Source organism: Ursus americanus, chromosome 2 (assembly GCF_024610735.1).
Source record: "Ursus americanus isolate L20-20 chromosome 2, mUrsAme1.1.p, whole genome shotgun sequence".
Classification (NCBI taxonomy): Eukaryota; Metazoa; Chordata; class Mammalia; order Carnivora; family Ursidae; genus Ursus; species Ursus americanus.
In genome coordinates, this window is record NC_142128.1 from 65,592,203 (window position 1) to 65,661,689 (window position 69,487).

Genomic DNA, 69,487 nt, shown 5'->3' on the forward strand with positions numbered 1-69,487 from the left:
GGGACCAGTCTGTGACCAGTTCTTGGCGCTGACGATTTGCTCTGGAGACCGAAGTGCTGGTGGAATGCTGTGGAGCGAGATCAGAAGGCAGGGGCCGAGCACAGGGAGGTGGAAAGACGGGCTGCAAGGGCTGAGCTGCTTCAAGGAAGAAAACGGGGAGGTCTGGCCACTGTGTCTACCGCTCAGCTGGCCCAGGCGGCCCGGCAGGGTGAAGGCGGTGGTGGTCTGTGGGACGTCAGCCCCGACCGCTGGACCATACTGTAGGGGCAGGGTGACAGGGAGCCCACAGGAAGGGAAGGGTGGGGCAGGGGAGAGCCAGCCCTAGGTTCCTCCCCCACCCCTGCAGCCACCATCGATTAGGACCTTTTGTCAGCAGCTGCAGAGCTTTTCCAAACCACAAATGCCCAGGCCAAGCCCAACAGGGCGTGGGGAAGGGAAAGGCGAGTCAGCCGCGGGCATCCCTGACGATGGCGCGGGGCCCGGCGAGGGGTAGGACTCGCTAAGGCGCGCTTCTGCCCAGGGCTCCAGCGAACCGGGCAGGCTCCTGTGTGTGAGAGCCGGAGGCGTAAGGACATGATGGTTGGGGTGCCCAGGAAACAGGGGCTCCAGGACGCAGTCCGGTCACTAGAAAGCCTGGGGACGGCCCCTGAAGCCTATCTGCCCCTAGAGCTCATTACCAGGGTCACCGGGCCCTCCAGCCTCCTTCTCCTGAACTACCACTTCTCAGCTGAAAGGTTTTGAGCACTAACTATATACAAAGCCTGGTTCGAGCCCATCAGGCCAGTGCCCCAGGCTTTCTAGGGCAGCTCTGAGTGCCTTGCTGCCTCACAAAGACTCCAAACATCCCCCAACCCAGGGGAGCCTCCATACCTGTTCTTAAAGGGGCAGGCACCTTGGTGAACTGGCGGCTGCCACTGCCCGTGACACAGTGGGGACACAGTGGTGATGTCTCATGGTGCTCCAGCAAAGCAGCCTCTGCCCCCAGCTCCTTCCTCGTGTGGTTTCCCTGGTTCTTAGGGCCCGGCCCTGCACCCCTCTTGTCCACTCCTTCCCCTCCTGGAAGGCCAGTAGCCGCCATGGCAGACAGACTCGAGATTCTTATTTGCTCCAGGGCTCTGGGGAAGGCATTCACCCTCACTGGCCTCACCTGCAAAGTGGGGAGAGCCGTGGGCTGGTGCTAGGGGTCAGTGAGACGCTCCCGCACAACGCTGGGCCCACAGCAGGGAGCCTCGCAAACAGCAGGTCTGTCCTGTCTCCTTCCAAACTGCTTAAAAGGCCTGACTCCAATTCCCACCACTGCGTTTCCCAATGAGCACTAAGTGTCCTACCGTTTGGGGACCAGCTGCCTAGGACAGGTGAGGAGGCTTGGGCCGGCCGTGGTGGTGCAGGGCCGAGAACCAAGCCCTGGTCTGGCCCTTACTTTCGTGACCTTGGAAGACATCACCCAGCCTCCACACTAACTTCCTTCTCTGCAAGCAGCCAACCCACTGGATCTCCTCAAATTGGAAAGTCCTGATGGCCAGCCAGGAAGCTGCTGGACGGGGAGCGGCAGGAGGTCTCGTTCGGGGCCTGGCATTCTCACAGTGCCCTTGGGAAAACAAACCTGGACACCGAATTGGAAAGCAGAGTAGGATGTGGAGAACTTTGGGAGAGAGAAAGGAGGCTGTGTGCCCCCAAGGGAGGAGGCAGGCTGGGCAACAGAAGGAGGATTCAAAGTGTGTAGAAATTGCTGGTGGATTGGATTAGTGACCTGTGCGCCCTGGTTCTGTGCCCTGGCCTTGGCCATCCCCCATGTCAACCCTCTCTTAAACCTCCCCTCCTTCCCTCCCAAGAAGTCAGGGAGCCATTGGGTTGGGGGAGCCAGAGGGGCGGCTGCAGCAGCTGGCACCCCAGACCCCTCCCTGGGACCCTCTCTTTGCTCTCCTGGCTGGCCCCACCCCTCAGGCCCCAGGAGAGGCCTCCTCCACTCCTGCCCACAACACCCAGAGTTGTCTTCCGGCTCTGGAGGCAGCAGCATCCGGAATGCAGCAGGAAGGGTGCAGGACACGCCTCCCATGCCCAGGGTGGGTTCAGAGATACACACAAACCGAACTCTCTGTCCGCTTTATATATATACATATCCGAGCAAGCCCCACCCACCCTCGTGAGGCCTGGAGAAGGGCCTTCCGTCCTCCATCTTTGGCATCAATCTGTCCAAATCAGCTTTTCTGTACAACATGAATTAAATATATTATCTGTCTTTGTGCTGAGTCACGGGACATTCACAGTACAGTGGGGGAGGAGGGGAGGGACTTGTGGGGAGGCCAAGACCCTCCAGGGCTGCTCCTCAGGCCTAGGGGTTGGGCTGGGTAGGGGGCTTGCGTAGAAAAGCCAGGCCTGGCCTCCCCTTGGCCTTGCCATTCGAGATTCAGCCAAGTGTTGAGGAGACCTTGGTAACACAACAGGCGTGCTCGGAAGGGGTGGTGTGGGGGGCCTTCTTTGGGGCTGCAGCCCCCTCCTACTCCCAGCCCCCTGGGGTGGGGCTCTCGGGATCAAAGCCTGTGCATCCTATCCCACCTTCCTCCACCTCAGACTGCTGGCATGGGCACCCTGCCCTCTGGGGGAGCCGGGGGCACACGGAGGCTGGTGCCAGGATGGGGTGGAGCATGGGCAGTAGGGGCCGGGGAGGAGGGCACGGGGGAGGCTGTGCGAGCCCCAAGGAGCTGAGGCTGGCCTGGCACCAGGATCAGGGTGACCCTGCCTTACCTGGGTGTTGTCCCCAGGACCCTGGCCCAGGGCTGGCTTATCAGGGCTCAGGCCAGATAAGCAGGGGCCAGTCTCGGGAAAGGGTGGACAGGGAGGAGCTCGGGCCGGAGCTCCAGGGGCAGTGAGCGCTCCAGCACCTGCCAGTAAGGCAACGCCGTTCAGACTGGGGAGACGGGCAGGAGCCGGCTGAGGCGGCAGGAGTGCAGCTGGTGGTACCAGGCCACCTCTGGACTCAGCTGGGCATCCAGCAGCATAGGGGGCCTCTGGCCAGGAGAGGGGAATGGGGACAGGGTGAGGAGGTGGACAAGGGCTGGGCTACTATTCTCTGCTGCTCTGGGGACACCCTCCCTTCAGGTGGGGGGTGGGCTTTGGCACGCACACCGGCACCCAGGATTCCAGGGTCCTAGACGAGGTGCCATGGCACTTCCTGCTCTCAGAGGGGAAGAAAGTGAGTGACGTGGGGCAGGTAGCCCCCGGTGGGGGGGTATGGCGGTGCCCACGTTCAGGGCACAGTGCTCAGCCTGGCGCCTGGATCTCCCGTCTGTGTGGGTCCCACGCTGGTGCCCAAGCACCTCAGGGTGGGGAAGGGTCTGAGGGCCCTCCCTGCCCCCTCATCTCCTCCCAGGAAAGCGCTCAGGCCCAGGTCCAGGGCTGGCGACAGAGGGGTTGGGGTCTAGGTGAAGGCCACGGGGGAGGCATGTGGAAAGCAGGAAGAGGAAACAGCCGTGGCCAGCAGGGCTGCCAAGAGGTCCTCTGGGCCAGCCATTAGCCCTTGTTCCTCAGTCCTCCCAGGGCCACGCAGGCCCCGTCCCGCCCGCCGTTGTGCTCGCGGTGACCTCTCATCCCGGGGGCTGCAGCCGGGTGGGCGGGCGCAGCTCAGAAGATGCTCTGTCGCCGGCTCTTCCCTCGGCCTGGAGAACAGAGGGGAAGAGGTGGGGCTGCAGAGAGGAGGCTGGACAGAAGGGGGCCCCGGGGGCCAGAAGGGAAGGGCGTCCTCCAGGGCTACTCTGACAGAGCCAGCAAAAGTATGCTCTCAGAAGCCAGTCGGTCCGGGGTTCAAATCCCCTCTCTGTTATTTACTAGCTGTGTGACATTGTGACCTAACCTCCCCTGCGACTCAGATTCATTGATTATGAAACGGGAGCATTCAAAGTACCTATTTCAGGGCGCCTGGCTGGCTCCGACGGTAGAGCCTGTGATGCTTGATCTTGGGTTCGTGAGTTTGAGCCCCACACTGGGTGTAGAGATTACTTAAAATATATGTACACACACACACACACACACACACACACACACACACAGTACCAACTTCAAGGGGTGTTTTAGGGTTGTGTGAAACAATGCACTCGTCACATCTGAGGCCATCAGCTGTTCTAGAGACAAGGTATGGTTCCCCCAGAGTGGAGGTGAGAGAATTCAGTTTGCAGACAGAATGTAGGCGAGAGAGCGTGCACCTTCATCAGGGCTCTGTCCCATGCAGTGTTGTGTCTGCAGTGGGGGCTGACAAGGGACGCACTGGGGGAGGAAGCCTGGGCAGGAGATAGGGAAACCAGCCCCTTCCCTGCTCCCCATGGGCCCCCCGAAGGGAGGCCAATGGCGGGAGGCCATGCTGATTCCCCACTCTGTTCTTCAAGAGGGAGGAGCAGCCTACCCCGGTCTCCCCTAATAAGGGGTGGGGGAGGCACGAGCCCCTACCTGGCTGCTGGAAGGCCAGGCCCCGGTAACCTGGGTCCTTCTGGAGCTGGATCTCCTTCAGGGAGAAGATGGATGCCGCTGTGGTGAGAGAGGAGAAAGGTAGGGAGAGAGCCGGGTGGGGGCCCCCACACCCACAGAGCGCACCCTGGCTGGGGAACCCCTTCATTCAGGACTGCCCCAGGAGCCCCTAACTGGGCCTTTCAGGCTTCTTAGATCCCACAGTATTGCTCCTTAGTTACATATGGGAACCCAAGGAGGGGAAGTCCTGCACCCAAGGCTGCTTGGCGGGACTGGGGGCCCCTGGCCTCTTTATTCCAGCTCTTCCACTCACACACTTGCTGCCCCCTTTCTTTGGTTCTGGGGTGACCCTGGCCCCTCCCCCAACCTCCCCCAGACACTCACTGTCTTCAAGCTGGTGCACGCGCTCTCCCAGAGACCGGAAGTAGGGGTGGCTCAGGGCTGCCTCTGCTGCCATGCGACTCTTGGATTCGTACTGAAAGGCATAGGGTGGGCTATGGGGCCCTGGCTGGGGGACTCTGGGGACCCCTCTGCACAGTGCAATTCCTACACAGAGTTAGATGGCCAGAATGAGCGGGGCCTGAGTCTAACCCAGGGGCCCCCAGGGTCCGCTGCCAGCTTCCACCTCCAAGCCAGCCCAAGGCAGTCTCCAGGCTCGGCTCCCAGGTCTCCAGCCACCAAAACAAAACCAAAAATGGGACTTCCAGAGAGTGACCTTCTCTTGGGATGGAGATACAGAGGCTGAAGCCACCACGATCATAACATTAATAATAGCAATATTAACACATAATACCAACAACACTCCTTTACTGTGTGCTTCCTTCAAGACAGGTACCATACTAAGTGTGTTGCATAATCTCAATGTATCCTCATGGCCAGCTTATAAAATATGAATATTAATTCCTCTTTGCAATGGAGGAAACAGAAGCCCAGGAAAATTCTATAACTTGCCCAAGGCTACACAGCTAGTAAATGGGTTTGAGCTGGGGTTTGAGTTCAGAATGAGCCCACTCCCATGACTGTGTGGAAACCAGCGCCCCTCCTGCGCCTGGAGGTGGGGCAAGGGGGTGGAATATGGGGGGGAGCGTGAGCTGTGAGCACAGAGGTGGGGTACTGGGGCTTCCGTGCTATTTGCCATTGGGCTGCCTGTCCCTGGGCTGGGTCGGGGGCACACTCACCAGGAGGAGGCTGGTCAGGAGGTGGATGCCATCAGTGTCCAACCTGCAGGAGGAAGGAGCTGGCACAGGCCTGGCCTGGATGGGGGGTGGGGGGTGGGGGTGTGCGTGGCCACCTCCTCAGGAGGGACAGTCGGACCGTGAGCAGGAGAGGAGGTGTGGGGCGGCAGGGCTACCTGGGAGCGTGGCTGATGAGCGGCTGGGGGAGGTACCGGGGGAAATTGTAGGCTCTGAACTCCGACAGGGCCATCACACCGGGCCATGTCTCTTCCGTAGGGGTCCCTGGGGAGATGAGAGGGCGTGGGAAGGGCATAATGAGGGGCTAGGGCCACGGGCGCCTGGGAAGGGTGCAATGAAGGAGGTGGAGGCAGAGAATGGCAGAGGCCACAGGGGTCGCCGCCCCGTTGAGAGCAAGTGGGAGCCCCTCTCCCCAGTCCCTTTATGCGCCTGGGCTGGACAGAGTTCTGGCGCCCCCTGGTGGCGAGAGGGAGGGAGCGGCCGGAGACTGACCGAGGAGTCGGAAGATGAGGTGCAGCTCCTCCTTGACCGTGGAGCCGGGGAAGAGGGGCCTCCCCGTGGCCATCTCGTAGTGGATGCAGCCCACGCCCCTGCGGGGAGCAATGGGCAGGATCGGCGTCAGGCTGGGCCTCCCCGCACCCGCCTTTCCTAGGGCTGTTCCATCAGGGCACCAAGGGTGCCCTGCCTTGGCTCCAAGGGTCCTGGCTCTGGGGTGGGGAGCCCAGGACAGTGGAAGCTAGCACAGCCCAACCCGCCACAGGGGCCTCTCTCGGGCTCCTCGGGGCTCCAGGGCACTTTAGCCTTTCCCCTCACTCCATGGAGTTTGGGTCTGCACCCATGTGGCAGTTCCCCAAACAGCGCTGTCTCAAACTCTGTCCCCACCGGAAGAGGGAGTTCCATAATCCATTCTGTTGGGGACCCCCCCCCTGCCCCAGCACAGAACACAGTGGCCATTCATCAGAAACCTGGGTTTCAGCTTTAAAGTGGGGCTGATTTCTTTCATTCTACACCAAATCATATGCACTTAATTTTAACACAAACATAATAGATCCTTTCCAAAATTTTCAGCCGAACTGATGCTTGGGGAAGACTCGTCCTATTTACTGTGGCAGCCCTCCTGTGCCCTCTGGCAACCGCCTAGGGGATCCCTGGGGGGAATATTTCAGCAGCAGAGCCTTGGAGGGTCTCTTTAGAGCCAGAGGAGCCCTAATGTCGTCCAGACTAATTCTTTCCCAGCCGGTTACTTCAGGAGGCCGTCACACGGCCTCTAGTCCAAGGAGGCCAGGCAGTTCTCTGCAGACGGCCTTGATGCAGCAAAGGGAACAAGGAGGCGTGCCCCCTCCCCCCGGGTCCCACGGCGCTCACTCACCACATGTCGATGGGGGTGGAGTACTCCGTGGACCCCAGCAGCACATCAGGGGGCCTGTACCACAGGGTCACCACCTCGTTGGAGTACGTCTTCGTGGGCACCGACTTGGCCCGGGCCAGGCCTGCGGACAGACACGGCGCTGAACCTCCCAGCTCCCTCTCCCGCAGCGCCCCCTCCTGGGGAGACTGCGCCAGAGCCGCCCGGGCCCCGCGGGCTCCGGTCCTCACCGAAGTCAGCCAGCTTCAGTTCCCCTCTCTCGCTGATAAGCAGGTTCTGCGGCTTCAGGTCCCGGTGCAGGATCTTGCGGCGGTGGCAGTAGGCAAGGCCCCGGAGCAGCTGGAACATGAAAATCTGAGGGAGGAGGGGGCGAGAACAGTGAGCAGGGGAAGGCGAGAGTGTGTCCCACCTGGGAGACCCTGTGTTTCTGCCCCATGGCTGGGAGGGGCAGTGAGGTCCCTGAGAGCCACCCCTGGTTCCCCACCCATGCTGAGCCCCACCCTGGGCTCCATCCATCCAGGGAATCCCATCCACAGGGGAGGGCACGAGATGTGTGGAAGAGGCAGCAGGGTGCTGGAGGCCAGAGCGTTCTCTGGCCCCGGGGGGGGGGGGGTGAGGGGGGCCACGCAGGGCCAGGAAGCCCACCTGGGTGGGGAGCTATGCCCTTGGTTCTCTCACAATGACCAGAAGGGGTCTCTTATCCCTTCAGACTTCTCCAGAAGCCTCGTTTCATCCATGGACCCATTTGACAGATGGGAAAACTGACGCTCAGAGTTGGAGAGGGGATTTTATATCAACAGCTAGATGGTGGCAGAGGGTGTGTGTCTGCACGGTGGGGTAGGGCGCTTAGCACCGTTCCCAGTATTCCCTGAATGGCAGTGACCTTGCACGCCCTCATACCTTGGAAGGTCTGAGCAACTCCAGCAGCTGGGCCCCCGGTGGTGAGAGCGGGTTCCCATGCTGGGCTTGAGAACAGGTGGGGACCGAGAGGGGCGCCTGCGGGCGGGCGAGCCTGCCGGAGGCCCTCACCTTGACGTTGTGCATGCTCATGAGGCTGCCACACTGGTCCAGATACTGCTTCAGGTCGCTGTCCTGGAACACGGCGCCGGCTCAGCCCTGACCTGCCTCCACCCCTGGCCGGAAGCCCCTCCCCGGGCAGGGCCCAAGCTCTGAGCCGCCCTTAGACCCCCCGGGCCCACTCTTGCGTGGGAGCATCTGAGCACCTGACTCTAGCACAAGGCCTGGCCTGTCCCCCCGTTGTCCCACCCCCACCCCGGAGGGGAGAAGCTGCTGGCCCCAGCCCAACTCACCAGGTATTCAAACACCAGGGTGAGAGACCGCTCCGTATGGATGAGGTCATGCAGGGTCACAATATTGGCGTGCTTTAGATTCTTCAGGAGAGACACTGTGGGGTGACAAGCCCACCTGGGTCCCTGGGGCCCCCCACACCCCTCACACCCTCTCTTCCTGGGATCAGCCCTAGGAGCCCCCACTCCAGCAATGACTCTCTGCCCCTAGGCTCCCACTGGGGCTCAGGCCAATGAAGCCCTCCTCCCGGGAGCGCCCAGGAGCACAGGACCCTAGGGTGCTGTACCCTCTCGGATGGCAGTGCAGGGCGCCCCCTCCTCATGCTCCAGCCGGATCTCCTTCAGGGCCACGAGGTTCTCCGTCAGCTTGCTGCGCCCTTTGAAGACTGTGGCATAGGTACCCTGGGGACAAGAACCCCGGCAGCACCAGCCACACTCAGGCCCCACGTGCCTCTCTCCAGTGCCCTCCTCCTTCTGCGTCTGCGTGGGCTGTGCCCTTCCCCCTTCTCCTCCTGTCACTGAAATTCTGTGTTTGCTCCAAGGCCCATCTCTCTCTGACTCTGCCCCTCGGCCCTCCCTGTTCAGAATGAACTGTCCTTCCCCTGAGCCCCCAGCAGGGGAGGGCCCTTCTACTAGAACACTAGTTTCGTTCTTCCTTATGTTGATGTTTACAGGGAGGTCTCCTCTTCGGTTCCTGGAGGGAGAGGGCCGTGTCTTCTTGTCTGTAGACCCCTGGCCTCCCCAAAGCCCTGACACACCGCGTGGCTCAGTGGTAACAGAAATAGCTAATGGCCCACAGTGCGCACTCTAAGCGCGTGTGCAAGCTTATTATAGGAACCTCGTCCATCCCCACGACAGCCCTGGAGGCAAAGCGATTACATCTCCATTTGACAGAGGAAGAAACTAAGGCACAAGAGGTCGCATCACTTGCCCAAGGCCAAGGCCACAGAGCTAGTAAATGGTCGAGATGGGATTTGAATCCAGAGAAATACTTGCAGGAAAAGCAAACAAACTGGTTTATGCCCAGAGCCCATGGGCCCCACTCCATCCTCAGACCCTCCTCCAGGACCTGGCCCCCCACCCCAACACCTGCAAAAGGCTGGGTCAGATTGGATGGCCAAGATGGTGTGCCTCTGCGGGGCAGGGGCAACGAGAAGGCAGGACAGGGTGGGCAGGGGAAGGCCCTGTCCCCATTCCTCACTGTCCTGCCCAGCCTCTTACCTCCCCCAGTTTGTCCAGTTTCACGTATGTTTCCAGTTTCCCAAAGCCGATATCTGACTGAGAGGGAGACACATAGGGTCCTGTGAGCTTGAAGGCCCCACAGCACCACATACATGACACCCCCGAGCCAGCCTCCAGGAGGGAAGGGAATGAGACCCCCATTGGGGAGAGGGAAAAACAGAGGCTAGCAGGGATGAGGGAAGCCACAAGTTCTGCCTCTTGGTCTCTCCTCTCTATCCCCATGATAAAGAACGGAACCCTTGGAAGTATGAGTTTCTTCCCTCCGCCCCCCTCCCCCCAGTGGAGGGGGCGGAGCCAGGGCCGGGGCACCTGGGATGGCCACACACCTTCAACGCCTGTCTCTGCCTTGCTCAGACCATGTCTTGTTCTCCACTGTACCTCAAGCGTCCAGTTCAGAACCTGCCTCCCCGGCAGTGTCTCTCATCACCATACTTTCTCTAGCTCAGTAGTACCTGACCCTTAACAATATAGATTCCTGGGCCCCACCACCCGGAGTCTGATTCTGTAGGTATCTGGAGTGGGGGCCAGAGTCCACGTTTTGCAAAATGCTCCCAAGGAAATATGATAAACAGCCATGACTGGAAAGCACATGCCAGCTGGTCTACGGGTCTCACCGCAGTGGAAACCGTGGGGGCCCAGGGAAGGCTTGGGGCTCAGCTCCAGCCTTGGTGGGACTCACCCAGGGAACGGACATTGACCAAGGACTACAAGCCTCGTGAATCCGCTGAGGCCAGCAGGTGGCGCCAGAGGCCCACAAACTACGGCAGGCCTCCGCTGGGTCAGGCAAAACTCAAACCCATCCGTCCAGGCTGAGGGGGGGGCGTCTACCCCGGTGACCCCTGACCCTTTTGGGACTCACCAGGGATGCTCGGCGGGACATGCGGCTGAGCGGTTTGGGCAGGTCTGGACTCTCCAGCTGTAGCTTCTGCAGGAATTCCTGGGGCAGGCGGATGTCCATGGGCAGAGACAGCCTCTTGCTGGTGTCCTGCAGTGTCCGGGATGAGACAGGGACACCCGTGTTTGCTCCGGGTTACCTCGTGCTGTGGGACCCTCACTTTTCACCCAGGGCCTGGCTCCCCCTGTGGAGCAACCCCAGTGGGGCCAAACCACCGGCTGTGACCCCAGGCTCACAGCTGCTTCAAAGGTGTGCTCAGAGAAATGTGAACACACAGGGGTTGCTTTGTGACCTCAGGAGGTCCAGTCCCCTTTCTGGGCTGCAGCATAACCATCTATAGAATGAGATTCCAACGGATGGAAGCCTATTTTTCTTATGCATGGGCCCACACATACGGGTCCTAAGAACAGTAGTCGACTGTCTAGCCCTTGCTGTGTACCAGGACTGTTCTATGTATTCGGTATATATTAACTTGTTTAATCTTCACGATGATCATTTTAACACAAGGAGACTGGTGTACAGAGGCTGAGACACTTGCTCAAGGTCACAGAGCTGGTCGACAGCAGAGCTGGGATTGGAACCCATGAAGTCTGGCTCCCAGGCAGCCACCCTCCTCGGGCACACACCCTCGGTGAGTCCTGCCGCGCCCCCCAGGGAGAGCCCAGAGTCCCTCACCTCCATGGAGAAGCGGCGCTGGCTCTGCCGCCGGTACTGCAGGCCGGGGGACAGCTGCCCTGGGTCCTCCCCACTGTCTGCCGGGGAGAAGGTGCTGGACTCTGGCTGGGGGTCTCTGCCTAGAGGCCCGAGCTGCAGGTCTGAGAGGGAGAGGCGTCAGCTGCCTGCCCCCGCCACTTCTGTCCACCCCCGGCAAGGGCGGGGCGGGGGCGGCCGGACCCCTCACCCTCCGAGCGCCGGTTGTGCAGCTGGTTGAACTGCTCTGTGAACTCGGCCAAGGACTCCTCGATGGTCTCGGTGCGTGGCACTGACAGCGAGAGGCGGCGCTTAAAGTTCTTCATCTTGTTCATGGTCAGTGGGGAGGTGGTGGGGAGGCGGCGGGGCCTGAGGCGGGAAAGGGGAGCGGAGCAGGTGAGAACAAGGCACCAGGCCGGGCGACAGCAGATGCGAGTTCTGGGTCTTGGTCTCCGTCAGCCCATCGAGGTCTGGGCCTGGCATTCGGGAGCTGGGGTCGCCTCTTCGTCACCAAGGTTCCAGGACCGAGCCCTCTCCCTCCCTGTGACTCTCGTCCCCCGGCCCCCCCACCCCGGCCCTGGGGAGGTAGTCACACTATGCATTCATCAGTATAGCCACGTGCGGTAGGGTGGGCCAGCAGGATCCTGGGGGCCTCACCAGGGCCAGATGGTAAACTTTGAGCTGCTGGAAGTCTAGAAAATTCTCAAAAGAGGCCTGGAGTGGCAGGGAGGGGACCAGAACTGGAGCCAATAGCTCTTTACCAACTTGTGTTTTGGCTTGAGTATGTCAACACCCCGTCAGGAAGCCTGACTGACTGACGCCCAGAACATCAGCTTGGCCTGCAGCCTGGTGACAGAGTCTGGTCCAAACCCCACTTCACCCTGATACTCACACCTGGAGGTCCCTCTCTGGCTTGTCTTAGGTCCCTGGGAGACTGGAAAGGAGAAGGGACAAAGGAGGGGACGTGTGCCTCTGAGCTGGCCCAGCCCCATCTCTCCGGCTGAAATGTGGGAGGTCAGGAGCCGCTGAAGGTCTCAGGGGAAACACAGAAGCTTGCCGGAAAAAAAGGGCCCCAGGGACAGGAGGCTGAGCCCCTCTCCTGCCAGAGCCCTGAGGGGGAGGGTGTCCATGCCACGGAGAACACAGTGGGGGAGAAGGGTGGGCTGCTCTGTCCACCTCAAGGCCCCTTCCTGAGCCAGAAAGGGTTCCCTCCCTGGGGCTCCCCAGCCCTCATGCCCTCTGAGGGGATACCCTGCTGGCCACGCAGTTAGACTGCTTCTTCCTGCAGACCCGTCCTTCTGTATCTTGCCCTGATCGGTGCCCCCTGCTTCCCCAGTCCCCGCCCCCACCCCACCGCTCCCCTCCATGGTTTCATAAGTTCTGGTGTGTCTGCCCCCATCCTGCTCATCCCAAACCCCCTGGTGGAGCAGGGACCAAATGCCTCACAAGCGCGCCACCGACACCTGCCAAGAAGGCATCTAGGGCCAGTCCTGTGATGGGAGGGGGCCAGCCTGCACCCTCTCCCAGCTTTTACCTGAGCCCCCGGCACAGCCTGTTCCCAATCACTATCCGGTACCCCGTTGCCAAAGACCCCTCTCGAATCCTCCTGGTTTAAGGGATTCTGGGTCATAACATGTTTGCTTCGTGACCATCTTTCTGCCCTCAGCCAGCCCGGAGAGGGTCCCCTCCTGGGGCCGGCGGGCTCCTGGCTGCCCCAAATGCAGCTGCGTTGTGGCACTGCTGCAGCCCTGAGTCCAGAGACCTGGCAGCCCCCCTCCCTCAGGCTGGCGCCGGCGGAGCCCACCTCTGTCCGGGGGCCCGGAGTCTCACTTGGTTCCTCTCGACAAGTGAGGACTGAAGAGCCACTACGTGCAAGCACTGGGGTTGCAGGGGGGAGTGAAGCGTGGGCCCTATTCTCCAGGAACTCGGGGGAACTCCGGTCCCTAAGCTCACTCCTGCCCCCCAGCCTCAGCCGCTCTTCCCGGGCCCTGTGCGCTCTCGGGGCTGCTGTCTGTAGGACGCACGGCCGTGAAGCTCACAGAGGGCACTCACCCCGCCTCACCCACCAGGGGCCAGAGGGTGTCCCATAATGGGAGCTTCGAGACAGCGGCAGCATACGGGTGCCAGGGACAGGAGGACCTAGATGTGTCCTACCTGTTGCCTCACATTTCCCAGCAGGACAGGCGAGGGAGCTGTCCCCCTTGGACAGGTCACTTGTTTACAAAGTTGGCCGAACACCAGTAGCACCAGGGAGTATTTTTAAAAATTCAGATTCCTGGGTCTCACTCTCGGAGTCTGGAACTGAGGATGGTGACTGGGAACATGAATTTTTTTAAAAAAGCAGCCCCAGGGATGCCTGCGTGGCTCAGTCAGTTAAGCATCTGCCTTCGGCTCAAGTCATGATCCTGGAGTCCTGGGATCGAGTCCCGCGTCAGGCTTCCCACTAAGCAAGGAGCCTGCTTCTGTCTCTGGCTGCTGTTCCCCCCGCTTGTGCCCCCTACCCTCTCTCACAAATAAATAAAATCTTAAAAAAAAAAAAAAAAGCATCCCCAGTGATGTGGAAATGGAGCCATGGTGAGAAGTATCTGAGGTCTAGATAAGGGACGGTAATCCATCCAGGATCCCAGATTGCCCTCCTGTGCTGAGACAGGGAATCCTCTGGGCTGGAGACGTGCAGGAGGGCAGAAGGCAGGCTGAGTGGAGCAGCAGAGCCCCCCCCTCCCCGGATTCCCCCCACCACCACACAGTAGGGAAGAAATGTCTGCCGGGCAGACTGATGCCCCAGGCTCGGGTCATGGTTAGCCTAGGGCTGTGGCGGGGGGGGGGGGGGAGCCAGGCACTTGGTTCCTTCGGATCTGAGCTCTGCCAAGAGGGACTAGTCACGCCCCCTTCTAAAAACAGGGCTCCCCCATAAAGCCGTCCTGCAGTCTGGGATTTATGGGATGGCATGTTGGGTTCATGCTCAGGAATCCACCAGTAGCTGCCATAAATCTTATGCCCATGCTCCTGCCTGTGGGGGAGGGGGGCTCATTAGAAGCCTTCTGGGAGGAAGGCCCCCAATTTCTGCAAAACAGAAGAGATCCAGCCTGAGTAGCACCTGCCCCTGCTGTCCCCTCAGTTCAGTGAGCAGCAAGGAGCCTCCAGCTTGGGCAGAGGTGGGATGGAGGGTGGGCTGGGGAGCTAGAAGGAGGGTGAAGCTGAGGCCGGCTTCTCAAGCAGGAACGCAAGGCCAGGCGATGCAGACGGATGGGGACCGGCTGTCCTCCAGCCGCTCCAGAGACCCAGAGGAAGTGGCTGTCACTGGAGCAGGAGGGATGGAGGTCAGATATAAGGATGGACTTACTGATGGCAGCAGCAAGGCAGGCGGCAGGGGTGGTGACCACAGCAGAAAGTGGACGCCTCTCTCTGCGGGGGACAATCGGGGCATTGAACCCGGCAGGGTCTTGGGTGTGACAGGGCAGACTGAGTAGTGAATGCTCTCTGTTGTTCCCTCGCTCAAGACATAAGATGCCTCTGTCACTTTTCCCTTGAGAGAATCAGCTCTTCAGATTTGGGGGGTCAAGGGGGAAGGGAGACAGGAAAAAGGCCTGTCACCTTGTTGCTGTCTGCCCCTCACCCCCATGTGGGGACAGAAGGCCTCAGTGTGACCCAGCCTGAGGCCAGCCCAAGGCTGGGCACAGTGTGGCCTTTGTCCCCGGGCCAGGGAGCCATCTGGGGCTGTCCTCGTGCAACTGGTGCCAGGGGAAGAGGGAGCTGGGCATCCAGGGATGCTGGCCCGGCTGGGCCGGGCTGGGGGGGTGTTGGAGGAGAACAGGCCCCCTCAGGAACTGTGGGCATAGACCCCCCCAGAAGCAGACCCCACAACGAGGCCTTCCCTCCTGCCCCGCTGCCAGGTGAGCCTAAAGTTCTCAGCCTACCTCCTGTCATCTCCTCCTGGGCACACACCAACCAGCCCAGAACTTCCTGCTGGTATCAGAGCAGCGGGTGGCACAGGAGAGGGAGGAGCCAGGCCGCGAGGAAGCTGACACTTGCCCAGAGGCCACTCCGTGCCGTGCCCTGTGAGTAAGGCTTGAGCTTTGGGAACCGTAGCAGGAGAAGCTCCGACAGATCCACCATTCCGTCCGCTTGCTGGCCCGTGGAGGACACGGAGGCTCCCAGATGAGACTGACTTGCTCAAAATCATGCAGCAATGTCCTGCTTGTTACTAAGCGCACAAACTCCGTGACCACACTGCTCCCTGCTTCTCCTAAGGGGAGCACCCCCCACTCTGCCCCTCCCTGGGGCCCGGGCTGCAAGAGCCGTTTCCTGTTCCAGGTCTCCTCCACCGCCATCCCAAATTAAAAGCCAAATTCATTCTGGTGCCACCACCAGTAGGGCTGGATGGTGGCACTTTGGTTATATAATCTCTCTTAGCTTTGGCTCTAGTCCTTCACTTGACGAGTATTTATTAACCGCTACACATGCCAGGCACTGTTGTAGGCCCCAAGAATCTACTTACGAAAGAAAGACATAATTTCTGCCCTCATGGTACTTACATTTTAATGGTGGGGAGCAGCACAGACAAGAAAATAAATACATAAAATGCCCAGGATGTTAGATGGTGACAGGTGCAATGGAGCAAAATAAAATAGCAAAGAAGGACGGGGGGCGGTGCAGGGCTGGGGTGCTGCAATTTTAAACAGGGTGGTCAGGAAGCTCTCCGCGGGAGAGTGACATCTCAGGAAGATTCCAAGGTGTAGGCAAGGGAGCGAGTCATGCAGAATCGAGGGGAAGCAGATCAGTGCAGGAACAGGAAGTGCAAAGGCCCTGAGGCCGAGTGAGTTTGGTATGCTCTAGGAACAGCAGTATGGCTGCAGGGGCGGCCACGGGGGAATACAGAGCAGCGTGTTGGCCCCCACACGGAACAGGAGGGTTTCAGCAGATGAGTGACGTGATCCCCCTTAGATTTCAACAGGCTCCCTCTGGCTACTGTGTGGAGAACAGACTGTGTGGGCAAGGCAGGAAGCACGGAGCCTAGTCAGGAGGCTACTGCTGAGCTCCAGGGGACAGATGGTGGAGGCTGAGACCAGTGTGGGCACAGTGGAAGCGGTTGGCTTCTGGATATATTCTGCAGGTGAAGCCCAAGGGATGGGCAGATGGGGTGTCAGAAAAGAGTCGAGCAAGACTCTGAAGGGCTCTGGCTGGAGCCACTGGGAGGATGGTGTGGCCACCAGTGGAATGCTGGAGCGGAGGTTTGGGAGGGAAGACCAGAAACTGGGTTTGTGTCCGCAGACGCCGGGAGCGTAGCACCGGCACAAGGAAGACGCCAGGAGATGTTAGCGCTCGCCTCCTCTTCTCTCAGACTCCTGCTCAGACGCAAAGAGGCCCCAGATAAAGCCCATGGGACACGTCCCTCCCGGCCCTCCTTCCAGCCTACAAAGGGCTCTGAGACCCCCGACGGAAAAGGGGCGGGAAGCAGGGGTGTGGGCAGCTACCAGCAGCCCTGAGGCACCTGACGGAGAGGGAAAGACCAGGTGGGCAGGGTCCCCCCGACTTAGATGACACAACTCACCAGGGCCACACGGGGCAGAGGACCCCAGCCTCCCGGCGGACCGCTCTCTGCCCCGGTCCTCGGAGGGGAGAACGCTCCCACAGCAGGCCAGGCCAGCGCACAGGCCCAGTGCCCAGGGAGGGCACACAGCCTGCTGCTCCCAGGTCAGCCTCTGCCAGGCCCCAGACCTACCACCTGGCCCAGGCCTGGGCCACCCGCCAGGCCCTGACTGGGAAACGACGGAGGCAGGAGGCTGGCAGAGCACTGAGGGAAGCTGGGCAGCAGCACCCCCCTCACCGGAGTGAGACGGGTGTGGAGGGCGGGGGGCAGCTTCCTCTCTTAACCTCCAGGAGCCAGGCTTTGAGATTCCTCTCAGCAAACCCCTCCGAGACGCCCTTTCCCTCCTCCCTGAACAAAGCCCCAGTTCATAGCCTGCACCCAAGGCCCTTCGATCCAGCCCCCTGCCTGCAAGGGCTCTGGTCTCCCCGTTCCCCACAACCCAAGCTTGGCTCCAGCACCTGGACCCTGGCTAGCTCAGGCCTGGGGTCCGGCAAGGCTTCCCGGCCCCCCGGGGCCAGCGGCTGGCCCTCCGACGGGCACCGTCCGAGAAAGTGCCTCCTCGCACAGGGCCCCGGCAAGGGCTTTGCAAGCGCCCCTCTCGCTGGGGTGTTCCACCCCCTCTGCCTGGGGCTGCTGGCAGACCACAGACAGGCCCATGGTGAGCACCTGCTGGGCTCCAGGACCTGGTCAGGTGCTTCTCCAAGTTCCCCTTCTGCTTGCGTCCTGTTTTCTTTTCTTTCTGATCTCTGTCTCCGAGGGCCCAGGGGCAGGGCTTGAAGGATGTAACTCTCAGCGGCCCACTCCCTGGAGTCCAGAGGGTCTGAGCCTCGGTCTCGAAGGCCGATCACTGGCCAGGATCCTTATGACACGACCCCCTCTGCCGCCCTCTCCCTGCCCCCCGCCTTGGCCACTCTGCGACTTTGGGCCTTTGGGCAGGTTTCAAAAGAACAAGAGGCCACGGCTGACCAAGTCTGCAGACGTCATGAGCTGGGACTTCAGAGACACTCCCTCCTCCCAGTGAGAGCGGTGCCTCAGGGAGCCCTGCAGATAGCATCACTTCCTTCATCCTCCCCCTGACCCGGCCCCGCATAGCACGGGGCATCGGGTTCCCTGGCTTGCGACAAACCTCAGGGGCGATCAGTCAGCAGCAGCACGCACAGCCTTCATCCCTGTCCTCGCCCCGCCCCAGCTCCGGCCTGGAGGAGAGGCTGGGAGCCTGGGGCCTTCTGGGTGGCCAGACTGGAGGAGCACACAGAGGCCTTGCAGCCGTCCTGCCAGTGAGCAGACGCTTCCCGCAGCCTCTGCTGGGAATGCAGGAAGCAGGCCGGGAAGGCCCTCCCGGAGCAGGTAGGGCTAACGTGCAGGAAGCGTGGTCAGGAGGTGAAATGTCTGGGGCTCACGGCCGCCCCTGCTCTTTGGGCAAATGTACCATTTACCCCTGCAGGGTCCCACCTGATGGAAATGTCACATAATGAGGGCCACATGCTGGCCAGGCCTGCTCTCCAAAATTCTCTGCTGCTCGGAGTATGGAAGAAATCCCAGCTTTCCCACTTACCAGGACCATGACCTGGGAAAAGGCTGCATGCCTCAGTTTCCCTGTTTGCTAAATGGGGAGAATATCTCATCCTCGATCCAACTGCCAAGAGCCTACCAGACTTAACTTTCTTGGTTGCTTTCTGACGATGTCACTCCCCTCTTTAAATTTCTTCAACATCACACTGCCCTCAGACGGAAGTCCAAACTCCAGGGCCCAGCAGACCAGGCCTCTTGTGTTCTGATCTGTCTCCTTCTTGGGTCTCGGTTCTCACCACTCCTTGGAGGATGCAGTATTACGGGGTGTACTTGGCGTTCCCAGAGTAAACCACACTCGTGCCCCACAGCGCTGCACGTGCCATTCGTTTGGCCCAGGATGCTCTTCCTCATTGTTGCCTACAACTTCCAAACTCAACTGTCGCTTCCTTTGGAAAGCCACACATGGCCACACCTCCTCCCCTTAGGTAAAATGGGGTGCCTCCTCCTTGTTGCTTCCCCACCAGCCTGTGTACATTTGTCACTAGACTGTCATGTCCTCCAGGACGAGAGCAGGGTACTGGTGAGCTCTTTGCCCAGCACCTTAAGCAGCCTACGGGGTGCTCAGGGAATGAATGAGGTCACCAGGCCACTGCGCCCCAAAGGCTTGTTTAAGACTCTTTCCTCTACATACATATCAGGCCCACTGAGGACAAAGACCGTTAGTCCCCTTGAACCTCCAGGATGTTCTGTCTGCGTGCACTATATGCTGGTTTTTTCCTTCTTTCAGTGCAGCCAAGGCCCTGTATCTAGGTTTATCTCATGAGGCCAGCTCCAGTCTGAGTAGGTGGGCCCAGCCCTGCCCTCTTTCTGGGCACCCCAGAGCAGGGCCCGTGGTCCAGTAAACCAGCCCTCGACCCCGAACATCCTTGGTTCTCCTGACTCTCAGTGGGAACCTGGGACATTGGCAGGACTGGTGGGCCAGGGACTAGAGAAAGCCAGTCAAGTGCTCACATTTTCAAGGCTGGAGAAAGGCATAACGTCTTCCAAGAGGCCTTCTGCGATAACCGTCACTTCTCCCCTGGCCTGAGAGCTTACCGGCCCCAGCCTTGGCATCCTGGACATCCCCTAGCAGAGCGCCTGGCTCCCTGAACGGCACCTGTTCATTTGTCTACTTCCCTGGTTTGCCTGTGAGCATGTTAAGAGTGAGGACTGGGTCTGACTCATCATGACACCCCAGGCCTGGCACTGAGCAAACCCTCAAACGACCAATGAGTAAATATCTGAAAGCTATGAGTCTGGAATTCTAGGGGCTGTTTGGAGACAAGAGAGCAGCCAGGAGACTGTCAGTTGCCCACTGGACTCAAAGCCTTCAGCTTTAACCTAACCTGCCTTCTCTGGCCAGCTCTTGGCTCCGATGGCAATCGCGGGGGTGGGTGGGGGGACCACTGAGGCACAGGGGGAAACTGCCTGCAGGGCAGCGACTCCCTCAGCGAGGCCTGTGGAGGTCTCCGCTTGGGCAGACGACCCACAGTGAGGGACAAACTGGGGATGGCGAAAGACCTAATGCTAGGTTCCCACCAAACATCATTGAGTTGGGGCCTACGGGGTTGGTGGGGAGGGGGTCTGGGAGGGCCCTAGGGCCTTCCTCATTGCAACGGAGGCCCATATATCATCTTCTGCTTTTTCTTTTTAACCCTTTTTGAGATCCAGCTAAGTCTGGTCTGCAGTCTTCGGGGAGGCTCTGGATTTGCAAGTGCTAAGACGAAACAAGGCGCCCTTCCTCCAGCTCTGGTCCTGGCTGTGCAGAACATTCTAGACCAGAGGCTGCGGCAATGGACAGTAAAGGCAAGACCCTCCCCCCATCGCCCTGCCTCCAGACCAGGCCTGCCTCCCCTCCCAGGCAGAGAAGACATTCCCTGCTCCTTTTAGCAGGCTCTGTTAAAGACCCTCGAGGAAGGTCCCTCAGCCGCCTCGCACAGCGTTTTCAAAATCCCAAAGAACCTTTTCTGAGGTCTTCCTTCAGTCCCAAAGGAAACAGCACACACCTGTCTCCTCTCCATTTGCTTAAGTGCAGAGGCTACTGCCCACCATCTTCCTCACGACGAAAAGGAGGAGAAATGAGGCAGGTCAAGTCCACCCACCGTCTAGCTCTCCCTCACCCAGGCAAGAAGGCAGCTTTCTCGGTGGTCTGTCATGAGGTCCCTGTGAACATCAAGTGCGGGCATCCCTGGGGGACCTCTCGGTCTCAGGAGCAGGGAGGGCAGGAGGGGAGGCTTTCCCAGCATCTCTAGACTGTATTCCTATTTATACTCCACTCCCATCCTCCCCCCCCATCCCCCCCCCCCCCCGGTCTGGCCCACATTCCAACAGGACCCCCGCCAATATTCTCCAACCTTTAGGGCAAGCTGGACTCCTGACGCTCAGCATGGCTTCCCTCCCACCAGGCTGGGTCCAGGCCTGGACCACCTCCTGCTCCTCCCTGCCTCCAACGCCCCCTCTGAGAAACTTCTGAACGACTAACTCACCATTGCTCAGCTGTTCTCTAAATGCCCCTTCAGTGGCACCTGCTGCCTGGAGCTGCTCGGGGAAGGGGTGGTTTCTCCTAGTCACTCACTCACTCCACAAGTACCTGCTGGGGGGTGGGGGGCAGCCGTTGTCCTGGGCTCCACGCCCTGTCCTCCCCTGCCCTGGCCTCCTGGCTCTCCTCCGGCTTCTCTCTCCCTCCCCCATCTGCCAGACTCACTTCCTCTACCTGTCGCTCAAAGCCGGGCGCTCCCCAGAGTTCCCTCTCCGGCCTTCTGCTCTTCCCCTCTGAGCACCCTTCCTGGTGACCTCATGCTCTCCCGTGGTGGCAACCGCCAGCCATGTGCGGATGACTCCCAGACCCAGAGCTCTAGCCCCAGCAAGCCCCAGGGTGGCAATGAGCAGGTCCCACTGACTCCCCGCCCTGCTGTCTGGATGTCCCGGGGGCGGGGGTCGTCTGACATACTAGAATAAACCTCACTGAGCCTGGAGGGAGCAAATAATTTGAGATGTGTTTCTAAGTGAAAAGGGTGGCTATGTGCAACTCGTAAAGCTCGGTGTGTGCTGGATATCCACGTGCCATACACGCACACTTATAAACATGAACATTACGTATAATCCAGAAAGATACAAGGTAAATTGCCAACAGCAGTTACCTCTGGGTGGCAGAACTGGGAGTGACTTTCATATCTTCTTTTTGCTTACTTGTACCCTCCAATACTTCCATAATGGCCATTCGCTGCTTAAGTTAGAAGAAGTAACACTTCTTTTTAAATGAAAAGAAAGTATTTTTAGATTGAGATTCCAAAACTCTTTAGTGCAAGCCTGGGGAGAACTATAATTATCTCGAACAGGGATTGGCAAACTTGTTCTGTAAAAGGCCAGATAGTCAATATTTTCGGCTTTGGGGGTCATATGGTCTCTGCTGCAATCCCATGACCCTCCCCCCTTTGTAGAAAGTGCCCGGAGACAAGACGGACACAAGCGAGTGGGACTGTCTTCTAATCAACTTTTACTCGGGGACCCCAACATCTGAATTTTATATCGTTTTTAATGTCACAGAATATTATTTTCCTCTTTTGAATTTTCCTCAACCCTTTAAAATTGTACAGACCATTCTTGGCTCATGCCAGGTCAGAAGGGGCTGGAGGTGGCTGAGAGCCCCCACACGGAGGCTTGCCCCTGAGCCTCCAGTGTCTGTCCGGTATTCGAATCCATCACCCATTCCTTTGGGAGGTTCTTTTTCTCCACTTATCTGGCAGTGGGGAGGCCTTCCAGGGTGTCCTCGGTCATCCGAGCCGTGGCAGGGACGGGCTTCGCAGGCCTCGGCTGGGGGAAGCCTTGTCTGTGCTTCAGAGTTTAAAAGAATGGAAGGCGGGGTCCCTCTGGAGTCTTGGAGCACAGCTCACCTTAGCAGCGGGATTGGCAAAAGTTGGACCCACAGACCAGTTATCTCGGATGGAGCTTTAGAAATCCCTTGGTCTGTGCCCTCATTTTTCAGCTGAAGAAGGCAAGACTCAGAAAAGGGGAATGACCTGCCCAAGGCCACTCAGGTTGAAGGGGCAGAGCTGAGACCAGAATGGAGGGCCTGTGACCGTGACTTCAATGCTCTCTTTGCTCCTTTGGGAACTGCGAGGACCTGCCCAGAGATAGCCCTCCCTCCACGGGGCAATGTTACCAGGGCAATCGGCAGCCCACTCAAGGACCCCCTTGCCTAGGGAAGAAGCAATGTCAGCTATGGTCTCAGCCCACAGCATGGCACCCGGCTTAGCCACGGTGAGGGGTACTGCCCGCGCGGCTCCATGCCATGAACACGGAGGGGCTCTGGGACCCCTCGTCTGGCCTCATCCCATGCCCTGCTGACAGAGGTGGTCTGGAGACCCAGCACTGCTGACATTATGAGTGATACCCTCGGGCACGGGACCTCCTACCTGCTTCTAGGCACTGAACCCTACCACGACACGGGGATGGACAGACCAGGCCTGGTCAAACAGCAAGGCTCTCCTTTGCTGGATGCCTGCGGCCAGAGGAGAGAAGCAGCCCAGGTTCCTGAAGGGCCTCCCCACTCCACCCCACCCCCGACAAAGGCAAGAAAGGGTAGACTTCTTTAGGGAAGCAAGGGTGTAAAGACAGAAATCATTCTGGAGTTTTGTCAGAACTTATGACAGTAACAAGAAAATGCAGAAGGTCCTTGGAATGAGGGAGACTAGAAATGTTTTAAGAATAGTTCCCTTCCCCCATTTGAGGCCTCAGCCTTGGTTGCTACAGGGACCAAGCAGAAGCCAAGCTACTGAGAATTGCCGCGCGGGGCCCAGTGACTCGGTCGGCCACTGCCCCTCGCTAATGACACGAGGTGAGGCAAAAGCCAGCAGTGGCGTGGCCACTGTCTCGCTGACGTCCTCGCAGCACGTGAAGTAGCAGTCCCACTCTCCCCCATTTCTCGCTGAGGAATCTGAGGCTTGGGTGAGCAAGGTCCTGCCCCTGAGACACCTTACTCAGCAGCAGGGGCAGGACTGGAGCCAACCCGAAGCCAGTAAACTGCCCCCACCCGCGCTGGGCAGAAGGCGGGCGCTCGCGTATAAAGAATGAATGAATGACCAGCCGGCCATTGTAGGGTCGCCTTGTCTGTCCCCAGCCCTCTAATTCCAAGGAAGACTTTACTTGATGTCGGTAGGTGGGGTGGGAGCACAGGTGAGACCCCGGTCCGCGGTTCCAAGAAAGAGGGTCTCACCACCATCCCTTCGAAAGTTCTGGCCAATGTCCCTGAACCCAGGGTGTCCTGTCTCACCAGGGACACTCATGCCTGCGAGGAGCTTCAACAGCCTTTCTGGCTGCAAGCCAGACCTCATACTTGCCTTCGTATCCCTCCTCCCCTACAGATGAAACTGTGAAGATTTCAGAAGCAGATGGGCTCTCCTTTAGACAGGAGTCCTGGCTGAGATGCGCCCACAGCTTTCCCTCTCCTTGATCTGGGCCCCACCCCTGGCCAGCTCCTGCCGGGCCCAGCCCCCGGCTCTGTGGGGATCCTGGGCCCTTGGCCCCAGAACTGCAGTTAGCCCGGCCTTAGAGCTGGGTTCTAGGGCTATGCATGCAGCTCTGGGGACCAGGACAAGACAAGCTTAACCCTGGGGCGCTCCCACCCCCTGGAGATGGCAAAGCGCCCACTCAGCAGCTGTTGGCAGCAGGGCAAAGGCAAAGGGTCCAGGGTCGGGGAGAGAAGGGGTGAGGGCAGGACACAGGGCTACAGGAGAGAAATGTGACTTGTTCCCAACAAACGAGCTGAAGCTAATCAGGTGAGTTTGGACCCAGGCCAGCCACTCCCTCACAGACAACACAGCAGAACAGGGACTGTAATCCATGAAGTGGTGAGCGAGGGTCTTCTCAGCCCAGGCCAAGGAGCTGGAGGCTGCTGGTTTTCCCGCTCCCAGTGCCCACCTTGCTCATGCTGGAAACTAGAGGGCAGAATCCCCACAACACAGATTCCTGGTCCCCTCCTGGCAGGTTTCCATCTACCCCTTCCTCCCCAAGCTGGAAGAGCAGGAAAGATGCTCAGGGCCCAGGCTGCTGGGATTAGGAAAGCCTGCCTTGGTCTCTACCCGAGAGCCAGGCATGGTGTGATAACTGGGAAATTTCCTTCCCGAATAACCACGCACAGCTCAACTAACAGTCATTGAGCATCTGCTCCATGCCAGGCAGTATGTGTTATCTCATTTAGTTCACCTAGCAACCTGCCCTACAATGACCCCTACTTCACAGATCGAGAAACTGAGGCTCAGAGAAGCTCAGGAGTCTGCTGGGGAAAGGGGGGTCAGCTAATATGTTCTGGACCTGGGTTCCAACAAGACCCTGGTTCGCCCTCCCCTTTAGGTCTCAAACTTAGAGAAGGAAAGGAATCAGGAGAGATGGATAGAGATGCTGGACGAAAGTCCCAAACAGAGTGACCCCAGAAAGAAGAGGCATGGTTGGGGCAGAAGCTGGGAAGACCAAGCCAGGCTCTGCCCTACAGCATGGGGCATGTCGGCAGACGACAGAGTCTGGGTCTCCAGAGAAAACCGGTGTAGCCCTGAAGGCAGCGTCATGTCCCCTGGGACCTCGGGGGTGGCCTCCCGGGCAGGTGGCCGGATCCCGTGAAATCTCAGACCAAGAACCTGCTTGTTCCAGGGATCTGGTGTCTCCTCTCCTGCGACCCGTGGAGAAGCCTGGCTCTGCCTGGCACAGACAAGCGGGAGCCTCCGTACCCGGGGCACCACACCCATCCTGCCTTCTCCTGAGGACTGATGTCGAACCAGAGAACACCAGGGTGGCCCAGGGACTGTGAGCAGGGGGAGCTCAGGGTCAGATGAAAGTGGGCGAGATCCCATTTATGTGAGACTTGGGGAAAGCTGGTCTCTCAGAGTCTGTGTTTGCTCGCCTATAACGTGCGATGGTAAGACCTACTTTATGAAGCCGTGGGACACGCTGCTGGGCACCCAGGAGCTGGTCTATAAACGGTAGCCACTAAGGCATTCAGAACTCAGGTGTAACTTACTGAAGTCTACTCTGACTCTGGAAATCCCCATAAACATGGGAGGAACGAGGGCTCCATTCTGGCGGGGAATGGGTGGCCAGTGGGGAAGAGTCCCAGGCTGTGAGGTTGCAGGGGTGGGGGGAGGCCAGCCTCCCAGGCTCATCAGCGGCCCAGGAGGTGGCCGGGGCAGAGTAATCCGAGTCAGCAGCTTTGCTGTGGCAAGGTGACCCTCTCCAGACCGCTCTCAAGATGAGGACCCAAACCCAGAAGCCAGTGTTGCCTGGGACCACCCTTGCCTCCCCTTAACCCTAAGCAATGTGTCCCGGCCCCCTCCCAAGGCTAGACTAAAGGTGGGGGGGATCTCTGACAGGTGGTCTCCCTGTCAGCTAGTCCTCCCAGCATCCTTGAGGATTCTGCTCCCCCTGCCCAGGGTCCTGGAATGTGCTGTGTGCCCATGCCCAGGGGGAGAGGCCACCTGCATCTCACAGGGTCTGGGCCAGGGGGGACAAGCCGGTGCTGGCAGTGAGTCACCGTATCCAGGCCACAGTTGAGGAACTGCAGAGGGATGGGCTGGGGGTGGGGATGAGATTCTGGGGAGCTGACCCCCACCCCTCACACAGCCCTAACTTTCCTACCCCTGCTGTCAGGAAAGGGTTTGGAGTGCATGAAAGAGGCCACTGGTGCCTAGGAGGGTGCTGACCCCACAGCACGGAAAATCGGTCACTTTCTCCACAGCCCGACGCCCACAGGGCCTGCAGACAGCTCCAGGGAACTCCCGCCGCTGCCAGCAGGGAGAGAAGAGAGGCCTCCAGCCGGTACCCAATTTCAGATTTCAGATTTCTGATCCTCTCTCCCCCTCCCCCGCTCCCCCTACAGCAGAATCCTCAAGCCACACGGCGCAACAGGCCACCCGCTGTCCTTCCCCACCGCTCTATTAACCCTTCGCCTACTGCTGCTGCGGGGTGGGGACCACGGCCCATGCGGTCTCCTGGGGGTCCGAGAAGCGGCAGCAATCCCCAGAGGGCCCCACCGCCCCCACGCTGGAACCTGCAGGGCTTCACGTGTCCTTCCACCTTCACCCCTGGGCTCTGGTCTCCCACCCTCCAGCCTGTCACTCTGGAAAGTTCACTGGAGCCCAGAAAGCCTTTCAAGGCGCGATCTGGCCCCACACTCGCGCGGGTCTCCCGTCACCGGAGACTCCCGACCCTTGCCCTTCCCAGAAGGAAGGGCGATTAGAAAGCGCCTGGTCTGAACCTGGGTGGAAAACTTTGCTTGCTAGGGTTCAGCCCGGAGCCCGGGGGCCAGAGTGAGTCCCGGCGGAGACTCCCCGAGGGAGAGGGGGGGATCTGCGAAGGCAAACCGGCGCACCTGGAACTTGGGAGGGGCCTGCTTCGGGCATCACCGCCCCCCCCCCCAAAGCGCGAGCCTGCACGCCTCGTGATCTCCGATCGCCCCGCGGCGCTCCGGCATTTCCCTCCAACCTCCCGCCCTAAGGCAAAAGCAGACCGGCGCCTTTAAGAGCCGCTCCGCTTACCTTTGCTCGGTTTACCCGGCGCCGCGGTGCCCCCTCCTCCGACCGCCCCCTTCCTCCCCCGGCGCGCCTCCCGCCCAGCCCTCCGGACACTGCGCGTCGCCCGCGGGACTCACCGCGCGTGTCCTGGGGGCCGCGGCGCGCCGGCACCCGCCCGCGACAGCCGGGGTGCCGCGGGGCTGGGCGCCGTGCCCTGCGCCCTGCTGGGGTCGCTGCCCGGGCTCGGGGCTGCTTCCCCTGCTCCGGAAAGGTGAGCGGCTCCCCAGAGAAGCTGCAACCTGAGCTGGAGGAGGAGGAGGAGGAGGGAGAAGGGGAGGGGAAGGGAGGGTGGAGGAAGGTGGGGAAGAGGAGGGAGAGGGAGGGGGAGGGGGAGGAGGAGGAAGGGAAAAACCCGGCCCCTGCCAGAGTTTTTCACGTGTACAAGTTGACTCCTCCTCCCCCGTCCCTCCCGCCCTGCCCACAGCCGCTGCCAATCCCCAGGGCTCCCTCTGCCCGGGTGCCCACCCCTTTCTCCCACTCTGGGAACCAGGGTCCAAGTGCCTCTTCCGGTTTCGTTCCTAGGCCTGGCCTCTGCCAGCCCTCTGGGCCTGGCCCGGAGAGTCTTGACTAGACGATGAGCCCCTCTGGATCAGAGCGCCGCAGGACTGGGGCCGGACTGCTAGGGGTGAAAGGCAGACAGTGCCTTTCTCTAAAGGTAGCTTCCCCACCTTCTGAGTCTGATCCTGGATCCCAGCACCGGGCACCCCAGGAGCTAATGCGCACAGGCCCGACCTGTTGGCCATATTTGCCTTTAGTGTTCTTGCAGCAGTAGCCCTAGGGCCCTCCCTCTCCCTGTCCAGTCGGACTTGTCACTTACCTTTTGGGGCCAAGCTCCCACCTGGTTGACCCCACCTCTCTGGGGCCTCAATGAAGTTTCACCATTAGCCATCACCCCCACTTCCTACCCTGAAGGGTAATTCAGTTTGTGCTTTTGGAATTAAACCCCACAGGCCAACTGAGAATCATCCAAGAAACCTTACAGAATAGCTTGTGCTGGTCTAGCTTTCATTTTACAGAGGGAGAAACTGAGGCCCAGGAAGGAGATTGGACTGGCCCAACATCCCACAGAGTTAGTGGCAAACCACAATTAGGACCCAGGCCAAAGGCCACACCATCTAACTTCAGGGATCCGAGGAAGACTGGGAAGCAGTGAAGGGCACAGTGGCCCCATCTGGGCCCCGCCCAGCCCTGCTTCCTCCTGAAGGCTGTGAGCAGAGGGGGTAGTAGCTCAGATCGCATGGGCACCAAACCAAAGAGGTCTGTGTGCTCTGCCTTGCCCGTGGGCATGACCTCTGCAGTCGGGGGTCCTCATGGTGTGTTTTAAGGAGGGTGGTCCACAGTGTGAATGTGTTTCCTTTCTGGAAGCCATGGGCCTGAGATCCCTCTCTCAGGGCCACCCCACCATCTGCCCTCTGACACCAGCCCGCATCCAGCCTACAACACAGGTTCACTCCATACTCCAGGAGGGCTGGAGCTGCAGAAAGAAGGAAGACCCCGGGTGCTTGCAGGAGAGTGGCTTGTGGGTAGTCAGCAGGGGCACCCTACAAAGGGCCTCCCAACTCTGGTACCTCTGTTGTCTCTGCCAGGGCATGCAGATTTCCTGCACACACGCACTCTAGAAGAAGAAATCTGCCTAGTGCTGAAGGGGCGCGAAGAGTGGCTGGATCAAGAGCCTCCAGGCTTTGGGGATGGCAGGCTGCCTGGCTCCGTAATCCACGTGTACGATAATAACACAGAAGGCACAGAGGCCGTGCAGAGGCAGGAAGGGACGGGGTGGGGGGGGCAGGGGAGAGGGCTATGGCTAAGGAACTGTGGGTACTAGAGGAGTCAAGAGAACAGGGCCAAAGTAGAGTTTCAAGGAACCAGGGGAATGGATGAGGTCAAGAGGTTTCAACAAAAGTTTTCTGAATATGTCTAATATGCCCAACAATAGCCAGGGTGCTGGGCACAGAGGATAGACGGAACACAGTCCCTTGGGGAACTCACAGTCTAATGGGACAGGGAACAAGAGTTGGGATGTTGTAGGACCCAGCTTAGAGCTGGGACTGCCTGGAGGGGGTGTTCTGCTGCTTGAGCCGAGGGTCTTGGCGTGGGAGGACAGTGGAGGGCAAGAAGGGGTTTCTGCTTTTCCAGGAAGTGTAGGTAACACCAGTGCAGGTGAGAGGCCAGAGCTTAGAGGGGCTGGGGCCGGAGGTGACATCATAGAGGGGGCAGGTGCTGGGTTCTGGAGACCCTTCTAACATTTGCTCTATCCGGAAACCACAGGGCAGTGTGGAACATTTCAGGGGAAAGAGAAATCACCAGGTCTGTGACGTAGGATGATCCCCTAGTCAAGAGGAGGATTGAGGGTGGGGCACATCTGGGGACGGGAACCCCAGTTTGCAGGTTGATCCCAGTGAAGGATGATGCAGGCTTAGGCTGGAGCAGTGGCAGCAGGGAAACCGGAGGAGACTGACTTGAGAGATAGCTAGGAGCCAGGATCACGGAACTTTGTGTCTGTTTGAGTCTGGAAGTTAAGGGAGCAACTTCTGGTGTGATAGGCCAAGCTGGAAGTTCTTAGGGATGCTTTAATTCATAGAGCCTCCTTTTATTGGTTGTGTGACATTGGGCAAATGACTTACCTTTCGGAGCCTAGTTTTGCAATCTGTAAAACAAAGATACTAAAATTCGTCTTGTGTGGTCGTATGTGTTAAAGATATTGTATGCCGGAGCATAGGGCTTAACTCGTAACGGGAATTCAGTAAGTAGTAGCCATAATTACCGTTGTTCGTCCTTGCCACAGGCATTTGTTGAGGATCTGATACATGCCACCGATTGTCCTAGATCTTGGGGACCTAAGTCTCAGTCCCTATTCTCATATAGCTCCCCATCCAGTAGGGGAGAGATATGCAGAGAAACAGTCATATAGCCAAGCAATATGGGCTGGGGCAGAGGAGGAAACTGTGCCCAAAGACTCAGGGACAACTTCACGGAGGAGAGGTGACAGCTTAAACAATGTAGGGCCAGCTGTCTGCTCAGAGATCGTCATATCATGCCCCTCCACCCCCCCCCACTCCCTGACGTGGGATTGAGTTTCACAATCTGATATGTTCAGTTTTGAAGGCATTTGTCATGCTCCTTGGGGTTGGGAGAAGGGGATGCGCTGCAGATGGATGTCTATGTGGAACTCAGGGAATGGTTTGCGGAACTGTGACAGCCCCAGGGAAGGGCATGAGCAGATGGGCAGTTAGAGGAAGGGAACGAGGTAAGAGTGAACATGGCCATGTGGGCAGACTTGCTAGCTGGATAGGGAGCCTACGTGTGTGTGCTCTTTGGGCCATCCTAATTTTTCTGCTCCCTGTCTGTGCCCTTCTAAAAATTCCCTGCAAAGCCATTTGGTGTCCCCCGCTTTGCCTCCCGTGCCAACTTTTTTTCCAAATACCTCTCAAGGAGCCCAGCTTAATAGAAGCAGCCCTACCTGGTCCTCCACTGAGGAAGGCCTCCTGCCCTCCTGCCCCACCAAGCAAGACCTTGGGCTTTACAGCCACATAGAATGTGACCTTTCTGATTTTCCCCGTCTGTAACGTGGAGATAGCCACAGTCCCTTTCTCATGGGGCTGTGGTGAGGTTCCAATGTGATGTCAACTTGGCGCACAATCAATGCTGGTTTCTCTTCTCTGCCTGATAACAGCCTCCTTGCAGAGGGTCAGACAAGAGACTCTCAGCTGGGGATGTCCTCTGGCATGCAGGCTTCCGGGGCCCCTCCCCTATTGCCCTGCAGGCCCCCTCCCCTCTGCTGGCCTAAATGGCATCCTGGGGTGACCCTGGTCACCGCAGCAGTGCAGTGCTGGCAGGATGACACTGGGGGCCCCAGCCGCAGCCCAGCCTGCTCCCCCGCTCCGATCCCGTCTCTCCTCCCTGCTGCCGATGACATGCCACTGCTCTGCAGATAGGACAGGCGTCCCTGGGCGCCTGAGGGCTGAGTGGGGAAGCTGGAAACAGCTCTCCCTCACAGACTGTGTGGGCAGTGCATTCGAATAGCTTCTGAAAAACCAAAGTTCAAGCCCGCCCCACTTTCCCCAGGGAAGTGCAGCATCCAGACGGGAGAGTTCAGCCAACAGAGAATCTCCTTTCCGCGCAGGGCTGCAGGCTCTCCTCCCTGTGGACCTACCCACACACATGCAGCACAGTCTTCAAAAGCACCGCGGGGACACTTGGGGGGCCCAGAGATCTGACTCTGCCCCTAAGTTGCAAGAGTCATTTCGTGTATCTGAGCCTCAGTTTTCTTCCTCTGAAAAATGGGAATGATGGGAATGCTGCCTCTTCGGAGGGCTCAGTGAGAGGGCGAATGTGAAGGTACTTTGTAAGCTCTGAAAAGATCTGCACGTATATGAGATCATTCATGTTCGGCCAGAGACCTTCTTAAGGTTCTCAGGAGGCAGGTGAAGAGCAGAGAAATGAGAAACGAAGTAAGAACACAGAGAAGCTCTCCCAAGAACCTCGGGAGGGAGAAAGGCAGCGGTGACCTCAGCCTGTGGACCAAACCCCTGTGGCCCAGCTCCTTCCAAGGGTGCTAGCCAGTAGGGACGGCAGGACTTGGCTGGAGGCAGCCAATTCTTCCTCCTCCTCTGAATAAATCCAGGCGATTGTTTTCCAGTGATTTCTGGAGAGCGGGGATGATTAGGAAACAAATGTCATTTACCTGGTTCCAGTGTGATTCCACTACAGAGCCCGGAAGTTGCCACTTTGTCACCACACCGAGCATCCCATCCTCTTGTCACTGCTTGTGCTGAGCATACAGGCATGCGTGTCCCTGTGCATGTGTGAGCGCACACACACACACACACACGCACACACGCTACGTACAACCGCTCCAGACTTCAGATGGAGCAACAGCTGCTTCCCCAGAGGGTTCTAGGACAGGGTGGACACATAAACAGAATAAGCCAATCACAGCCCTGTTGACCCTAGCAACCATCACACCAATTAGAACCCCACCCCTGAGTCCAGCACACACAACCTGCATTACCATGGCAACGAAACCATCCCACAAAGCAGGAAAAATGGGGAAGTGGCCCTTAGCAACAAGACTGGACCGGCCATTGGGGTGAGCACGCAGGCAACACCGGCTTGCATTAGGTCACTATGGGGAAAGGGTCTCCATGCAGGGAGGGGAGGAAAAGAAAGTTGGTTCATCTGGGCTTCCTAAGTCCATTTGTTAGCTCCGGGCCTCAGTTTGCTCACCTGTAGATGGGGTTGAAGACATGCTCAGTGTGTGTATTACAGAATGGGCTTGTATTATAATATCGCAATTCCTTTTCCACTACTAAATAAGGATAGGAACTATAGATTATCTTTTCAGAAATCCCTAAGAATTTTGAGACTTCAGGGTAAAAGAAAGTTGGCTGATCCCCAGAAAGACCCTAACAGCCAGCTCATGAGCTCACTGTAGAGATGGACCTCAGTTCAGTTTGAAAACATTTCCTTGGTATCTACCACGTGCCAGGCTCCGTGCTGGCTTCAGCTGTGGCCAGGTGGACGGCGAGGGGCCTGCAGAACATGTTGGTGGAGACATTTGGAAGTGTCGGGAGGTCTGTTGGACGGGCCTGGCGCAGGTTTTTGGAGGGGTGGCAGAATGCCTTGAGGAGACTTTGCTCGGGACCAGGGAGGAGGGCTGAAGCCCAGACCCTGTGGGCCTCCCTGGCAAACTGACTTCTGGATTCCACACCTCATCCTCCTCCCTTTGGTCAGCTACCAGAGAGATCTTAATTCAAAATGAAAATTTGGCAAAGCGCTCCTCTGTCCAGCGGCTTCTTCTGATCGCTCCCCAATGGTGGGTCTTGGGTCCCCTCCATCAGAATCTGATGAAGGCTGAGGGATTCCCTTCCTAGAATCAAAAACATATATGCCGAGCATTTTCCATTCATTTTTGGGAGCTACGGGCCTCCTGAAGCTCATTCATGGACTTGTTCGGAGGGGTGTGGCATGTGAAGGCCCATGTGGCTGGCCTCGGCCTCCTTCATCAGCTCGCTTTGTTCCCCCTGCCCCCACCATTGGTACACGCAAGGCTACATCATACTCCATGCACTCCCCTTGCACGCACCTCCAAACTTCACTGCTTCATGCCTTTGCGTGTGTCATTCCTTCACCTGTTACCTAGTAAACTCCTGTTCATCCTTCAAAACCCTGTTCAGGAGTCGATACTTCACAGTCTTTGATGCTGGCAGGACAGGCTTGATCACTCCTTAGTCTGAAGGACCCCTCTCACTGCGTGTCTCCCAGTACATGGGGGATCCATGTCTGTCTTCTTTACTGGGCTTTCCTGAGGCCAGACGCCACCCTTTAGTCTTTATATCCCTACTACCTAGCATATAGTAGTCCAGAGATCCCAAATGGCAGGACCAAATTGGCCGAGGAAATGGCTGACAAAGGAGAAGAATGTGGAGGCCTGGAGTTAGGACAAGAGCCAGGAGGAGAGAAGGTATCAAGGAGGAACCAGGTGTCAGGAGGAGCCTGGAGGTCAAGATGGTTAAGGACTGAGAGGCATCATTGAATTTGGCAACTAGGAAGCCATTGGTGGGGTAACCAACTGTCCCAGTTTGCCCGGGAGTCTCCCAGTTCCGGAATTGGAAGCCCCAGGCAATCGGAGATGGTTGGTCACCCTGGATCACTGACCCTAATGAGAGGCAGCTCTGGAAGCAGGATTGGAGCAGAAGCAGGGGGCTGGGTGGGGGAGGGAGAGCAGCAGGTGTCTGCAGATGACACCAGCCTCCCAGCCCTTCTGTCCTGATCCCACCGCTCCGCAGAGAAAGCAAACAAGGCTGGCGTCAGGAAAAGCGTGTTCCAGGAACAACACCTTGACAACATCTTCCCGAAGGGCCCCAAGGCCGCCACCTCCATCACCCGACTGACTCTCCCCAACACCCCAGTGCCCACAGCACTGGTGGCCCTCTGTCCCCTGTGTCTGTGATATTTTGTCGGGTAAGCGCAATGCACCCAGCTCCTGGTGGGCTCTTCTCCCGAGCTGTTATTTCAAATCTTTAGTTTGTGTTTCTTGTCCAACTAATTAGATTCTGAACTTCTTAAAGGCAGGAGTCATGCCCTCCCTCCCTGTGTCCCTTGCTTCCCTCTTCCTTTCCTTCAGTAAACACTAATTAAGCCCTGTTTATCCGGTGGTCAAGGTGACAGGCACAGTTCCTACCCTCAGGTATCTCTGTCTGGCTTCAGGCCTCCTACACGTGGAGAACTTCATACCCCTGAGCAGCGGGGGGCGGGGAGGGGGTCCCTGCAGGACTTCAGCGGGTCTGTGACTATCCATCACATTGTATACAGGAAAGACATTCGAATGGACCCCGGTGCCATCGAATGGTGCGTCCGGGTTGGAACCACACGTTAGGAGAGACCAGAACTCCCTTTCTCCCAGTTAAGCAGATTAAAGAGAGAGAAAAAGAAGACGAAGGATGTTGCTCTTGATTGCATGGAAAAGCAGTAGCCCCCACAGCAATGATCACAGAGCCTGCCTCCGTCAGCTGGCGGGGCACTGTCTCATTAGCCCGGGTGCCGAGACGCTGCCCGCCCTGCTGGGAGCCACCTCCTTGCCAAGGGCCTGCTCCATAATTAAACACAAAATCCCCGTCTCTTCAAGGCAGGGCCTGCCCCTCCTGTGGGGGGCAGGGGGGCAGTAGGGAGGGGCTGGGCAAGGGTGAGGCCTTACTCTGACCCTGCTGGGGGAAGGGAAATGGAGGGCTGTGAGTTGTGAGTAGGGGTCCCCGGGACCCCCCTCCCTGAGCTGGGGAGGAGATTTGGGACGTTCTCAGAGAAAGGAAGTGAAAGGGCTTGGAATCAGTGGAAGGACCCAGCCTTCTCCCCACGCGGCGCCCCCCCCCCCCCCCGCCGGCCCCACGGAGGGCAAATGCGCCACAGAGGCTTCTGAGCTGGGTGTGAGGAAGTGAGGTCCTAGAAAGAGAGGTCTTGGAAAGTCTTTGCTCCGGGTTTGTCTGAGAACATCTAAGCACCCCCCACACACACACACGCACCATCACAGACATGCACACCACATGCCCATATGCACACACACCCCCGCCCCGCACACACCCTACCACGTACACCATATACACTCACACTCCATTGGTTTGTAACCAGAAGGGGGCTGACGGGGATGGATTCTGGGGGGAGGGGTCTGCACAAGACGGCCCCTAGAGACTTTTGTAGCCAAAACTGGAACAGGGAGTGGGCTAGCTGGCAGGTGCACAGACCACCTCTAAAAATACAACAAGACGAGTGTAGGAGAAATCATTTGACAAGCCCTCTTAAGGTAGAGGTGAGCTCTAGTGACAGTGGTTTTGCTTTACTCCATGGGGAACACACACTGATTGGGAAAGCCAGAGGTCTTCTGTGCCCACCCCCACCAAGCACTTGGCCTCGCTGCTAAATCCACTTTGAACAAATACTGAAAAGATATCCTGGGCACCCATATGTCTCCAGCCAAACATGATCTCCAGCTGCAGGGCAGAGAGGATGCCCCCCATCAAGTGTGGCTGCGGGGGGGTGGGGTGGGGGGGTGGGAGAGGAAGGCCCAGAGTGAGGGTGGAGCTAAGGGAGAAAGGAGGCAGGAGAGAAGGCAGCCGGCTGGGGCCTGGGGATGGGGTGCCTACACCCCTCCAGAGTTATCTGGTCCCCTGTTGGAGTGGCTTGGGCCTCAATGACTTGATGCTCCAAGCTCCAAGCTCCAGCTCCAGCAGCTGGATCCTGGTGGGGGACAGAGCCACAAAGCAAATCATTCTACATAGGGCACAAGGCGAGTTCACTGGGGGCAGAGACAGGGAGACCCAGAGGCCGGAGCCTCTGAAACCAGGGCGTGGATGGAAGACACACGTGCTGTCTGGCATACATTTGCAAGGCATTAACTGTTAAGAAGAGCAATTGGGTGGATGGCCAGTGCCCAGCTGCAGCCCGGAGAACTAAGTCTGCCCACAGTCAGAAAAGCACCCAGAAACCCCTCTGGCCCCTGCCTCACTCCCCTGGTGGTTATCCTGACTCTGCTTGACCCCAGGTCAACAATGCCACCCCCAGTCTGGGGAAAGGGGGAAAAGCGAGGAAGCCTTACAGTGGTGACTCAGGGCACTGGCCTCTGAGGCTAGCGGGGCCCTGAGAAACGCCTGGGCGGGATATGCCTGTGGCCTGCTGGGATCAGCAGGGAGCCCTCAGCTACCACACCGCACCGTGTGAACCCAGCCTTGGAGTCATAGCTCATTTCCTGGGGGCTCCTCCCAGACCCACTTCCCCTTTTCCTGCTGCCTGGGAGCCTGGGACGGGTGGGGGCCCCAGAGCAGCCAGGTGTGGCCTAAGGGATGACAGCAGGGCCTGGCAGATGGGAGGGGTCAGGAGAGATCAGGAACCAGAAGAAATCTGGGCGGGCCCAGGGTTGGGGGTCAACTGGAGGAGCAAAAATGGAGTGAGAAAGATCTACTTACAATCCTCTGTCTCTGAGGTGAGCCCGCGACCAGAGCGGTGCGCTTACCCAGGGCTCCCAGGAGCACACCCAGTGTGATTGGGAGTGATGGAACACGTACCGGGCCTGCTCTGGTCGAACACACCTGAATGATTGGCTGGGGCAGGGGGCCCTCAACCTGAATGAGCAGGTATGTCCCATCAAAATACATCTGACTATGTCAGGTACCACCAGGTGAAAACACACCTGAGCGGCCAGAGAGAGGTGCTAAGTCTAGCCGAGTGAACAGGTATGACCGGCTACAATATCTGGAACCATGAGGCTGCCCCAAATCAGACAAGAGTGTCAAATGACCTGGCAAGAAAGACCCATTCCAGGGGACCAGCTGCTCCTGGTGACCGAATGGCTTGCAGGCTGGTATCTAGCAGAGGCCGGCAGAGCCAGGGGGAAGGAAAGGAACTGTGCACAGTCTGGACCCCCCAGGCCTACCGTCTGCCCCCAGGAGCTGTCCCACAGTCCTTCCAGCATGTTATACTGCTCAGCACTTCTTCCCCAGGACCCCAGCCATTTGTGAACCCACGACTTCGCTCTTAGTTAAACAGCTGGTGACTGAGGCTGATCCAATATTTACTCCTGGAGAGAGGGCAAAGGGGCAGGCGTCACCCCAGGCAGCCTGAGGCTGCAGTTGGCTGGGTTCTGGGGGAGGGGAGGGGAGAGGAAGGGAGAAGTTGCTCTGTGTTCCCAGGGACTAGAGTGTTTCTCAGAGCTTAGGTATCCCCCAACCCAACCACCTACCTCCTCTTCCTGCCTGGGCTGGGAGGGACTCGAAGGAGACTTCGTCCCAAAGTCAAGGAGATGAGGGGCCTAAGGCAGGAGTTGCCAGAACCCCACCCCCCTCCCTGAGAACAAAAAGCACCCAGGTCCTGCCCTGGTGCCCAGTGGGAGGCTTCCAGGGCAGGAGGCCTTCCTGCAGGAAGGGGACAGCTCACTTTTCCCTGGAAGGCGATGGGGACAAGGAAAGCAGGTGCGCTGGGCTGAGACCCCAATGAGGAAGGAAAGCAGGCAGGCACAAGCGTCAGGACCAGCAGCCACCACCCCCAAGAGGAGTCGGACCCACCACGACTCTGTAAGAATCCTGAAACTTGGTCATTTCCCCACATTTGTGTTTTGATTGTCCCTGGCATTTTTAGCAATAAACCAATGCACCCTGTCGCCAGGTTATTTTGGGGAAAAGCAGTTGAGGGGATCTCCCTGGCCAGCCAGGCCCAAAGGAAAAGCCCTAGGGATAGAGGGAATTGGGGCTGCTTCTTGGAAAGACAGGGAACAGGTGGAGAGTGGGGCTTTCAGAAGAGAGAGGAAAGCTGGTGGGGGGGTGGGTGTGGGCCGTCAATGTGTTTACTTTCCTGGGGGTCTAGTATGTCAGATACTTTATCTAGATCACAGTTAATTCTCATGAGAACATGAACTAGATATTGTTATCCCATTTGACAGAGGAGGAGACTGAGGCTGAAAGCGGCTAAGTGACCTTCCTAGTCACGTAGGGCAGTGCGGAGCTGACTACAAATCCAGGTCTGTCTGAGTCCGGGCCGTCAGCTTGGCTCCAGGCCCCCTGCAGACTCCGGCAGCCCGGCGTGGGGCAGGCCACGCTGGCAGGGAGGCTCTGCCCCCACCTCGGAGTGCCCACACTCGAACTCCGCGATCCCGGCAGCCCCCGGACTCTGCGGACCAAGGGCAGCACCACTCAAGCAAACACACGGGCTCTGGCCTCGGAAGAATCTGGATGCAGTCACCACTCACTAGCACGTGTGACCTTAGGCAAGTGGTTTAACTTCTCTAAATTGTCTCATCCACAGAGAGAACCTAATCGTGCTTACTTCACTGGGTCGTTGGATGATCAGATGAGAGAATGTATGTAAAATGTCTAGCACACAGTAGGTGCTTAATACATGATAGTTCTTGGCACGGTTGGCGTCCCAGACATGCAAGCAGGCAAAGCTCAGAGGGTCCCACACTCAGAAAGCCCCACACCTGGTTTAATGCTTTATTGTTGCCTTCTTGAAATTCTTCATGCTTTTTGAACAAGGGTTCCCTGCATTTTCGTTTTGTTTTGGGTCCTGCAAATTATCTGGCCAACCCTGCTCATTGGTTTGGGTTCCGTTCCCTGAATCCCGAAGGGACTGACTGTGCCCCAAACGCCAACAAGCCACTGTTTCAACATTTCATGATTTTTCCGTGCCCGCGATGTTTCTCGCCTCACCCACTCTCTCCTTCCGCTTCCAGCACGTCCGTGGTGGCGGGAGAAGGTCACACTCTTGCTTGTTCTGACCAGCAGGTCTTTTGGGGAAGAACCTTGAGCCGTGGCTTCTGGCAAGTGAGGGTGGCCTCCTTGATGCCACCAGCCCCATGAGGTATTAAATACCCCACCAGGTTGGGACCCCACCTCCCCCAACTCACTTCCTCCTTGGGGCTCAGCAGGGTCGTGGCCCCCCTGGCACCCACCGGGGTGAGGGCTGCTGGCCGGGGCAGATACAGAGCCCTGAGCAGTAAGGTCAGGAAATGAGGGCCAGGGTAGGCGCTCCTGACTCTGATGTCCCAGGACTGGAACCCGAGGTGGAGCCGGAGCCGGAGCCACCCCCTCCCTCCCTCCCTCCCTGGCTGCCGACTGCTCTGAGGCATTTGACCGCCACAGTGTCTGCCCCTTAGCTGTTTTTAGACTGCTGTTCCCAGGGGCCCAGCGTTTGCTAAATTGGCAGTCTGGGCCCACCTACTGACCCCTGAGAAGCATTGCTGCAGGGGAGATGGAAACTGATAGTCTGGGAGGCTGTCTGTCTCCTCTTATTCGCTCTCAAAAAAAGACTTATCCCATCTCTAGATCTAGGAGCTGTCTGCAAGGACGCTGGGTGGGGGAGGATGAAGGAGAAGACCGTGGAAGAGGAGTCTGGGATGGAGCTGCAGGGCCGGGGGAGAGGAAGCATAAGCCCAGCCAAAGACCATGAGATATCAGAGCCAGGAGGGACCTTTGAGAAACAGATCAGAGAGGGAAGGTAAGTCACCCAAAGTCACAGAGCCAGGATTGGAACCTGGGTCACCTCATGCCCAATCCAGGGGTCTTTCTATGTCATCATTTGACTTCAGGATCAGAGACAAACTGGGGTAGCTGGGGAAATGGGGGGTGGAGAGACTGTCTTCTCCCCCCACCCCATCCTTCTACACACACACACACACACACACACACACACACACACGCACACACACACCATGGTTCTGTTCTAGCTCTAATTCCTCCTGGAGACTGGTGGGGACCCAGGTCAGGTAAAAAGGGATCAGGGTCAGGAGGGATGTGCCCTCTGACCCTCCTAGTGGCATGGCCTGTGAAATCTGAGGCCCCTGAGCTGGTAAGCCCTGCAATGAGCCGGAACCCTTCTCCGAGTGGCTGGTCTGACATGGCTGCTACCTTTCTGAGTCCCCAGGCTGAGACTGTGGGGCGTCTTCCTGGGAAGTAAAGGACCTGGGGGGTTCCCATTCCGTGTGGGATCTTAAAGTTAATAACGTTAATAATTGCTCATGTTTAAGCACTTTCTATGTGCCAAGCACAGTCCTAAGAGCTTTTCCTGTATCAATGCATCCAATACTTACATAGCCCTATGGATATAGATACTACCATTGCTCCTATTTTATAGTTGAAACTGAAACAGAGAAGTTAAGTAACTTGCCCAAGGTCACACAACTAGTAAACACCAGAGCTGGGCTTTGAACCTAGGCAGCTTGGGAGTGGGTAACCTGTGCTCCCCCAGCCCTCTCCAAATGAGGGCTGCCCTTTGGGCTCCTAGGTCAGTGCTGTGGGCAGCTTGATCCCATCCAGTTTTTAGTTGGAAAAAGCTACTTGTACTTTCTACCTACATATACATATACGCTCTGACTCAGCGCCCTTCCCCTCCCATACCTGGGTGCCAGGCACTTGCCCAACCAGTAGGCAAATCTAAAGTTTGGGGGTGCCTACCTCTCTCTCCTCACCTCCTTTCCTGCCCCTCAGAACGCTCCTTAATGGCCTATGCTGCCACCTGCTGGCCACAAAGTGTTAAGACCAGCCCTTTGGGTGTTTTTCAGGATTCTTCTCTCTTCCTCTCCTTTTCCCTCCAGGGGTGTCATCTTCTCCCAGGGCTATGTGACCATCTCCATGCTGCTGACTCCAAGATATATATATAAAATTATTCCAGGTTTTGTTCCCCAATCTTTATTAAGATGTAGTTGACCTACAACATTGTGTAAATTCATGGTGTACACAGGACGATATGATATATGCACTGATTGCGATATGATGACCACAATCCGGTCAGCTAACACATCCACGGCCTCCAATAGTTAGGTTTTGAATGGGGGGAGTGAGAGCATTTAAAATCTATTCTCAGCCCAAATCTTCGTCTCTTTGGAGATCCAGGTCTGTGTGCCCCGATGCAAATGGTTCTAACACCCCAGCGTCCCGTAATTCCCCTAAGTTCAGAGCCGAGACCAGATGCCCGGTGTCCTGGCTCCTAACTCAGTTCTCCTGTCTCAGCACCGCATTGCTTCTCCAGCGACACAGCATGAGACGCGGACGCACTGAGAGCCCCGGAGAAGGACGAGATAAGGATCGCGTGCCGGCTGGTGTCAGAGTCAGGATTTAGACCCCAGTCAGAGCGGCAGCAACACCGGCGAGCTTTCTGGAGCATACCACATCGCCGCTGGGGGTCTGGAGAAGGGAAATGCCTTCTAAGCTGCACAGGTAAGGAAGTACCATGTAAGCTGGAGGGTGGCGAGCCCTCAGAGCTTTTACCTCTCTAAATGGCTGAACACATTCAAGAGAAGAATATTTCATGACACCCCAAATTACATGAAATTCAAATCTCAATGTCTGTAGGTAAAGTTTTATTGAAACACAGCCGTGCTCATTCACTCCTGCATTCTCTATGACGGCTTGCTGCTACAGGGGGAGGCGTGGAGTTGAGCCCAGACCATATAGGCCACAAAGTTTGAAAGAGTTACTATTTAGCCCTTTGTAGAAAAGTCTGTGGATCCCGACTTTAGAGGAAAAGGGTCTTGAGCCATAGGATCTGCCCCGTGTTGGAGGGGAAGCAGGCTGGCCGCTGGGTGGGGGGTGGGGTGAGGGTGGCGGATGGGCTCAGGGTAAAGGATGGGGGTATATTCAGGCTGCAGATCATGGGGGTTGGGGCAAGGAGCAGAAGGAGGAGGTGGGCTCTTGGGAGGCCTTTGCAAGAAACAGCCCTCCTGATTTTCCCATGACAAAATTCCTGGATGATGAACCTGTATCTTCCCAGCTCCTAGTTCGCTCCCTAGCGGAATCCTAAAGGGACCTGGACCCTTCCCCACAGCTCCTGGTCCAGAAATCCCAGCTCCACCACCATGAACTGCGGGGCTTATAAAATTCCACAACCTCTAAACCCTAGGATTTTGTAAGAAGGGGATAATAACACAGACCTTGGAGGACTGTGGAGAATTCTGTAAGGTGACAAATTTCACAGCACAGTTCCTGTGCACGGTGGCATCGTGCAGTCCGTAGACCTTGCAGCAGTTAGGGTACACGGCTCTGCCAGCCAGGGCCTACCGAAGTGGGTGCACCTCCCAACGGCGCCCACTAGAGGGCGGGAGGGCCCTGCTGGCTGCCAGGAGGGCGTCAGATGGAGCCGGTCTGCAGCTTCCTTGCGTGGGGAGAGGTGCCGTCCCCGCTGTTTACAAGCCTGGCCTTTGATCAGCTCCTGCTCTCCCCACAGCCTGCCGAGGGCCAGACTGGCGCAGAGCTTCCTAATGGGGGCAGGTCAGGCTTCCTTCTTGCTCTTTCTCCGGCAGGCCGGGTTGAGACCAGACCACTGGGTAAACACTCTTCCCACCTCACGTCATCCCCAGGTGGCCCTGGATGCAGGCAGAGCAGCAGGTGGAATAATGTCATCTCAGTGAGGGAACTGAAGCTCAGAGACTGGAGTGACTTGCCCGAGATCTAGCTTGTTAGCGGGGTGGCCTGGACTGTAGCTCACAGCGTGTCTTCCGATGCCGGGTGTGGCTCTCTCCTGCCCCGCGGGCTGTCCTTACCGGCCACGCTCTCCCCGAGGTTCCACCTGCTGCGGCTTCTCTCCGGGCGCTGCTCCTGCTGGTCAAACCCCAAACCAGGCCTCTGTGGGCTCGGGAGCGTTTCAGGTGCTTCCACACACGTGAGCACATTTCAACTGAGAACAGGCTCTCCCAGGGGATTCGAGGGGGCACCTGTTCTGTGCAGGGGACTGTGGATACAGCTGGGAAGACGAGGACAGGCTGGCACATACATGTGCAGGCAGGTGTCTCAGCAGCAGACTGCGACAGAGAGGTTGCTGGGCTCAAGGGGTCAGGGAAGGCTGTCAGGAGGATGGCCTTCGGGAAGCTGCAGGAAGGAGAGTGAAGAGGCAGAAAGGCTCATGGTCTTTCAGGGTCTGCAGCGAACCAGATGGGGGTCTGAAACAGACGGCAGAGTGGAGGGCAAAATGGGAGCCCATGAAGTTAGAGGAGGCTGCTTGGCGAAGAGCCTTGAATGCCAGGCTAAGGGAGGTGGATTTGGTCCTGTGGGCAACGGGGAGAACAGAGAAGGCAATGGTGTTACGGGAAGTCTGAGACGAAAGTGATGAGGAGGGGGGCACGTTGGGAAGGAAGCAGAAGAGGGTGTTTCTATCGTACAGGCTTAAGGTGACTATGGACACAGTGGAGAAGGCATGGGTTCCAGATGAAGTGCCAGGGGGTCGAGCTTGACAGGCTGTGCGAGGGTGAAGGAGAAGGACCAACCCAAATGAGGACGAACCAGAGAGTCAGGTGCTGTGTGGGAGTGAGGGGACAACGGGACAGAAAAGACGACTGATTCTTTTCATATGAGGATGGATTTGAGGACATCGCGTAGAAATGCTCTGTGAATACTTCAGGATACAGTAGTCCCCCCTTATCCACAGTTTCAGTTATCCGTGGTCCGGAAGCAGATGACCCTTTTTCTGAGTATCATCAGCAGGTCAGTAGCAGCCTCATGCGATGTCACAGCGCTTGCGTCATTCCCTGCTCTTCGGCTTATCACGCAGGCATTTTATCATCTCACACCATCGCAGGAAGGGAGAGTACATACAGTAAGAGATCTTGAGAGAGGGCGCCTGGGGGGCTCAGTTGGTTAAGTGCAGGTCATTATTCAGGAGTCCTGGGATCGCATCCTGCATGGGGCTCCCTGCTCAGCAGGGAGTCTGCTTCTCCCTCTGACCCTCCCACCTCTCATGCTCTCTCTCTCAAATAAATGAATAAGATCTTAAAAAAGTAAAAGAGATCTTGAGAGAGAGAGAGAGAGAGACCCCATTCACATAACTTTTATTACGGTCTATTGTTATAATTGTTTTATTTCATTATTATTGTCAATCTCTTACTGTACCTGATTTGTAAGTTCAACTTGATCATAGGTACGTACATACGGGAAGAGACATAGTATACATAGGGGTCGGTACTCTCTGTGGTTTTAGGCATCTGGTGGTGGTCTGGGGACATATCCCCCGTGGGTACTGGGAAGAGAGGACTCGAGACATAGATAGGAGGGAATCGGCCACATGGACATGATCTCTGGAGCTATGAGAGGGAGTACGATGGCAGGTGGGCAGTGTGGGGGAGGCTGAGGCCCTGCAGGGAGAGGGGAGAGAAGAGGGGGGCCCAGGGGCAGGGTGTGTGTATGTGTCTCCCCAGCAGTCAGCCCCCTTCCTCATTCCGGCAGCTCCTGAGCAGGGGGCACATGGAGCCCCTCTAGCAACCACGATTGGTCCAGGGGGAACATTTGTCCTAAGTCAGGCCAATCAGAGAATGACAGCACTTTTGATGGACAGTGGAACAAAGAAGCTCTCTCCATCAGTACATGAACGAAGAGCCACGTCAGACCAAGAGACCTTGACCCCCACCTGGGACCCCCAGGGGAGCCAGCCTTAGCCTGAGGAAGACAGTGGGAGATGGAAAGAAGCTTGGCCCTCCGTGACGTCCTGGAATTGCCTGAACCATGGGTGAATGAATGAATGTCTGTTGTGGTTTAAGCCAGTAAGATAGACTTTTCTGTTTCTTGCAAATGGATCCTTAATTCGTACAGAAGAAGGAGAACCTAAGAACCTAAAGAATGTCACTGTTTGGTAATCGAGGGAGAGGATTTCAAAATGGAGCGAATAGCGTGTCAGGTCAGATATGTTTTTTCATCCAAAAATTGCGTGACAGAAGAGGAAACAGTGGGTCAGAGAGGTTCCTGTAGTCAGACGCACACCCAGGACCCAGGACTGACACTCAAGTCCATTACCTCAAGGGGCAAAGGAGAGCTGAGTCTTGGAGAGCTCTTCCTGGGGTTATTCCTCACCCACGGTTTTTATATAACCCCCCCACCAACCCCCACTCAACTCCTTTCCAGAAAGTTCTGGAGGGTTAATGGCTACCTCCCTGCCCTCATGCCAGACCTCCGCTCAGCTAACTTGTACCTCAGGCAAGAAACATCTCACATGTTTAAAACTCTTTAGACAAAGAGAGAGCACACTGCTCCTTACTCAACCACCCCAACACTGGGACAGTTCTTCCTACTGTCTAACTGATTCCTTTCAGTTGAGAGTGACCTGTCCACCCTCCCACTGATGGGCACCTGTTGGAGGGTGGAAGCGTGCACCTTCCAGAGGGTGACACACTGGGCGAGGGGAGAAGGGAGAGAGGGAGGCGGACAGGTAGGAGTGGCTGCATTGGCAGGCGGCTCCCTGCCCCAAACGCAGCTCCTGGGCTGTTCTGGGCTGGGCTGGGCTGCGGCAGGGCCAGGCTCTTCCTGAGCGGATTACCCTTGCGGTCTAAGTGACTGAAGCTGCCGAGAATGCTATTGTAGCAAGAGGCTTACCGAAATGCAGACACCCAACCCGGCATGTCCCGACACACAGACAGGGAAATAAGCAGAATAAGCTCCCAGCTCTAAGCTGCTCTATTGTCCGGCTTTGTTGCTAAAACACCTTGCCGAGTTTTCTGCCAAGTGCCCTGCCTCCCTCTAGAACAGCACTGTGCGGCCTTCTGGGCTCCCCTCTCCTAATGGTGGGAGATGAGGGCAGAGGTGTAGGGCCCAGAGCTCACGTCATGCAGCCTGCATGGTACAGAGGAGACCCGTGCAAGTGACTGTGCCACCCAAGGTCACAGGGCGGGGTGGCAGAAGGGCTAGGATAGCATCTAGGTCTCCCGGTCGCCAGTGAGAGGTGCCCGCTGTGCACCTCGGGTCCCCTCCAAGCACAGCCTGCCAGACTGCTCTTCCATCTCGTGCCACAGACTAGGGGGCTGCGGCCACTCCCCTGCACACACTGGCGCGGGGTCTTCCTCTGTTTGGCGCTGGTTCTGTTATTGGGGGTGGGGTCACTGACCACAGCGGTGTCACTGAAAGGGAGATAACGTTCTGCAGCTGCCAGGGGAAACCAGAGTGGAAAAGTCCCGTCCCACCTTCAGAGGGCAGGCAGGAAGTGGGGGAGGGTCCGCGGTGCCCCCATCCATAGGAGGCAGGGAGGAGCCCTGGGAACCGCAGGGCCCTGGAAGGGGCTTTCCAACAAGCTGGTGGCTCTGGGGCGCTGTGGAAGACTGGGCTGGGGACAGTGGTTGGCTGGGGGAGAGGGCAGGGTGGGTGGGAGGAAGTAGGGCCTGGGAGGCAGCAGCAGCAGGGCTGTGGGACATAGCCACCTGGGTGTCCCAAAGGCACTTCAGGGGTAACGTGTCCCAGCCTGAGCTCTGGCACTCCGCACCTTTCTCCTGGGTTCTGTTTCCTGGCTGGAGGAGCCCCGGCCCCCAGCACCCAGCCACGAATCAGGAGGTCCTCCTCCTCACCTTCTCTTTCCAATCTGTCACCTCCCACCAGGCAGCACATTGTGCCAAGTTTACCTTCTCAGCCTATCTCAAACCCAACGCCCCTCTCCCACCAACCCGTTTCCTTCTCCTCACCTGGGGTTGCAGGAAGCACCTCCCCCTACCGGCTCTCTCTGCCTCACCCCCAAAACCCATCCTCCAAGTAGCCTCCAGGCTCATCCGCTAAAGGGCTGTCCTGAGCAGCCCTCTGTCCCATTTAAACCGCCAGGGTCCCCCATCCCCTGTGGGATCATCTTGGGCTCCTTAGCATGACCCCAAAGACACCTAGGGTTTGACTCCGGCTTGCCACCACAGTGCTGTGTGTGATCAGAGCCACAGATGCTGGGGCCTGACTTTCCGGGATCAAATCCTGCCGGCTGCTTCCTGGCTGTGTGACCGAGGGCAAGTTACTGAACCTCTCTGTGCCACCATTTCCCCATCTACGAAATCAGAGTTTTAAGGGTAGCTGCCTCAGAGACTTGTGAGAACTAAATGAGTTTTTCTGACAACTGGGATTGTTACTGCCTCCTCCTCCAGCTTCCTCTCCTGCCCCTTCCTCCCTCACACGTTTGCTTCAGCTGCTTGGCTTTTCTTGTAATCCCCCCCCCCAGCACCCCCCCCACCACACACACACACACACACACACACACACACACACACACACACCCTGCAAATTGTGGTATTTCTCATATCCGTGACTGGGCCCCTCCGAGAGGTGACTTCTTCTCACCCTCTTCGGTACACCCCCACAGTGCTTGTTGCTTACCGCCTGGCTTGTGACTGGCTGTCTGTCTCCCCTGCTAGACTGGGAGTCTCTGGAGGTCAGGCCCGGTCCCTGGTGCCTAGAAATGTGTGGTACACAGTGGGCCCTTGATAAATATGTGTTGAGTGAATGAATGAATGAATGAAATGATTTCCCTGAGAGTATGGGACATGGCTCTTCACTGCAGTGAGGGTGCTTGTGTAGGACGGTTTTCCTGGTGTCACCATGGCCTCAGGGATACGTGCTAATGTTTGTGTCCCTCCCCCAGGCACACGCCCGCCCCACTACCATGGGCATTGAGAACACCGTGAAGAGCCCGGCCAAGGGAGGGGACGCACTGCCGGAGGCACCAACAGAGGGAGGAGGCAAAGAGGAAGGAAAATGGGGCCTGGCGTGGCAACGAGTCTGTTGTCCCCTGATTCTTGTGACCCTGGGGACCTGCCCCTAGTGCGACCCAAAGAAGTTCCCTGGGCTGGAGGTGGGCCAACACCATGGTCTGGCGGCTCTGCCACTCCTCTGCTCTGAACCCCGTGAGGCGGGAATGATGATAACTGCTCGACCTTCCTAGGCTGATTGTAAGGCTCAGACTCACCCACTCACCCATCATCCATCCACCCATCCATTCATTCAATAACTTTCCTGTGCATCTTCCGTACGAGGCAGGGGTGCTGGGAGCCGGCGGCGTGACCTGGAGTAAGACACACGGAGCCCCTGCTCCCAGGGAACTTGGAGAATTCCGAGCCAGGCAGATAGACAATGAAACAGTGAAGTTCAAGTGTGGTGAATTATGTCCAAGAAGGTGTCGAGTATAACGGGAGTGAAGGAAATCCTTGCTGGGGTCCCAGGACTGCCCTCTGCTCACGCAGCGGTACCAACTGCCAAAGACACCGTGTCTTGTGGTCTCTCATGGTCGCGGATTCCTGGCACCATGACCCTGCCCCTCCCTGCCCTCCTATACCAAGGACCACATGCTGCCCTTCAGTTCATGGAAAGGCTTTGACCATTAAGGTCTTAATATTGTGAGGCTCAAAGTCCCATTTATTTATTTATTTATTTATTTATTTATTTATTTATTTAAGTAATCTCTACACCCATCGTGGGGCTTGAACTCAGGACCCTGAGGTCAAGAGTTGCAGGCTCTTCCTCTGACTGAGGCAGCCAGGTACCCTCCCCCCTTGTGTTTAAAGCCAAGTTTAAAGTTGTTCACAGTGTCCAGAAAGAGAAGGCAGATGGTCCAGTCGCCCCTCCTTACTCCTCCAGGCAGCTGAGATGGCCTGGCCCCTGTGTGGCTCTCTCCTGTACTCATCTGGAAGCAATCTAACATTGTTTAAAAGTTCCACTCCAGGAGCGCCTGGGCGGCTCAGTCAGTTAAGCCTCTGCCTCTTGATTTCACGTCAGGTCATGATCTCAGGGTCGTGGGATCAAGCCCCGCATCGGGCTCCATGCCTGATGTGAAGCCTGCCTAAGATTCTCTCTCTCCTTCTCCCTCTCCCCCCCCCTCTAAAATACATAAATACATAAATTAAAGTTCCACTCTGGAGGTGGATGGCGTGGGTTTGGATCCCTCCTCACCCCCTGTACTAACTGGTTGACCTTGGACAAGTTACCTACCCTCTCTGAGCTTCAGCTGCTGTACTTGTAATAGCCGTGGTGAGATTTCATGACTTACACAGGTGTGCTTGAAACAGAAACACACAGGGGTGCATGGGTGGCTCAGTCGTTAAGCGCCTGCCTTTGGCTCAGGGCGTGATCCTGGAGTTCTGGGATCGAGCCCCACATCAGGCTCCTTTGCTGGGAGCCTGCTTCTTCCTCTCCCACTCCCCCTGCTTGTGTTCCCTCTCTTGCTGGCTGCCTCTCTCTCTGTCAAATAAATAAATAAAATCTTTAAAAAAGAAAAGAAAAGAAAAGAAACACACAAACACACAAAAGCGAACAGTGCTTGTGCGCGGTAAGCTCTCATGCAGTGTTTTACCAGCACCATCTTTGCTCTTACCACGTTATCTGTTACCTGTCTGCTTCTCCTGAGGCCCTTGAGGGCAGGGACCCTCCGACTTCCTCACTCATCTTGGTCTCCTCGGGATCTGGCACAGTGCCTGGCTCTGAGCAGACAGGCCAAGAATGTTTGTTGAGTGCCAACTAGTCAACTAAATGGTCAGTAGGAGCGCTGGGATGAGCTGGGGCGCAGAGCCAGCCCTGCCTGGACAGGAGCAGGGCCCTCTGTTTGGGGAGGGGTCCAAAGGAAGATGCCAGGGTCACGGGTGGCAGCGGCAGGGCATGCCTGGTCCGGGTGTCATGCTTCTCCTTTTCCTGCTCTCAGCCCCCACGGGCGCCGAGGCCATCTGCTGGGGCGGGAAGGGCAGGTGCCCAGGGAGGTGGAGTCCAGAGCCAGCCTAGAGGATTTAGTCTTCTGCCACTGAGCTCCTGGACCGGGGACAGCTAGAGGGAGAGTCCACATGGCCCTGTGGAATGTGATGGGGCAGCTGGTCAGGCACCCCTGGAACCGCCGGGGGAGTGAAGAAGGAGGGGGTGGTCCTGGTGGCTGCCAAGGTGGCGAGAGGAGGAGGGCTGTCCCGTGTTGCACAGGACGTGGAAAGTCAGTGTCAGCAAGACTCGCAGCCCCATGCCCTCAGCACACTGGGAGCAAGCAGGGGCCTGCCCAGCGCCTCCCAGGGCTCACACTCTGGTCACCCGTGGGCTTCCCCCCCATTGCACACACTCGCAGGAGACATGGTACCGCGGCTCAGATGTTAGTCCTTGAGGCTTGGCAGAGCCCTGGACGGCTGGGGCAGGGGACTCCGAAGTCTCACTCGATTGAGTGGGATGATGAGTCACAGATAATTGGAAGAATATTCTAATGGGCATTATACTCTAAGTTGATTACGAACTGGTCTTATTGCTAATGGACAAGAAAAGGTCTGAAATGTTGGATTACGGGTGTGGAGGGGTCCCTCTGCTGTCTCAAGCTGCTCAGGTTGGGCTCCTTTTTCTCCTCTCCGCGCTCCACCCCTGTGCGGGGACCCGCCCAGCAATGAGCCGCTAAGAATGTGGGCCAAGACCTTGCAGGTAGAAACGTCCCGCTAAGGTCATAGTGTCCGTATCATGGGCCCAGAGGAGACACGAAGGGGCAGGGAGGCACCCGCGGGCTCTCAGCTCTCGGGAGCTGGTCCCTGCTGCTAAGAGCCTTAACCGCCCCAACAACCAGCGATTCCGTTGTTAGATTCCTGACGGCTCCTACGCTGACGTTTGCATCACCACACACACACACACACACACACACACACACACACACACACCACATACCATACACATAAACACATGCCCACACACACACCACTCTGTTCCATTCTCACGGTGAGGTAATTCCAAACAGACGTGCCGGGGAGATTTGCGATTTGTCCCCAGTGGCACAGAGGGGATGGCGGAGGGTGAGCTCGGGGAAACAGCTGTAGGTCCGTTTGAGGTTGTTTGTGTCATGTCATCCAGCCCTCGTGCAGCTCTTACCCCTCCGTTCAGTTATTCCCGTGTATTTCTATATTGATGGGACACCTGCTATGTGCCAGGCACAATCCGAGGTTCTGATGACCTTACTCTGGGTTCTTTTAGGAGTGGGCCATGAGGAAAGGGCTTTAAAAAAATTAAAAAACTTTATCGGGATATCATTCATTTACCATACAATTCACCCACTCACAGTGTGTACTTTGGCAATTTTTCGTGTGTTTACAGAGTTGTGCTGCCATCAGCATGCTCAATTTTAGGACATTTTCATCAACCCCTGAAGAAATCCCACACCCCTTAGCAGTCTTCCCCCACTGTCCTCTCTCCCTGCCCCGCCCCCCCGCTGGCAGCCGCAGATGTGATTTGTCCAGAGATATGCGTGTTCTGGACATTCGGTGTGAATGGAGTCATACACCATGTGGCCTTTCATGACTGGCTTCTGTCACTGAGAAGAGTGTTTGCAGATCCCCCACCCTGCAGCATATGCCAGTATTTCCTTCGTGTTTCTGGCTGAGTACTATTCCACTGTATGGATCTGCCATTTGTGCTTCTCCATTCATCAGTTAGTGGTCACTTAGGTTCTTTTCATGTTCCAGCTATTACAGATTATGCTGCTATGAACATGTGTGGACATATGTTTTCAATTCTTTTGGGGTCTATACCTAGGAATGGGATTACTGTGTCATATGGTAACTCCATGTTTGACATTTTGAGAAACTGCCAAACTGTTTTCTAAAGCAGCTGGGCCATTTTACATCCCCACTAGCAAGATATCAGTGTTCCAATTCGAGATAAGATTTTAACTGTAGGATTCTATTTGGGAAGTGATCCCAGGAAACACCAGTAGGAGCAGAGGGGAGGGAGAAAGAGGAAGGAAGGCGGCCAATAAAAGATTATTATCAAGCAAATTACCACTGAGAGTAATTGAAGCTTAAGGCCACTGCCTAACTCTGGGAGTCCGTGAAGAACTTATACTTCAGAGCCATCCTACCAGAGGAGAAGGGTGCAAGGGGATGTATAAACCAATTCCCAGCAGCCTTGTTTGAGTGCTTCTGTGTGGGTCTGCGGCTGTGTGTTAATTTCCTGTGAATTCCCTTTTGCTTGATGCAGATGCCAGCAAAGCAGGCACAGCAGGAGAAAGCCATCATGCAAAGAAATGCAGATGCTCACAGCCAGAGTCAAATCTGCGGTGCACTGACGGTGGTAGGGCAAAGGAGGTGAGCTGGGCACCAACAGCACCTGCTACCTTGGGGGAACTGAAATTCCTGCCCGCATGGAGCTTACTCTCTAAGGAGAGAGCTAGAAACAAAGATCTGCAGTCCATAGCCAGGTCGCATGTGTGTAAGGAGGCGGAGGGGGGTGAGGGAGGCTGAGTTAGCTCAGGTGGTCAGGCTCAGCATCTCTTGGAGGAGATGACATTTCAGCAGAGACCTGAACAAAGTGCAAGACAGGCCATCTGAAGGCTGGTTGAATGTGAAATGGGCAATCACCCTGGAATCAGGGCTGTGGGGACAGCAAGTGCGAAGACCTGGAGCAGGCACAACCTTGGTAGTAACTGGAGGAACAGCAAGAGGTCCAGGGTAGCTTTGGCAGAGCGAATGAGGCAGAGAGAAGGAAAGAACAGAGATAAAGGCAGAAGCTGCTAACACCTTGTGGCAGGGCATCCCGACCCAGCCCCCAGACATCTGTTCATTCCACTTATCAGCTGGGGCACTGGTCTGGGCACTGGGTGTGCACCACTGAGCACGTGTGATGGAGCCCTGCCCTCGCAGAGTAGCCATTCTAATAGGGGATGAGTCAAGAGCATATGTACTATAGACTATTACTATGTAACTCCTATTAGAAAATGATCAATGCTTCAGACTAGAGAAAAAGGAAGTAGACACAGGGAGTCCAAGAGTGCGAGGAGGTGCTTAGAAATTTCAAGTAGAGGGGTAAGGATGTCTTCTTGAAGGGGCTGACAACACTCAGCACCTCTCAGCCTGCCTGGCTCCCAAAGCCCCCTCCACACCCCCAGGGCATGTATCCAGGGAACCTTGCAGCCCGGGAGGGAGGGCACAACCAGATCTCCGGAGGAGAGAAAGAAGAGCAGGGACCCCAGAGTGGAGGGCCCAGGAGTGTGCCTAAGCTGGTCCAGGCCCCAAACCTGGGAAGTGGAGGAGGAGCCAGGGTGGGGGTTCGGGGAGGGAGGGGGCTGGGTCTGCCAAGCCATGGGGGAATATTGATGAGTTTTCTGGCAAGAAGTGACGGAGCTGGTAGGGATGGCGTAATGAAGACGGATGATCCCAGGCCAGCTCTGCTCATCTTCCTGCTGGAGGAAGGAGAGTCACAACGGGGTGCGTGTGAAGGGGAGGGGGTTTGCCAAGTGCCTGGGTGCCCTCTGCTCTGGTACCCCCATCCTCTCTCCTCCCCTGCCACCCTTCCTCCCTGCTGCTATCGTAGTATCACAGAGGAAAAGGAATGGAATTTCCCCCCCCCTTGATTGTAATATCTGTCTTTCTTCCTAATTGTGGTAAAATACACATAACATAAAATTTACCATTAGTGACATTCAGTATATTCACAAGATTGTGCACCATTGCCACTTTTATCACTCCAGAAGGAAGCTCCATACTCATTAACAGTTACTCCCCCTCCCCCTCACCCCCCAGGCCCTGGCAGCCATTAATCTGCTTTCTGTGTCTACAGATTTGCCTGTTCCGAACATTTCATATAAGTGGAATCATTCAATATGTGGCTTTTTACGTCTGACTTCCTTCACTTAACAATGGTTTCAAGGTTCGTCTGTGTTATAGCATGCATCCGCACCTCGTTCCGTTTTCTGGCTGCGTAATATTCCCCTGTATGGTTATACCACATCTTGTTTGTCCGTCCATCTGTTGATGGACACTTGGGTGGTTTAGGCATTTGAGACAGAAGTCCTAGCATTGTGTCCCATGCCACCTCCATCTCTGTGGCCTTCGGGAGCCATGTAACGTCTTTGAGCTTGACAATTCCACCTGTGCAATGAAACCATAGCATTTTAAGTCTCTAGTGCCCTTGGAGAGCATCAGAAAAATTGGGAACTGCCTCTCCGCGCTCTCTCTCTGTACTCTCTGCCCATTTGCTCTCGAATTTGGGATACACATTCAATAAAAAGATTTATATGCCAAAGCTAGGTGGACTGATGTGTAGTGTTGTGTTCTCTGTCATTTATACCATCTCACTGATCTTAATATGCATTATTTTTTCACATTTTAGTATCTTTGAAAGCGGCACACAGCGTACTACCGGTGGTTGCATAGTCATTGGCAAAGCTCTTTATTTTCTTGGTGGTTTGTAAAATCATTATGCTTTTATTGTATGGCCCGAGGTTTGTGTAGCATGCTAGGTGCAGGTGAGTGACTATTACTACGAACCATGGGAGAAATAAAAACTGATTCCCTAATGAAACATTTTTGGTGGTGGGATGGTGTGAGTTAACCCATGTCCTGGTATGTGAACTCCCAGCGAAATGAGTCGGCTGAGATGGAAATACTGATTGACTTGAACTGGCAAATGTCAGCATCATGGGAAGGCCATGCAGGCACCCCTTGCCGGCACACGCAGTTCTAAAATGAATGGCCCCAACGCTAGGGGGCAGAGTTGCTGAGAGAGGAGAGGCCTGTGCCCGGGAGCAGGGAGGTTATGACTTTCCCATTCTCCCCAAGAACCGCCTCCCTGCCCTGCCCGCTCCACCCCTCTCCAGCACAGGAGAGGCCACACACACATACTGAATATGTCTGCCTTCATTAAAACAGGCCAGAGAGTGTAATTATGTCCCACGGAGCAGAGGGCTCCATCTGGAGGGAGAAGGTGGGGGTGGATGAAAGCCAGTTAGCGGGGCAGGATTCATGAGTGTGGCCAATAGAGCACCTTCACGATGGAGCATATCTTGGCTGCTTGGGGAGGAAAACTGTCCTCCAGACTCTGCTAGCCCTGCCTGAAGCTCGCCTCCTTCCCAGAGCTTCCTCGGACCCAGCCAGCCCTTTGCTAGACTCTCACAGCACGCGGCAGCTGTCCGGACCTGAGCACTAACTGCTCCTGTAATATCTTCTTTCTCCTGCTGGACTGTGAACTCTTTGAGGGTGGGGCATTTTGTACATTCTTTTTTTTAAGGATTTTTTTTTAAGTCATCTCTACACCCACTGTGGGGCTCAAACTCACAACCCAGAGATCAAGAGTCCCATGCTCCACCGACCGAGCCAGCCAGGTGCCCCGAGGGTGGGGCATTTTGTAAGCTTCCTGTGGTTTTCCCTAGGTCCAGGTATGCAGTAGAAATACAGACGGGAATACCCAATCAGAGCAGTGCTTCTCAAAATGTCCACCCAGGGCACCTGGCTGGTGCAGTCGGTTGAGCGGTTGCCTTCAGCTCAGGTCATGATCTCAGGGTCCTGGGATCGAGTCCCACGCCAGGCTCCCTGCTCAGTGGGGAATCTGCTTCTCCCTCTGCCCCTCCTCCCCACTTGTGCTCTCTCAAATAAATTAAATAAATAAATCTTTTGAAAAAAAATGTCCACCCAGACCACCTGCACGCACCACCAGCAGCTGGAGCTGGTTGTAAATGACATTTCCAGCTATCCACCCAAGAGACTGTATTTCAGGGGATTCGGGTGGGGGCCGGGAGTCTGCATTTTAACAAGCTCCCCGGGTAATCCTATGCTCAGTATTTTTAAGGATTTATTTATTTATTTATTTATTTATTTATTTGAGAGAGAGAGAGAGCGTGAATGAGAGAGCTAGTGCAAGTGGGGGGACAGGCAGAGGGAAAGGGAGAGAGAATCTCAAGCAGACTCTTTTCTGAGCATGGAGCCCGATGTGGGGCTCAATCTCACAACCTTGAGATCATGACCTGAGCTGAAATCAAAAGGTGAATGATTAACTGACTATACCACCCGGGCGCCCCTATGCTCAGTATTTTTAGAAAACCACTGTTTCGATGCTAAGGATTAAGCATCCAGTCTCCACCCTCCTTGTTGCTGAAAGCCTACCATGTGTCTTGATCTTGCCCGTGTAGGACTGACACTCAGCCAGGGCTCAGGGAAATAGTCAAGCAAGAGACTAGCATCGCTGTCCCTGCTCTGACCAAGAGAGCAGGGATGGTGGGGGGAGGGGTGGGATGGGGCAGTGAACTGAGGAGGGGGAGAGACAGGACAGAGGGGCTGAGTAGGCGAGCAGGAGGTGCACTTGGACTTGGCAGTCTCGGGGCCCCTGCTGGTCCCGTGCCCCCCGTGTCCTGTCCACCCAACCAGCCTGCCAGGGGAGCAGGGAGTGCTGTCGTTTACACACCTCTCCACTTCGATCATCAAGAGGGCCTTCCAGGCCCACCAGAATGGCTGTTAAGGTTTCACAGGACTAATGTCAGAGGGTGAGGAACAAGACCCAGGGCCTTCGGATGCACTGGCTGAGTCTGCAAAGCTAGTGGCTCTGGACAGATTGACGACGTGGAGAGCCTTGTCCTTGGTCCTCCAGCGTGCCTCCCATGGCTGCCCTTGTCTGAGGTGAACAACCTTGGTGTGGAACAGCAGTGAGTGCAGCCGACAGTTACTGTGTCAGGCCCCGAGCTGAGCTCTGCGCGTGCGTCACCTCGCGTATGCTCTATGCCAACTCTGCTATCAAACCCCTTTCTCTCTCTTTTTTTATTTTAAATTTATTTGTCAGAGAGGGAGAAAGAAAGCACAGGGAGGGGGAGCAGCAGGCAGAGGGAGAGGCAGGCTCCCTGCTGACCAGGGAGCCCGATGCGGGGCTCCATCCCAGGACCCTGGGATCATGACCTGAGCCGAAGGCAGATGCTTAACCGACTGAATCACCCAGGCACCCCTGTCAAACCCCTTTCACAGATGAGAAAACTGAGTCTGTCCTATACTGCAGAACCCGCATGAGTTCACCTAGCTCTTCTAGCTGGTGAGTGTTTCACCTCTTCCCAAATGGCCATCTTGGTCCCAGCCGCTCTCCTTGGAGGCGGACCCTGCCCGGTGCACAGCGAGAGGCAGGGAACAACCCAGACGGGTGCTCCAGGAGGTTCCCACCTCTCCGGGTTAAGACTCTGCCCTTCTGTTGCTGCCCTGCGGTGGGCTCCTTTGGAAGCCTCATTGGTGACTCAGCTTGAGCTTGCTGTCAGATGAAACGCTTAACTTACTGTTTTTCGGTCCTAATGCGCCCCCCCCCCATTCTTTTCTTTTTTTTTTTTTTTAAGATTTTGCTTATTTATTTGAGAAGGAGAGAGAGAGTGTGATTGGGGAGGAGGGCAGAGGGAGAAGGACAAGCAGGCTCTCTGCTGAGCAGGGAGCCCCATGTGGGACTTGATCCCAGGATCCCGAGATCATGACCTGAGCGGAAGGCAGACACTTAATGGACTGAGCCCCCCACCCCCGGTGCCCCTCCCCCCATTCTTAGACAATGGGGATTCTGTGCCCTACATACAAGAGTTTACATTTATTCCTACTGAATATTTTCACCTATGTGCCACATCCTACATCCCCCAGAGACAGACGGACGCACGTGCACACGCTCCTCTCCTCTGGAAGACAGGCGTACGTTTTAGACAGTCCACTTCTTGGGGACCATCTGTTTTCTTCTGCCCTCCTTCAAAGCAGAGAAATGGTTGTGTACACGCTTCTTCCAGGGTTCTGGTCACAGGGCGTACATGGCAAGACGGTTTCGTGCCCAAGAAGGCAAGCTCCGGGTCACGCTGGCTGGGCTGGAATCCCAGCTTGCGCATTTGGCTCTGTGACCTTGGGAAATTAAATCAGCCCATGTGCCTCAGTGTTCTTTCCTATAGAATGGGGAAAACGATATCTACCTTACTTGTTATTTTAAGGGTTAAATGGGATAGCACTCGGTCAGTAACTATTTCCTCTTTCTCCTTGCTCCTGGCTTCTCTGGGTCCCCCAATTCTACTTTCCTGCCCTGGCATCTCCCATAACTGCTTGATCATGCTTGACCTTAGTTACAAAGCTGAACGCAGAATTTCAGTGATGTGTAATCCAGTCCCTTTGTTGTAGAGATGAAAAAAAGCACAGTCCCTCCTCCCATTCCTCTGTTGCTTCATTTTGTTGCGAAGTGGTCGTATTTTCAGCACTCCCATTACCACCTTTTCTCTCTCCAGCTCACGTAGCAATCAGATCGGCCGCGTTTCCGCCAGTGCAATCAGTGAGCTCCGGGCCCCAGCTCACCGGATTTATGGCTCTCTGCTGTCCTGCAGGGTCCTGCGGGGTCTGGGAGGCTCAGGAATTATGGGCGACCAGAGACAAGGCTTTCGGTGCACTTGGCCCAACTTGTCAGTCACCTCCTGGGGCCGGTTGCATGGGGGAATAAAACCAAAATCCACAGCCAATATGCTGACCACATTTTTATACTCCTCATTCAAATCCAAAAATTTCCCCATGAGACTTGCTGGAAACTATTCAGAGAGAAAAGGCAGAGAGAGAGGACTCTAACTGGCCAGGGAAAGGCCGCACAGGGAGGGTGCAGTGGGGTGCAGCTGGTCTGAGCACTTCGGGGCTCTTTCTTAGAAGACACCGAGCCTGTGTGCTGCAGTGACAGGACGGGGATGGGTGCGGCTCTCATTTCTCTGAAATCTCCGTGAATTCTTCCAAACCAAGGTTAATAGTTATGCAACCAGCTTCCAGGCGATTCCCCCACCCTCCTCCTTCCAACCAAACCACCACCTTTTGCCCCTCGAATGCAGAAGTCCTAGGGTCAGGTCTCTGCCGAGGGAAATGAGTGGCAGCCTATGTGGGATATTTGAGGCAGTTTTGTGATAGTGGGGATAGATGTCATATAGCTAGCTTTGTTTCCGAGTGAGGAAAAAAATACGTCATTTCTTCAGATAAAGGACGTTCTAACACTAAAGGAGAGAGAAAGAAAGGGAGGAAGGGAGGGGAAGAGAGAAAGAGGACAAAATGCCAGACCGAAGGACAATCCTTTAAATTGAATTAATTTGGCCTTTATTAAAAAGTCACTAGAGTGCCTTTATGTTTACTTTTTGCTGCACTGCAAGGAGCTCTGGGCCTGGAGTCAGAGATCTGGGATTTAATTTGGGGTCTGCCACTTACCAGGGTGTGACTTTGTGTGAATTAACCAATAGACTCAAACATCAGTAGACTAGCCTTCAGTTTCTCCATTGTAAACCAGGAATGAAACACTTGGGGGGGGGGCAGACAGGGAAGGGAAGGGAATGACACATGTACTGAGCATCTATGAAAAGTCAGGCATGTGACAAGGTATTTGTTTAATTCTCAGGACAAACTAATGAGGCCGGCGTTATGATGACCATTTTACAGAGGAGGAAACTGAGACTCAGAGGTTAAGTCATTTGTCACACCTCCCTGAATGCAAAGCCCACACTCTTTCCAGAAGGGTAGACAGGAAGAAAAACAGGAAGGAAATAAAAAGTGGACTCAGAAGCTTCTGGTCTGGACCTCAATTTTCTCTGTGAAATAGAAAACAAGATCATCTACTGAGATGAGGAGGCAGGGAAATGTCAAGAGTGGTGTAGGCTCAGAGAAACTTCTGTGGCTAAGAAAGAGGGAGCTTATCCATCCTTAGAGATGGTGTTGCTAAGAGGTTGATCAGGAGCTGATTACCCCTGTGACATGCTGCTCAGGGGGTCAGTCCCTGTCCGATTCACGGAGAAGGGACAGATTTTGTCTGTCACCCATCGTCAAACCCCCAGGCCCTAGTACAGTGCCTGGTACGTAGTGATAAGTGTATTGATTTACTAAACATTATGGAGCACCAGGATGTACTGGCTCTGTTGTAGGTGCTGGGGATTCAGTAGTGGCAAAAGCAGATCAGGGGCACCTGGCTGGCTCGGTCAGTACGGCATGCAACTCTTGATCTCTGAGTCGTGAGTTCAAGCCCCACGCTGGGCATAGAACTTATATAAAAAAGTTAAACAAATCAAAATGAAATTTAAAAAAAAGAGACAGATTAATCTCTCGTCCTTATGGCATTTGCAGTCTGATAGGAGTCCGACAGTAAACACAGGAACTAACAAATAGTAATAAAGTTATGAATTTAAAAAATAGAATAATAGGATAGACAGTGCCTGTTGCCGTGGGGGCGTTTTCTCAGGAGGTGACATTTGAGATATGACTGGAATGAGAGAAGATGTTGTTCTTGCCAAGATGGGGGAAGGGTGTTCCGGACAAAAGGAACAGCAAATGCAAAGCCCTGAGGCAGAAATGAGCTTGGAATGTTCCAGGGAGACAGAAGGAAGGCTGGTGCAGTTGGAGAGGAGGCGAGAGTGGGAGAGAGTGGTAGGAAATGAGAGAAGAGGGGTCAGATCCTATAAGACCTCGGAAGCCAAGTTAAGAAGCTTGGATTTTATGCTAATTCCAGTAAGAAGTCTTTGGAAGGTTTTAAGCAGTGGGAGGGATGTGATCTGATTTATGTTCTAAAACAATCGCTCTGGCTTTCCGATGGAAAGGAGATTGTGGTGGGAGGGGGGTGGCAAGTGGAACAGGAGGCTGATGCAGCCGCCCAGGAGAGAGGGGAGATTACTAGACTCACATGGGAGCAGGGGAGACAGGAGAAGGCCTTGGAGAAGGCAAGAATGGGTCTTGCTGGTAGGTTAGACATAGGGGGTGAGGAAAAGAGAGGGAGCAAGGATGTTCTCTAGGCTTTTGGACAGAGCTGATGGTGCTATTAACTGATGGGGCAAAGTAGAGGAGGAACAGGCTGGGGGCAAGAGGTAGAAAATCAAGAATTCCATTGTGGACATGTTAAGTTTGAAATACCTAGTTGACATCTGCTATGGGTTGACTTATGTTCCCCCCAAAGGATACGTTGGAATCCTAATCCCCAATACCTATGAAAGTGATCTTATTTGGAAATAGGATCTTTGCAGATATAATCAAGTTAAGATGAAGTCATTAGAGTGGCCCTAATCCAATGTGACTAGTGTCCTTAAAAGAAGAGGAAAGGGGCACCTGCTGGCTCCGTCAGTGAAGCACACGACTCTTGATCTCGGGGTTGTGAGTTAGAGCCCCACGTTGGATGAAGAGATTGCTTTAAAAAAAATAAAATCTTAAAAAAAAATAAAAGAAAAGGAAAACTTGGGGACACAGAGGAAGAATGGCCGCATGAGGATAGAGGCAGAGATTGGAGTGGGCACTGCGACAAGCCAAGGAACATCTGGGGGTCCCAGAAGCTGGAAGAGGCAAAAAAGGAACCTCCCCCGAAGCCCTCACAGGAGTGTGGCCCTGCCGGCACCTTGACTTGGGATTTCTGGCCTCCACGACTGTGAGACCATAAACTCCTGTTGTGTTAAGCCAGCCAGCTTGTGGCCTTTTGTCTCAGCCATCCTAGGGGACAAATACAGCATCCAAGCAGAGAGGTCAAGTTTGTATATGCAGGACTAGAGCTCAAGGGAGAGGCTGGTCTTTAAAGCCACAGAACAGGATGAGATTGCCCAGAGAGAAAGTTAGAGAATGTTGAGAGAAGAGAGCCCCTGTAGTTCAAGGGAAGAGTGTTTCAAGGAGGAAAGAGTAGTTGATCGTGTCAAACAAAGATAATAAGTAAGTCAGATTGACTTTGGCCTTTGGATTTGATAAAAGAGAAGCTGTAAAAAAAAAAAAAAGAGGGAGGTTGTTGATGATCTTGTCAGGAGATGTCGGCAGGTGGTAGAGAGAGAAGTCAAAGTAGAGTGAGTGGAGGAAAGACTGTAGGTAAGGAGGTATACAGTAATGATGGAGGACTGTTTTGAGGCTCACTATATAACAGCAAAGAAATGGAGCCTTACCTGGAAAAAGACCTGGGGGTGAAAGGAAGCTTTTTCAAAGGTGGGCAATATTTGGGCATATTTTTTCTGTTAGTAGGTATGATCTAAGGAGAGACCAATGACTCAGGAGATAGAGGGGATAATTGCAAGGAGCAAAGTCTGGAAGCAGTAAGAACAAATGGGGTCCAGTGCACAGATGGGGAGAGACTGACCCCAGAGAAGAACACAGCCTCTTCAACTGCAGGGAGGGCAGAGTCTATGAGTAGAGATCATGCAGACGGGTTGGTGGGAAGATGAAATAGCTCTCATTCGTTCGCATTTCTTTGTATTTATTTTATCAGTGAAGCAGGAGGAAGGGATGGTGCTGGAGCGTTGAAAAGAGAAGGAGGTGAGAGGAGGCATGAAATAGTCCTTTGAGAGGGAGGGAAGGGGAATACACCGTGGGAGTGTAGAAGGTTTGCAAGGTAGAGCTCAGTGCTCTCATGAGATTCAAAGTCACAAGTTCAGAGTGAAAAGGTCGATGAGCACGGTTGTATGATTTTCCTCGGTAATGTTCAGTTTCTTGAGTATAGGTGAAGGGTACGTGACTAGCTGGGTTTAACCAGAATTAGGGTTTTGCCAGAAAAGTACAACGAAGGCAAGAAGGAGAGGCAGCGTAGGTGAGGGTGTTTGTAAGAGAGAGAGCACAGCAGTAACATAATGGTGAAGCTGGGTAAGGGATGAAATGGTCACATGCAGGGCACGGGGACAATAAAAACTTGTTCGGGGTATCAGGTCTCTATGGGATCAAAGACTAATTGGAATGGAAGGCTCAGCAAAAGTTAATGTGAACAAGAGAAGGCATTAGGGGCTAGGATGCCTAAAAGCAGGATTATTGGGAGGTAAATATATTGGTGAGGGCAAGATTTAGGGTATGACCACAGAAGAGGGTAGAGAAGATAACAAAAAGTTCGCATACAGTGGGCTCTAACCCCGTTCATATCAAACACGCTGAAGTTTTTGCAGGAGGAAGGAGGAGAAGTAGTTGGGAACACCTCTCTAGACCCTGAGATATGTGGGGTACCAGAGAAAAGAACAACCTTCCCTGTTTTCTATATCCTTCACCCTTGCCTGTAGGCAAGGCCATTGGGAAGCAGTATCTTCAGGGGACAGCCAGGTGTCAGTAGAGCAAGACTGTGAAGGGAATGCTCAGGGAAGGGTTCAAAGTTAGAGGGGCATTGGCCAGTGGCAGACTGAGTTCCAGAGGCTATAGTGGCATGGTCTGGGAATTGGACACAGGCGGAAGATGGGATGCAGTCGGCAGCTATACAGAGTGGTTAGGGGACTCCAGTCTGTGGGATTACAGACGGTGTGGGAGGCTAGGATTTGTGATATGAGACATGATGGGGCATGTCCTGACATTGTCATTAAAGGAGGTGGTGGTCAGGTAAAGCTACATAATATCTGGGGTATTTAGCTGGCACATAGGCGGACTCTACTGAAGAAAGGGATGCATGACATTAATCCATGTATCCCTGAGGAGTCTAGTGCCTTGCCAGACACATGGCATATTCATTGATTAAAACTGCATATAGTTGCGGCCCCTGGGTGGCTCCCTGGGTTGAGCATCTGACTTGATTTCGGCTCAGGTCATGATCTCAGGGTCCTGGGATCAAGCCCCGTGTTGGGCTCCACGCTCAGCAGTGAGTCTGCTTGAGATTCTCTCTCTCCCTCTCCCTCTGCCCCTCCCCTCTGTTTGCGCTCTCGCCCTCTCTCTCTAAAATTAATAAATAAATCTTTAAAAAAACCCTGCATGTAGTTGATGCTGTGGTGACTATAACAAGGCGGGCCATAACCTAGTATATACAACAGGTACCCAGAATCCTGGGGGTGATGAAAATCTCTAAGTACCTTTGATTGCTTAATATATAAATAGCTTGCACTGTGTCCCTTCTGATGAAAATCATTCCTGTGTTCAAGACTGAACAGGGACTGGACTGTGGTTGTGTTCTGCCTTAATTAGGAAGAGATGGACAGGAGGCAAAGGTGGGGACCAGGAAAGCGACCTGTTTAAATCCTCTGTGCTCTACCTCAGATGCTCAGCCCAGGCCCTTCTCTGGAAACTCACAGCAGAAAAGGGACCAGCCACGTCCTTCCCTTAGGTGGAGAGATGGCTATTCCAGCCCTGGGCCTCTGACTTTACTTCCTTTTCTCTCTTACCTGCTGCTCCTGCAGAAGAAATGATTTCCATTTCTTTTGAGTCCTCTTTTTCTAGCTTTTCCGATTCTGTTTGCCCTCCCTTTGTTTCATTGAGGCTAGGGCCACTTTTTCTTTCCGTCTCCAGAATCTCCCATGACATGCTTCCTTCCTGTCCCAATCCCTCCCCCAATACTACTAGATGTGGGAGTCCAAAACTTTTCTAAAGAGGCCTCTAAAGTTCCCACTGATGTTATGCCCCAGTGTCTGAGGTGACCTGGCCTGGTCTCTGTGCAGCTGAGAAAGTGTCTCTTTGTGTTGGCTGATGAATGGCCGCCCTGTCCTGCCCCAGGACCTCAATACCTGGAGGGTAACAGGAGAAAGCCCACTCCCCTCCTTAGGCTCTGCACCTGCTGCTCTCAGCTTTCCTTGGGGGCCACAGGGTACCTGGGCAGGTAGCTTGCTGGCTAAGCCCGGGAAGAGCAACACTAAAGGGGCAGGTCCAGGATCTCTTCCTGCCCTAGCCTCTCTGGGCAGCATGGTGCCTGCTGAGGGGCTACCCACACTCCTCAGCTCTTCCTTCTGCATCACCCCTGCTCTGTCCTCTTCCATCTCCTGTTACTTCCCGGGAGTTGAGTCTCATCATAGAACAATGAGCCTGCTGGGATGCTGTTTCCCTCTATGACTAAAGATTTGAACTGTCGAATTTCTGGGCTGGACAATATCTCACCTGGTTAGACATCTTCGCCTTTGCCTGTAGACAGGGCAGTGTGCAAATCTTCAGGCCAGAGCCACGGGCGCAACCTGATGTTTCAAATGGCAAAACTCAGTTCAGTTCAACAAATGTGTACAGAGCGTTGTTTTTATTGTTGTTGTTATGCTGTGGTGCATATTATCTCATGAAAATATTTTATTACTCACTTTGTTTACTCAGATAGCACATGCACATGGTACATTACAACTACTAGAGAGTAAGTCACGGAAAGTGGGTATCTCTATATACTTCTGTGCCACATCCACTTGGGGCCTCTTTCCAGAAGTAAATGCTGTTATCAGTGTCTTGGGTACTTTTCCAGAGATATTCCACACATACGTAATTTCACTTGATCTTCATAGCGGACTTCTGGCCCGGGGGTGTATGGTGAATCCCGTTTGGAAGACAGGGGAGTGCATGCACAGTATGTTAGTAACAGCAGCGATTCCAATTGAGGCATGTGTAAGTCCCAAACCGATGCAGCTTCTGCTGTAACTTGTTCCCAAGCTCCTTGGTCAACACCCTCTCTGCCCCCCACCCCCCACCCCCGGCAGTCACTCACTCAGCAGAGTTGGCTACAGATCCTGGGTGTGCAGGGCCCTGTCCTAGGTGCTGAAGGCTCTTATAGAGGCAGGGGATCACTGAGCCCCTACCCTCATGGGGCTCACCAAAGAGCTGAGGCCGGCAAATCCTGAAGTCTGGTAGAGAGGAGACAGGGAGTCACAAACTCTGCTTGGCCACAGCATTTGTAAGTGGCACTAGGCAGGCCACTCCCTTTTATTGACTCTCAGTTTCCTCATCTGTCTGATGGAGATAACTCACAGGGCTGTTGTGAGAATCTAGGGATTACAAAAGCAGAACTGCTTGGAAAGCATCCAATCCCCGCACATGGAAAGGAGTCTAGGCAAGTCCTGTGGACAGCCTCCCCATGTGAGGGCCAAGGGTCACTGAATTACTGAATGACAGAGGAAACAGTGGTCCAAGCCTCTAGAAAGCGATACATTGAAGTAGGTTTGCCCTTCTCTATGTTTGTTTTAGGGTTGTCTTCAGAAGGCACAGAGTTGGTCTGGTTGCAAAAGACAGGGACTGGAAGTAAAATGGGGATAGGGTATGGGGTTGGCCTAGAATGAGACGGAACACACAAGTGAGCCTCTTCTAGAACATTCAGCTGCAGGACATGGAGAAGTCTGCCCTGGGTTATACCTGGGGCAAATGCTACTCTGGGCAGCTCTCCTAGTTCTTCCCAGGCCCTCCTCCCTCTCTGCAAGGTGGCCAATGACTTGCCTTCTAATTAGCCGGCTACCAGCAGCTCAAGGGCCTTTCTAAAAAGTTCCTTCTGCCCAGAAGGCTTCCCTTGTCTCTCCCCATCCCATCTTCCCCTAGCTATCTCTTTTTCATCTTTTGGGCTGGACTTAGATCTCGTTTCCTCAGAGAAGCCTTTCCGGGCTCTCCAGAGTAGATTAGGAGCTCCTGCTATTCGCTCTGCCCACATGCCTCTGATTAGGTCATGTCACACCAGTCAGTGCCCATCTTGTCCACCAGACTGTCTGCTCCAGGGGGTGGGCACCAAGCCCACCGGCTCAGCACAGAGACTGGCACTTAAGGCATGCTAAATTATTTGTTGAATGAATGGTTGAAGTCAGTCGCTCCTGCCTCTTTGTTCAAACTCACTTGTATATTGATATAGCACCTCTTATACAGTTGTTATTTTATTTTATTTTTACATGACTGTGTCATCTGAATCTTTTGCCTTTGTATTCCTGGTGCCTAGCCCTTGTCACAGAGCAGGGGTGGTCCTGCAGATTGCTGAATGAATGAATGAATGAATGAATTCTTGGCAGGGAGCTGCTTTGAACTAGAGAGCCTTTCCTTTGCAGGCAGTTCATGAACTATCTTCCCTGGTGGGCCACGGAAAGGCTCAGGAAGTGGGGAACAAAATTGGGCTGGAGCTGGTAGAGCTGCAGAGAGGAGAAAGCAAAGAGCCGGAGTGCCATCTCCTCTTTGTTGTTGCTGCCGTGTGGAGGGCAGGAGTTGACCCCAAAGGAGGGGACTTGGTTCTGGGAGGGATCTTCTCCGAGGGCTCTCAAAGCCCTCTGTGACTGAGGTGGGCTTGGCTCAGGTAGACGGACCCCAGCTGCCCCCCGTCATTCTCCTTGGAGAAGGGGTGAAACGAGGGGGCGGGGAGAGAGGGACTCTGAGATTTCCATACTCCGGGCTTCTCTTTCTCAGTTTCTTCGTCCCCAAGGCACCAGCCAGAGTCGGGAGGGAAGAGGGGTCAGGCTGAGCCGGGCGGCGGGGGAGGGGCGGCGCGGGCAGCCGGCTGGTGTCCTCTGGTGTCTGGAGCCAAGGCCCCGAGCTCTCGGCCCCCGCGAAGCGAGGCGAGCCGGAGCTGTGCAATGAATGCAAAGAGCCGGGCGAGCTCCCAGCCCGGCGCCGCCGACGGCGTCCTCAGCCACAGCCCAATGAGAAGAGAGCAGATAATTTATTCTCTAATCCCGGTTCGGGTGCCCGGCGCTGGCGAGTGGCGGGGACTGGGGGGGGGGGTGGGTCTCCTCGTCCCCTCTCCCCCTCCCGCCGCCGCCCCCTCCCCGCCCCTGCGGGCTCCCGGCGCGCACACACACATTTCCTGACAATTAGCGAGCACACCTTGGCCGCGCGGCCTCCGGCGGCGCCGCAGCTTTTGTCTCCCGCCCGCCCGGGCTGCGAGGCGCGGGCGCCCGGGCGCGAAGTTGCCGCCCCGACGCGCAGCCCCGGAATGCCCGCCGCCGCTGCCGTCGGGCGGGCGCGGAGGGCGGGGTGGGCCGGGCACGCCGGCCCGGGGCTGGGGGGCTGCAAAAGAGAGGAGAAGAGAGAGAAAAGTAAGGCAGCGCTGGCCCCTCTTCCTTTGTTATAACCCTGAGTGTGTGCGGGCGTGAGCGCGCGCGGGAGTGCCTGTGTGTGCACATACGTGTGCGTGCCTGCATGTGCGCGCGCGTGTGCAAACGCGTGCCTGTGTGTGCGGGTCGGAACCGGTCGGGGGCGACGGGACCCGAGGCCGTGAGGCGGCGTGGCCTGAATGCGAGTTGAACCGCGTCCCGGGTCTCTCGCGCTCCTCCTGGGACTCGGGCGTGCGGGCAGGTAGCCGTCCCGCCCCCGCCCGCTTCTCAGAGGACTGAGCGCGGAGTTTGTTCACCGACGGGCAGCGTGCGGACGGGGTGCGGCGCGGCGGCCTGGGCCCGGCCTGCCGGCGTGGGGGAAGGGGACTCGCCCGCCCAAGGTCTGCCCCGACCGCAGGGGGCGCAAGAGGGGGGCTCCGGGGCCCGCAGCGCGGCGCGGACGCGGCTACGCGGCCAGCCTCCACCCGGGTAGGAGCTCGCTAGAGCCACTGCAAGCCCCGGGAGGGCGCGAGGCTGTGGTGGTGGCTCGCGGGGCTCTGGAGGGAGCGGGGGGCGGCGAGACGGAATCTGTCTAAATGCCAATTCCCTTAAGTTCAGCGCATCGGTTGTCATTTCATACCTTAATGCATATTTATGCTGCGCCGAAATAGGCTTCATAATTAACTCCCGGAGTCATCCGCAGAGGTTAAAGGGACCCCGAAGATTTGTGCATTGATTGGGTACCACGGCGGTGTGTGTGTGTGCGCGCGCGTGTGTGCGTGCGCCCCGTGCGAACCCATTGAGAAGAATAATTATTTTTCTCCACTGGAAGCTACAGCAGAGAATCAGACAAGGAGGGAAGAGAGAGAGAGGTTGGAGAGGGAGAGAGAGAGAAAGAGACAAAGGAAGTGAGTGCGAGAGGAGACGGCTTAGCACCCGAACTGTGAGTACTGAGCTAAAGCAAATAGGCAGCAAAGTGCTGCGAGTCGGGGACCCTCGGCCGGGTTGAGAGCCAGGAGCAGCTGAGGAGGACTCGCCTCTTCGCCGGGGGCTTGGCTGGGCGATGAGGGTTCCTTGAGGCAGGGGAGGACTCCGGGCTGCGGGAGCAGGCGCTCACCTGAAAGCCAGCGCGGACCGGCCGCGGGCTGCGTCAACCGCAGCCCCAGGTCCGCCACAGGGAAGCCCCCACCCCCTCCCCATTGCCTTTGTTCCTTTTAAAGGTTTTTTGCAGCTGGTAGGATTCAGGGGGGAGTAGGAGAGGGAACTAGAGAGAAATCCGCTTTGGGTGCCCCTCTCGTTCTTTACCCCATGGTGCGGGGCGGGTTGGGGAAGGGGCTATAAATGAGGCCGGGGTCAGGACTTTTTGACACCTGTGCGTTTGTTTAGCACTAAGAAGGGAAGGGCAGAGGTGTCCGGTGCCCCTGGGACGGGGGTCTTCAGGAGACCCCAGCTTGGGAGACCGAGAGAAGCCATTTCTAGGAGCAAAACCACCAACTCTTGGCCCTGGGTCCTCCGCCCACCTCCCTCCTCGACCCTAGGGCCCTCGCACACCGCTGAGGGGCTGGAGCTGGAGGCCCGCCAGGGAGCTGGAGCCTTGGCCTGGGTGGGGGCGGGGGAGGCCGCTCTAGAGAGGAGAGCTGCTCCCTTTCCTGAGAAAGGGTCCTTGACAGGGCGCCCCTAGGGAACCGGGCTGGCCACCAGCCCCTGGCTCTACCAAACCTGTCAGGAGAGGGCGCCTGGGTGCCCAAGGGAGAGCCCGCCCTTCCTGACCGACATTCCACAGCCTCCCTTTGAAAGCATAGTATCCTGCCCTCCTCCCCTCCACCCTCGTTAACAAATTCCTCTTCAGGTCTGATTTTACTCTCTCCTGGTGATTTTTCAATGTACCTTCATCTGCCAGTGAACAACTTGGCCCACCTTAAGCCTTAAGAAGGGCTAACATCGGAGGGAAATTCAGCTCTTTTGAGGCTGGGGTGGGAGCCATGGGATCACAGAGCTCTGAATTGGTAGTCCCCTAAGAAGCCCCCTTGGGGGGTGGTTTTGGAGGTCTTAAAATCCTGCTTGCATCCTCCAGGAGGACAAAGCTGAGGCTTGGGACTGGGAACAGCTTCTATCTGTCATTCAATTCCAGCTCCCCATTACCCCACTGGGGCCTATCACAATCAGGAGAAAGGGGAAGATCTCTCGTACACACACGCACACACACACGGAGGAAGAGGTGCATAACCAGCGGGGGCCGCTCCTAAAGGCTTTAAGAGGAAGGAGGGACCCTCAGATAGGGAGAAGCAAGTTCAGTGTAACCCCCAGGAGGTGGTGTGAAGGCTCTAGGTGGTGGGGGACACAGGGTTCAGGGTGGGAGGACGGCTCTGAATGCAATCATATGCGTATGGGCCAGTCTTCCCACTGGACTGCCGGCTTGCTGGCCGTGCCTTAGAGTGTGGTCTCCTGGTGCCTAGCACAGTGCCTGTCCCATTGTGTGTGCTCAGTGCACCTTTGCTAAGTGAGTGGCTGCCCCCCGCGGATCTTCTCCCCACCCTTG

The 69,487-nt window shown here is 56.0% G+C and overlaps 1 protein-coding gene across 2 annotated transcripts; it reads right to left on the reverse strand.

The window, feature by feature from the left end:
* Positions 1–2,089: 2,089 nt before the first annotated feature.
* On the reverse strand, positions 2,090–27,034 carry CDK18 (cyclin dependent kinase 18). 2 transcript variants are annotated; one of them, XM_045787526.2, is made up of 16 exons: positions 26,931–27,034; positions 11,363–11,520; positions 11,137–11,276; positions 10,426–10,551; positions 9,546–9,602; positions 8,612–8,726; positions 8,328–8,422; positions 8,047–8,109; positions 7,248–7,371; positions 7,021–7,141; positions 6,144–6,241; positions 5,810–5,915; positions 5,637–5,679; positions 4,843–4,933; positions 4,441–4,518; positions 2,090–3,656 (listed from the first exon to the last, which is right to left on the reverse strand). In XM_045787526.2, the coding sequence occupies exons 2-16, from the start codon at positions 11,484–11,486 to the stop codon at positions 3,622–3,624; spliced, it is 1,416 nt and encodes a 471-aa protein (XP_045643482.1). In that variant the 5' UTR covers positions 11,487–11,520; positions 26,931–27,034; the 3' UTR covers positions 2,090–3,621. The 2 variants fall into 2 exon arrangements, with proteins under 2 accessions (XP_045643482.1, XP_087712778.1); XM_087856652.1 differs by lacking the exon at positions 26,931–27,034 and adding an exon at positions 15,069–20,593.
* Between the last annotated feature and the right edge of the window lie 42,453 nt (positions 27,035–69,487).

What these genes read in the sequence shown, in the direction of transcription:
- CDK18 (XM_087856652.1), bottom strand. Translation starts at nt 15,334, where the DNA reads ATGATTTTGAGCAAGTCAGTCTCATCTGGGAGCCTCCGTGTCCTCCAC. An exon ending in CCCTGGTGTTTGAATACCTG is followed by an intron (nt 8,110 to 8,327) that starts GTGAGTTGGGCT and finishes GCCGTGTTCCAG; the next exon opens with GACAGCGACCTGAAGCAGTA. An exon ending in TCCACCCCCATCGACATGTG is followed by an intron (nt 6,242 to 7,020) that starts GTGAGTGAGCGC and finishes TGCTCCCCGCAG; the next exon opens with GGGCGTGGGCTGCATCCACT.